Source organism: Thunnus albacares, chromosome 5 (genome assembly GCF_914725855.1).
Source record: "Thunnus albacares chromosome 5, fThuAlb1.1, whole genome shotgun sequence".
Lineage (NCBI taxonomy): Eukaryota > Metazoa > Chordata > Actinopteri > Scombriformes > Scombridae > Thunnus > Thunnus albacares.
The window spans coordinates 24,477,082-24,533,312 of record NC_058110.1 but is presented as its reverse complement, the minus strand read 5'-3'; the positions used below and the strand labels follow the sequence as shown (position 1 = coordinate 24,533,312).

The 56,231-nt window shown below is 39.4% G+C and overlaps 3 protein-coding genes across 5 annotated transcripts; 1 reads left to right on the top strand and 2 right to left on the bottom strand.

The window, feature by feature from the left end:
• Window positions 1–1,157: 1,157 nt before the first annotated feature.
• LOC122983222 (polypeptide N-acetylgalactosaminyltransferase 6-like) lies at window positions 1,158–9,545 on the bottom strand. Of its 2 annotated transcripts, XM_044353007.1 has the most exons (12): window positions 9,340–9,545; window positions 8,133–8,256; window positions 6,972–7,380; window positions 6,006–6,178; window positions 4,931–5,080; window positions 4,425–4,659; window positions 3,333–3,450; window positions 3,032–3,232; window positions 2,795–2,926; window positions 2,164–2,265; window positions 1,683–1,844; window positions 1,158–1,484 (listed from the first exon to the last, which is right to left on the bottom strand). In XM_044353007.1, exons 3-12 carry the CDS (start codon window positions 7,349–7,351, stop codon window positions 1,371–1,373), a joined length of 1,767 nt encoding a protein of 588 aa, XP_044208942.1. In that variant the 5' UTR covers window positions 7,352–7,380; window positions 8,133–8,256; window positions 9,340–9,545; the 3' UTR covers window positions 1,158–1,370. The 2 variants fall into 2 exon arrangements, with proteins under 2 accessions (XP_044208942.1, XP_044208943.1); XM_044353008.1 differs by lacking the exon at window positions 9,340–9,545 and having other exon boundaries at window positions 8,133–8,263.
• Window positions 9,546–10,208: 663 nt separating this feature from the next.
• Window positions 10,209–28,293, top strand: LOC122982767 (testis-expressed protein 49-like). 2 transcript variants are annotated; one of them, XR_006403525.1, is made up of 5 exons: window positions 10,209–10,408; window positions 11,514–11,690; window positions 12,157–12,280; window positions 27,889–28,029; window positions 28,218–28,293. XR_006403525.1 is itself a non-coding variant. In XM_044352320.1 (4 exons), the coding sequence occupies exons 1-4, from the start codon at window positions 10,318–10,320 to the stop codon at window positions 12,418–12,420; spliced, it is 441 nt and encodes a 146-aa protein (XP_044208255.1). In that variant the 5' UTR covers window positions 10,210–10,317; the 3' UTR covers window positions 12,421–12,552. The 2 variants fall into 2 exon arrangements, 1 of the variants encoding a protein (XP_044208255.1); XM_044352320.1 differs by lacking the exons at window positions 27,889–28,029; window positions 28,218–28,293 and adding an exon at window positions 12,372–12,552 and having other exon boundaries at window positions 10,210–10,408.
• Window positions 14,174–55,808, bottom strand: LOC122982748 (adenylate cyclase type 6-like). The gene is made up of 24 exons (XM_044352296.1): window positions 55,594–55,808; window positions 50,599–50,869; window positions 49,563–50,502; window positions 28,224–28,373; window positions 26,035–26,156; window positions 25,219–25,330; window positions 24,123–24,250; window positions 23,881–24,039; window positions 23,628–23,769; window positions 22,523–22,651; window positions 22,378–22,406; window positions 22,097–22,244; window positions 21,904–22,001; window positions 21,162–21,249; window positions 20,925–21,041; window positions 20,659–20,817; window positions 20,323–20,498; window positions 19,336–19,362; window positions 19,180–19,209; window positions 18,917–19,049; window positions 18,475–18,738; window positions 18,168–18,372; window positions 17,867–17,991; window positions 14,174–17,088 (listed from the first exon to the last, which is right to left on the bottom strand). Exons 2-24 carry the CDS (start codon window positions 50,616–50,618, stop codon window positions 16,960–16,962), a joined length of 3,630 nt encoding a protein of 1,209 aa, XP_044208231.1. The 5' UTR covers window positions 50,619–50,869; window positions 55,594–55,808; the 3' UTR covers window positions 14,174–16,959.
• Between the last annotated feature and the right edge of the window lie 423 nt (window positions 55,809–56,231).

Below are 56,231 nucleotides of genomic sequence, written 5' to 3'. Positions count from 1 at the left end.
TTAGCATGTTATCATTTGCCAATTAATACTAAACATAAAGTATGGCTGAGGCTGATGGAAATGTTATTAGTTATGCAGGTATTTTGTCATAAGCCAAATAAAACAAACTAAATTTTGACTTAGGGCTGGTTCTAAATTGATTTTTTCAGACCCTTGGGGTCAGCTGAAGCAAGTTGTGAAAACAACAGTCATGTCATCATCTTTTTAGCTGATATGTTGAACTTGTTAGCAAACAGTTGCTTATTTAAACATCTAGCAGTTATGGAGCAACATCATCATTCATTTGGAGTATTTCTGTCCACCTGGTGAATGCAAATCAAATACTCTCTTTTAGCTCTCTGCCAATTCCTGAGGGAAATATCTGGCTCTTAAGCTGCCAAATGCTCAACAATGTTCACCAGCTAGTTGCTAACTGTGTCTGTTTGCTGTTTGGTGCTGAGCAGGTAGTTTACAGTTTGTTCTTAGCGCTGAAACAGCTGCCTATGAGAGCAGTGAGAGTGAATCAAAACAGTAAAGCTGCAGGCCAGACAGCTAAAAAGTTATATAAAACGGAGCTGCAGAGTTGCATGACAATTCTCTGTTTGTGTAATGAGCAACACCTCTCACATTACGCATTGTCATTTAATACACTGTTGTTAAAAATATCAACTGTAGCAGCTTTGAGGAATCACCAAATGTTTTATGATTCATCCTGAGGGGAATATTGATTTCTGTACCAAATATCATGGCTCCATCCAACAGGTGTTGAGATATTTCAGTCAAATCAACACTAGCATGGCTGAAAAGACAATTCACTAAAACAGCTCGGCACTGTAGTTGTTAGCAAACGTTTCTCAAACAGGAGTAAAAATTTTCTGAGCACTATTTTCAGCTGCAGATTAATAAACATTTAGTGCTCTAAAGAGTATTTCCAGCAGCAGGATGGTGTGTGTCGGATTGATTCAAAATAAACTACAGTCCCCAAGGTACAATAATGAAGAAACATGTCACCCAGTGCAATGGTTTGGCCCGCTGATGTGTTTTAATAGTCTTTGGACAACAATGGAGGTCTATGGCACAAAGGGACAAGATACACAGACAATACTTACTGTATCAGGATCAATTCACTGTTGGTTTTGGTCTTTTCATGGGATTTGTTAAGAATGAGAAAAATAGAGTATAACCAGACTCATCCTTTAATTCAATACAAACATGCCATATGTGCACTGAAGCAGAGGCTGTAACATGATCCCTTCCTAGTGCCAATCCAGTGTAAAAGACAAGCATCAAAATCCACAAGTATTTAATTAAAATAGACATGAAAAAATCTGAAAATATCCTTGAAGTAAAGCTAAATGCACAAGTCCACATAGAAAAATCCATAATTGGTGTCAGATGAAGACCCAGCTTTGACTGGCACTGGTGGATTTGCAGGTAGTCACCATCACGTTTCCTCCTGCTATTGTCAAACATTTTTCTGATGAGGGGTTCTTTAGATGGTGTGTCTGAAAACAACAACAGTGTAAACTTTTAATATCTTCTGGTGTGTTTAAGAGTTTTAGATTTAGCAACTGTGAAACAAACTCAGAGGCAGAGTGACAAGAATGAGGAAATAGAAATCAGTATTTCCCTGTGCAACTGTGGAGAGTGTTGTAAGATCAGTTGCTGCAGCAGTTGGGTTGATGTAGAAATGCGAGTTATACCTGTGTAAAGATCCAGACTTGTTCAGGAGCTGCTGTGGTTACATTTCCCTTCAGTTGACACAGTTCAAGAGACACCAGAGCTCTTCCAGGGGTTGCATGTAAACACAGCTCAAATTTGCCGGCGCTGAGCCGTAGCTCTTTCTGGGATGTGTACTCAAAATACTAAAAGTCACACAGAAAAAAACATTGTATTTAAGAGGGGTAAGATAATGCTTAATCCCATTGCCAGCAATACTTTTAAAACTGTACTGTAGCTTATGTTGATCTAATTCAGTGATTTTATAATGTGAGCCCTCATCACAAGTTGTGAATTATGAGCAGTTCAACCAAAGTTTGTTTTTGAATTGTTTTTGGAGTCCAGGAGTTTAAAGTATCTGAACACAATGTCTTATCCCTTTATTCAACATGGTGACCCCTCAGACTTGACGGGTCCTGGCCTCCAGGCTGGGAACCACTGATCCAACAGAAGTAGCTGATGTACCTGCGCTCCACCTTCATTGTTACATTTTAACATGTCAACAGGCCTCCATCGCCTAGTTTTCTTTCTCGCCTCCAGGCAGCACTTCCAACCAGTGTTTTCCAACTGCAGAAGAAAATATAACACAGCAATTAGATATCAAACAAAATTTTCAAGGCCTTTTTAGGCAAATGTGAATGTCCATGTAATTTACTGTACTGAACTATGTTATTAAAAACAGTTCTTGATATGCAAATGCATTGCTCATCAGTATACATCAATCTCCATATATCAACTTTCTTTTTGTTGAACCTCACACTCAGATCATATAATAGAAATCTAACTTTAGGCTGAAACAAACTGCAATGATCACATTCAACACTAGGGGGCATCTACAGCCCCTTTTTGGTGCTAAACAGTCAAATTGTGTTCGTCCTTATTTACTAAAGGACTGACCACTGAGGCAGGTTTGTTACCACCTTACTTCTTAAAGTGTATAAGACTGAAAGTTGAGATCTTAATTGATGTGATTTATGCAATAAAACAAAACTCCTTCAGGCTTATATTATTCAGCATAATGTAAATTAAAAATGTTTTAGAGCTACAAACTGTATCATCCCATAAAAGATGATCAAATGTTGGTAAAGTAGTTTACCTGTCCGTGCATAACAGGCCTGATGTCAGGCACGTAGGCCTCTGGGTAAATGTTGTTCAGGTACCAAGAGAAGTTCCTGCACTTTAATCTCTCCCTGAGTTTATGACGTGCAGAAAGATTTCCAAATAAATTCTGAGGGGGAAATGACAACAGAAAAACAACATATCGTGAGGTAGGTCAACATCATAAATGTGAAATGACTAACTTGTAGACTACTGTAAAATTGCACTATCCAACCTCTTTAAATACAAAAGCAGCCTTTCTGTTTGCACGATAGAAGATCCATTTGTAGTCGTCCATCCAGACCTCAGCCAGGCGGACCAGGTTGCTGGTGATCACAGAACGGCCTTTAGGGAAGGTGTGGGGGGTATTTTTGCGGAAAATGTGCCCTACAACAGAACAAGGAATAATCTCCAGCTGACCTCCACATTGCCAGACCTACAGTAAACAGGACACACAGCACCAAGGTTACTGAAGCTGTAAAGTGCACTATATGTATATACAGTATATCTGTAGGAAAACACTGAAGGACTCTTACCCTGAAAGACATTTCCAAATTCTCACCTCCCCAGAACTCCATCTGGTCATCATAAGTTCCAATATGCTCAAAGTATGATTTGGATACAGAGAAAAGACCACCAGCAAAGGTAGGGGTTCTACAAAATCAGACACAAACCAGTCGCTATTAATGACCATAACTGCCAAAAGAAAACATAGTGTGAAAATGACTATTTGTGATGTTGCCATTCTGCAAGTGGAAACTAGAGTTACTCCTCCCAGCTTTAAAACAATCTAGCACATAAGTCCCTGTAAAAAATGTCAAATTCCCCCGTTTCCAATCTTTATGCTAAGCTAAGCTAACAAGCTAGCTCCAGCTACATATTAAGTGTACAGACATGAAAGTGGTATCAATCTTCCCATCTAGCTCTCTGCAAGAACGCAAATAAGCTTATTTAAAAAATGTTGAACCATTTCTTTAAATCAGCTAATTTGTCAACAGATTTCAGAGAAATTTGGTAAAAAATAGGCCATGTACCATGCATGAACTGATCAGACTTTGGTGTGACTAGAGCCACCATGTGGATATTTTATAGTCCTGTACATTTTGGCTCATAAAACTTGCAGTGAGCAATGAGATGTAGAAGAAAGAGCATTTGCATTATGGATCCCTTATCCCTATGCCAATAACTGCCTAAACAGATTTTCTGCCATTAAGCAGTTTTTGCAATTTTTTCACCACTCCCACTCATTACACCCATTCCTTATCAAACTGGGTGCATATCATGCAGTATTTGGATTACTTCAATTTCAAGGAAGGAAGGAATAATCAAAAGATGGTACAGCAACATGATATAGTATGAAAGACCATAACTCAGTGGTTATGAGTCTGACTCACTTGAAATTCTGCACAATTCATCCTTGCACAAAGCCTTAATATTTCTATTCCAAAAATCACATCTGCCATCAGACAATCCGAATATTTCTCAATTATCACTATGTGTATTTGATGCAGAATCCAGATGCATATTAAACATTCAATCATAAAAGTAGCAAATCCAGATGATCCAAAGAGGATTGTGCAGCATTGATGCAGGTGCAAGTATATGTGTATATATATATTTGTATCTACCTAATAGGGTATGTCTCCTTTTTCCTTTGTTTCTTCTCCTCTTCAGGGACAACCTCCCATCCAAATTTGAGATTCCAGTCAAAATTCCCTCGAGTGCGATGACGGGGTTTAGGATTTGGTTTACTGAACTTTAGGTTATCTTCGTCAATACTGACAATTTCTGGACTCACCACAGCAGTAGGCTGCTCTACTATCCGAGCTAGAAGAGGCTCCAGCCATCCAGGGAAGCATTCACCTGAGCAGGAATGTAGAAGATAAGAGTGACATTTGTCAGTCAGGTTAAAAAGTTTTCACAGTCCAGGGTGTAGCTTGAAAGTTATATGGGTCAAATGTGGTGACTCATGGCCCTCGTAAAGTTTATTTGTTATCTTCCCACTATTTACACCTACTGTGTGCCCTATAACCTTCAGAGAAACAACTCTGAACAACAGACACCTGTTCAAAATCTACAAACAACTGAATCCTGCATGAAAATAATGGCATGCACTGCATTATGGGATACATACAGTGGGAATCCAGGAAGGTGAGGACCTGTCCTCGTGCAGCCTGCGCCCCCAACAGCCTGGCTGTGATCAAGCCTTTCCTCTCTCTCTGACGTAACACACGCACTATATTCAGCTGCTGCACATACTCATCCAAACGAGTCTTCAAGTGATCTAGTAAATTATTGGAGGGAGAAATTCAAACAAGTTATTGTAGCTTTAGAACAACAACTGTTATCATGTCTATAAATTCAACTGTATCAGTTTGTCATGGTAATAAAGAATAGATCATTTACACTTGTCTGGTTTCCAATGAGTAAAAATATTAGTAGTTACATTATATTGTTAGCATTGGAAATAGTGTTACCACAGCAGTGGTAGGATGGAACTAGCTTTATTTACTCAAGTGCTATATTTAAGTACAAATATGAGATACTTGTACTTTACCTGAGTATTTATTCCATTTCATGCCACTCTATACTTATACTACTCCACTACAATTTATTTATTTACTACAACATATTGTTAGTTAAAAATATATTGTGGTTTATACTCCACAGTCTATATAGTATCTGACAGTTATAGTTACTTTTAAAAATGATGATTTTACATACAAAACATATGGTTAGGTTATAAGATGTGATACAATGTTAGAGATTAAACAGCCCAGCAGTCTAACAAGGAGATAAAACTAGCTATAGCTCAACCAACTACAACAAAAATGCACAAAATTACACACTAATGCACCAGCTAATCTATTAATAATAAAATATATAACGGTAACGCAGTGTCCATTTTTCTGCTTACTTTTAATATATATTTAAATATATTTAGATAATACTTAAGTAACATTTTGAATGCAGGATATTTGCTTCTAAAACTATTTTTATGATGCGGTGTTGCTACTTTTACTTAAGTACATGGATATGAAACATCTTCCACTACTGATATATAGTATGTGCTTGGTGCTATGGTAACTAAAATATTTTAAGGATGTTTTAGGAATCTATGATGTGCATTATGAACAGAGATACATCAGTCTATGCATGTGGATCCATCTTTACTGTACATGCAGCATTGTGAAGCTCTGTACACTCACCATCTGTGCTGGCATCATCCACCAGTAAGATCTCTGTGAGCAGGGCAGCGGGAGCTGTGTGTAAGACGCTGTAGACGGTCCGCAGCAGAGTGGACCAGGCCTCATTATGAAACACGATGATCACACTGGTGGTAGGGAGGCCAGGACAACGCCGAAACGTCTGTTCCAAGCAACTGTCAGAGCCAAACTGAAAGTTAAAGGACGGGTTCACAATTTTTCAAGTCTGTCTTGAAAAAACAGTCAGGTGCCCAAATGAACATTGAAATAGGCTTTTCTTGCCATAATCATTCCTCCTGTTCATACTCACCATTAGAAGATCCCTTCATGATGCACCTCACAATGTAAGTGATGGAGGCCAAAATCTACAAGCCTCCTTCTGTGCAAAAATGTGTTTACAAGTTTATCTGAAGTCAATATGAAGCTTCAGCCGTCCAAATTAGCCAAATCAAGTCAATATCTTTCAACATTACAGTCTTTTTAGTGCCATAGTCCCTCTTTTTGTTACTATATTTACACTGCAGTTCAACAAGGAAACACTGTACAAGGAAACACAAAGAGGGAATTTGATGCTAAAAAGATGGTAAATGTGGCAGATATCCACTTGATATGACTAACTCAGACTGCTGAAGCCTCATATAAGCTTCAGATAAACTTTTAAATACATTTTTGCACAGAATGACTATGCAAAATGAAGTGATGGGGGCCACTGTGGATTTTGGCCCCCATCACTTACATTGAAAGCACATTTAAAGGGGATCTTTTAATAGCCAGTATGAACAGGAGGAATGATTACAGCAAGGAAAACCTCTTATGGTGTTCATATGGGCACCTGATTGTTTCAAGACAGACTTGAAAAATTGTGAACCCATCCTTAAACAGGTATCAGCATGATATACATTTCTTCTTGAATCATATGTCAGTTGTAATTGATCCTCTACTGAGATAATGAACAATGAGTTTACTCACTCTGGGTGCCGTGTGTCTTCGCCTAGATCACGGTGCAGGGAGATTCGATCACTGGCAAACTGGTTGAACTGGTTTTTACTAAATCCACGTAACTGCTCTTTTTCTTCTTCGGAAGTCAACCAGTCTGACTCGAAGGCTTCACCATTTGCGCCCTGTGCTGTGGGATCTTGAAGAGGTCTCTGAAGGTGAGGCTTGAGTTCCTGTTTACTGTAAAAGCCAGGTGGACACTTGGGAACCAGGCCGTCCACAGGTATGCTGGCTTGATGGTGTGATGATCGTTGGAATGCTTTGTATTTTATGTTGTAACGCATGATGACAAGTAAAAGCAGAAAGCAGGAAGCTGTGACCTTTACTGGTAAGGTGAGTCGACAAAACCGCATGGTATGCAGAAGGAAGAACTGACCTAAAGCTGAAATGAGATTCATCAGTATAGAAAGTATAAGCAAAAAACTTAAAAAGCATTGAATCTAAGTTAAGTTTTTTTGTTGTTGTTTTTACTGTTTTTTTACTGGCCAACAACTGTAAAAACTGTGACAGACAAGCATTAGAGATGCATTAAATTTTCATTCAATTCTTCAAACAAGACACCTGGAAACCATCTGTATCTATGTGTCGATCATACAAAGTTGGCAAAGACAGCATATTTGCAGAGAATTACTGAACCCATACATATATATGATACCCATAAGAGTAGATTTTTGTGTTTTTTGTGTGTTACATATGATGTAAAATGTAAAATTAATATACAAAGAAATGTAAGAATTTACAAGCTAAAAGTATAGACACATCCCTCTCTTCAAGTGTGCTTTGGGCCTACTGTAAAATTAAAATCATATGTTGTAAATTAATAATTCATATAATTTCTGTATCATTTTTAAACATACTACACAATGTTTGCTTATTTTGCTTTACATGATTATAGATACATCCACACAGGCTTCATATAACATCAAGACATATACTTGTGTTTTGTATCTAGCACATGTTTTGTAATTTATTTTTGTAATCTATATTGTACTTACATTTTATAGCATTTGGAGACAAAATACCCAATAAACAACAAAAATCACACATGGCCATAACAGTACTATGCACAGTGCTATATACCTGTCATATGTTATACAAATTATTTATAAAAAAAAACTTTCAATCAGTACTTACAATACTTTGGTTGCAAGCCATGAACAAGTCCTTGCACTGGTGTTCCTGTTTCTCATGTGTCACACACTTTTCTTTCAGGCATGAGGGAAATTCTTCTCAGGCTTGCATACAAACGTGTGGCAACCTGGTTGGTGTGAATGTAGTAAACAAAATCAGGAAGAACGATGACAGTAAAACAGTCAATGATTGTTAGAAATGTAGAAATGACTGTGCTCAGTCCACAACTGTAGTAGGCATAGGCCTACACATCACATTAATTATTCACATTAGAGGTTACAATAGGTTAGATACTCAGATGCCCAGACCTTTCTTCCCTTCCTAAGCTGCCAGTGGAAGTGACAGGGGATAAAATCTACAGTCCTATTTTATGCAAATAATATACTCCAACATTTTTCTGAGGTTAGTTTGAGGCTTCATCATACACATTTGGTATTTTTCAAAAATTTTACAGTCTACACAGTTCTACAGTCTTTTTATTCAGAAATTCCACATTTTATCTCCCTGAAAAGTTATTTCATGCTGAGCTGCTACACATAAAAAACAGGATAGTAACGCATCAGATAAACTTTGTATTTTTGTCTCCCATTTCCTATGTAAGAAATGCATTAGGAATTAATGCTTACAGCAAGCAAAAACAGTTAAACACATGATTATTATTTTAAGACAGACTTGAAAAAATAGTGAACCAAAGATTTCCAAGTGGCAGCTTAAACAGTGATAACACTTGTGACCAAATATTGTGAGTAAAGAAAAATAAATTGTGTTATCAAAGGTGATATTAAGATATAGAATTTAAGATATTTTTACAGCCCCAGTTACCTATAGGTTGTCAGCCACAGAGAGGCGTATAAAGCTTATTATTTCACAAATTAATGTGAGCATGTGAGGAAATAAAACATATTCCGTGTATGGTCGAAACCATAGACTCTAACAAAATAATGGACGTAGCCACCGTGATGTCACCCATTGGTTTGTGGTGCACTCCCGTTTAAAGGCATGGCTATATTTTAAGAGCTCTTATAATATATCCATATTTGGTAGCCTCGAGTTTGCCATTTAGACTGTCGCTATCTTGGATTTTTGGAGCCGGAAGTGACGACCCTAACCCTAGCTGCTAGCTTGTTAGCACAGTACATTATCTCTTTATACATCCTTGGTTAAATGGTTAAATGTCATAATGCTAATGCTTAAAACAAAATGTACTTACCGGAAAGACTAATAATCCAACTTCTTAGAAGGTTTTTTAGTACAACCAAACGCTGAACAAGACTTTTTAGGCGACCAAAATGTTACAATTAACTTTCTTGAACTGAAACCATACTGAAATAGCTACGACTAAGGCTACGTCTATACTCTGTGAATCTGTGGTTACGCCATGTTTACGTTACCTAACCAACGTTGTCGCCATAGTAGCAACTAGTTAATCACAATGTAGCCACGCCACAAAGCATACCCTGCTTTATCGTCAAATTTAAATTAAATGGGACCATAATTGACAAATTGAACATCATGTTGTATTGAAGAAGACTTGAAAGTAGCGACTGAGACCATAAACTCATTAGGAAAATGTTTACTGAGGTAGTAACATAGACTGAATAAAAATAGGGTATTAAGAGAAGTAGTTTTCTCATAGACTTCCATATAATCTGACCTCTTTTTGGAGCCAGCGGACTCGCCCCCTATTGGCCATTAGCGAGAATGCAGGATTAAAGCACTTCCGCATTGGCTTCACTTTTTTTTTTGCTTCACTTTTCAGACCGGAGCAAATCGCTTGGTCGAAACCATAGACTGTATAAAAATAGGTCGAAACCTATGGTCGAAACTCACAGAATGTTGCTATAGTAACGGTCAGTTAAGTAAAAAAAAAAAAAAAAAAAAAAAAAACTCTTGACGATAAATCCTGCTCTTTATCAGGCAAAGAATAAATTAAATGCATATTTATTTGCCCATAATTATATATTTATCCTGTTATTTTGTTTGTTTGTACGTTTATTTGTGCATTTATTTATTTTTAGTATAATGTATTCCAATGTTTTCCTCACGGGACACTGTGGGCGGGCGGAGCTTGTTCCCATGGTTACATCTAAACCAACCAAAAGTTGTGATTTATTTACACGCTGTCTGTCTCTGTATCTGCATTGCAAGGCTTGTTTACTGGGTCGATTTAAGGCAAACTGTGACACATATGGCCTTCTTCGGTTTAACACATTTGGGTTATCAAAACCCAATTGGCGACAAGTTGATAGTGAATCCCAAAGGAGCGTCTCGCCCTCAGGGTAAGAGGAGCTGGAGCTTGGTTTAGCGTTTGCTAGCGTCAGTGAGGGTCGCTTTTTATTGTATTAGTCAACTGTAGATATATCCACAGGGAAACCAAAGACATTATCTTACTCATAACTAACAACAATAAGTACTCAATACTTCAAAATACTTTAGAGAATAGCATGCTACAGAGCTAATATTAACAGGATAGTACAGAGCAGGGTAATATTTGCTAATATGAGCAAGCAAGTTGCTGTTTGTTGCCCTTGAGTGCCTTTATATATTGTGGAAGATTTTAATCCCACAGATTAAGACTTAAATCAGGTAGTATAACTGAGATCAAGATCTCAAGAGAAACCTTAGAACAAGAGACATTCATAGTTAGACAACCACACAACTGGCATATAAGTACATTCTTCAAATATTTGTTATTGTTGGCTGTATGGCCAAAAAGAGTTAATAAAAACAACTGCAAGAGTCATAAAATACATCAGAGCTTTAAATTGTAAGGCATAAACCCATCAAATATGGCTTTGAGGTCAAATGCATTGTGACTTTGATGTAATTATGCTATATTTTGGCATTTCAGTAAAATCTCAAGGAATACAATCATGATAGAATACAAATTTAACTGTGACTTGATTGTGCCTTTTTAATAGCTTTAAGCATAATAATGTAATCCATGTACCTGTAAAGGGCCACACACCCCTCTCCCATAGGAGCAAGACTCCCAGATCATCCTTTGACATTTTGCAGGTGAAGCAGAGCTCTCAGGTGCTGCTGTTGGTTGAAAACTGAACAGCTGAACTTAAGTATTTAGTTCATGCTGGAGATGAAGAGATGCTGTCTGAACAGCACATCCACATCGACACTCCTCTGTATAAATACTACAGCACACAATAATCAAAAACAGATATTAGATTAGATTTGGTTGGCAGATACTCAACTTTAAAATCTCTGCTTTTACCTGAACATAGCTCAGAAACTTTCTAAGAAGAAATGTTAACAATTACTTCAAACACAGGCCTTGACCCCTTAGGCGTGTGCCCAGTGGGCCATGTTCAGAAATCCTTCCATGCAATTAATGATCAATCTATACTATAGTAACATATTTCTTTACAGGTGGTGGGCTTAACATCAGCGCAGGACTGCCTCCGTCTCTTCAAGAACAACAGGGCCCTCTCAGATGTGCGGACATATGCAACGTTTACCACCAGCCTCTTGCCTACGGCACTGACATACACCAAGGAAGCCATGAGCGATACAAGGAGATGGTCAAACGGGGTCAAACACCCAGATGTGAGTTTGCATAAAGACATTAGTCATATAGTATGGAGCATTGGTTCCCAACCTGGGGGTTGGGACTTCCACAAGAGGTCGCTGGATTAATTGCAAGATGATTAGACAGGATAGGATAACAAAAACATACTATTGACACACAAAATTGTTGTTTTTTTGCAAGTTTTCCTCTATTTTTTGCTTTATTTATTGTGTATTGATGTATTTTATCTCGTTAAGCCTCCAAAAGTTATTCAAATTCATCTTCCATTTGTAACGTGTGATAAGGGGTCCCAGGTAGAGTTTGATTAATTTTAAGGGGCCCCAAGCCAAATAGTTTGGGAGCCACTGGTATGGAGGACTTGAACTAAGATGGATTCAAATCACAGCTGTATGACTGGCGACAAGTAAAATACATTAAACTGAGCAGTTGTAACAAGGGCTGAAAGTGAGATTGGTGAATGTCTCTGTCTCCTCTCTTCTCCAGCCCCGAACCAGCTGTACATAATGCCTCTGACAGACAGCCAGCAATATGGATGGTTGATGTCCAACAGTCCTGCACCATGGACACAAGTCAAAAGGTTTCCCCGAAAGAACAGTGAGATGACCAAGTAAGTAACATTTCCAAATCTAAAATTGTTCTTCAGTTCTTCACATATTATCTAGATCTCTGTGAGTGTAATCCACCTGTTGCTTTCACAGGTTTGTTAAGGAAATGTCAGTGACAGACCGGGAGTTCAGCCTGTTCTGATAGCCCTCTCCATTTTTCTTCTTCAGTTCTAATACACACATGCTGATGCTGCTTAAATACAGAGGCAGCATCAGTTTTGATGTGAATTTCTGAAATTAAAGTGATCCACTTGTGGAGATTTTTCATGCTGCATTTTGCTTATTCTTTCATTAACGATACAGCTATTTTTATAGCTGTTTTTTTTTTTTTTTTACAGTGAAGTATTTATTTAACTGCCTCTCTAGAACAATACTTCTTAATCTTTTTAGCTCACAACTTTTAGAAATGAAGTCTGGAGGTGTAAATATTCAAAATAGTGATATTCTGTTGCATACAAAAATTAGATGCTACCTAAAAGGCCATAAAATTCAGTGATCAACAAGCAAAATTTGAATTTGTCAAACGAATTCAAGACAAATTATCTCATTTATATATTACAAATCAATTTGACATAGATGGTAAGATAAGAAATCATCTGGCAAGAATCACCAGAGGTCCAGACCTGCAGGTCTGAAGGCACAACTGGAGTGGTCTATAGAGAAAGTGAGATTGTGCTGCCCTCTAGAGGAGAAAATAACTACTTCTGAATTTTGACTTCATGTGAATAGTTGAAAGATGAGTTCAAAATGCAGCCAGAGTTGAGTTTAGTTACTGGGGCATGGGTAGTTCCTTACTTGATGAACAAGATGTGCCTTGAACCTGCAGCAAGAAAACAAATTTTACCGTATAGTTTCAGAACAAATAACATTCAGCCTCTTGAGGAAATCTTACACTGATATTTTAGTGCAGAAGGGTTCAAGTCTGATGGTGCCATAATGGACACAGGCTTGTTTTCTCAGATGATCAGCGAGACGTGGGAAGTCAAAAGAAATCTGGACACTCTCTGGCTGGACATAAGCACTAAATCTGAACTGCTCAAAAGCTCTTTCAAAAAGGCTTGAAATGCCCCGAGAAATACTTGATGGACTTCATTCAGTGCTACAAAAGCATAAACTCAATGAAAACTACGTGAAGCACATGGAATAGAGGATCACCACTGGAATGCAGGGTCACTTCTGTAGGGGAGTCTCAGAGCTTCCAGTGATGACCATGAATGTGTCAAAGCACCAGCACATCACATGAAGAGTTCAAGGTCGCTTGTTTCAAACAAAGTGGTGCAATATAGGCAACTTACCGATACAGAAATGGAAAGGGAAGGAGGAAGGCATTGGATTTAAATGTATGAATCAGTGACTAGTGGCATCTAGACTGACAGTAAATGTCACTATATGTTGGCATGGATAGCTGATATTCCTGCATGTTGAAAATAAGTATAAACTGCAGTTGTAATTCTAACCAGATCTGTAAGCAGGTATGCAATGGTCCAAGCTCCCAATACAACTTGGCACCAAAGACGCACCAATTATCTGTAGGTGGCTCAAGTGTCAAAATTCGATGGGCAATTACTTAACTTTCCTGTAGATGGTGCAAATTGGCTCATGATGAACAGAAAATCATCATTTTTAATATTCTTAACAAGTACTATCATATACCTTCAAGATTTCAGTTGTTTGAAGACTTGTGTTGTCTAACATATGTTTATGATGCTGTCATTCCCAGTACTGAATAGTCAGCACATACAGAATCTGAATGGATGCTTTTAAGAATTAAAATAGCTGTGCCTATTAAATATGTGTATATTGAACACTGAAAACACTTTCTACATCTATAAGAGGAATGGAAAACTAACTTTGCAGTACATAAAAACATCAGTAAATATATGAACACACAAAACAGCCATTGATTTTTTTTTTATTTTTTTCTTCAAGGGGAATTGTTATTTTTCTCTTTGTCATAGTCCTCAACTCTTCTTGTCCTTCAGCTTTGCAAAACACTCCCCTTTCAACTCCTCCAACTCAGGGAAAATACAAATAAAACAAAACAAATACGGAAGGATTCATCAGGCCTGAGCAAAACACTGTTTCAGTAGTATGGGGGCAACCTTCCTCCCCGCTCCTGCTCCCCCCAAAAACATCCCAAGAGTTAACAATCAACACAAGTCTATGGACAGCCAATAGAAATAGAATACATACAATGCACATTTTTATAAACTCATGTCCATTCTATAAACTCTTTGCTTATATGAATCACTCTTCATTGGTCACAGTTCACTTAATAGTTGGTGATCTCCACTACATTACTGTCCTCTGGTGTTCCCACCACGCCCGAGGCCAAATATCATTGCACAGGAGGGACCAATAGCACAAGGCTGCGTGAGCTGGCTTTGGTACAAACATGATCAACTGTTGGTTGCCATTGTTGAATGTGGCGGAAGAGCTAAGTCAGGGCGGATTCTCCCAATTACGAAAAAAAAAAAGAAAGGTGGAGCTGGAGAAACAAAAGATCATTTTCGACGATTAGATGTTAAGTGAAAGTATTCTCGACAAGCCCTTATCCCTTTCTCTCCGTTCAAACATCGGTAGTCAAGACAGGGCAAGCAGGCACAGTTCCTGTTTTAGTGTAATTCTATGATTTGTTTTATATTAACTTAAGGCAATCAAACTCAGCAATTAGTATGTCCACTTTTTGCTGAAAGACTGAGTGGGAGGGGCGGGGGTATAATACTAGAAATGAATGAAATGATTCTGAAAGATACATGTAGGCCTACTTCTTCTGCCTTGTCCACTTCACTACATAGTGTAATACCAGGGATGAGGATTATGTTCTGTTTAATGTGTGGAAGGGAGAGGTCACCTTAAAGCCTGACTGAGATTTACAATACTGCAGTAGTGGCATAAATACAAAAAAAAAAAAAAAAAAGCACAGTGAATCATCTGTATATGTGTTTACTGCTATGCTTATGTGAGCATACACCACTCGGGTTCTGCTGCAAAGGCAGCTAATGGTTATTACTTACTATACATGATCACACCTATCGCCAGTTGAAATACTGTATTGTACATTAGGATTTAACAGCAGAATTCATTGGCTGCAGTTGATCAGTTGGTACCAGTGAGCTTGAGCTTTACAACTGGCATTTTACAAGAAAGCGTGCTGGTCTTTGATCCTTTTCATTGGAATGGAATCATCATAATAAGCATAATAATTAATCAGAATCATCATAATAATAATAACAACATTAAGAATATACAAATGATGGATACAGAAGTGATACAAAATACCCTACGTTAAAACAAACAAAAATGAAAACAAGATACCACAATCAGACATGCTTCGAAGCGGTTATGTTTGGCAAGAAAGCAGTTTTGTTGTATCATAAAAACCTCACAGTGAAAATAGTTATGCCCCTTCAGGATTACAAAGCACAGTATTCAGTCAAAATCAATATATATTTCTCTCCTTCATCTATTTCTTCTTCATAGAAGAATCAGGCTTTGTGGTACCACTGCGCTGAAATCCGAGGTTTCCCCCCGTGATGGCTCTGGAACAACTCGCTGACCTAAGTTCCTTCATTTCCATTTGCACCGAAAATACTTCTCTGAAAGGGAAGGAGCAGTCGATGACGATATACTGATACGGCTGAAACCAGCTGTATTCTGGCTGCTCAAGCTCTGAGGAACCAATCTGACATGAAACGAGGATGAAGAGGATCCTAATCCTAGCTGGAGCTACTTCTACTCCTCAGAGAGTGGAGATAAAAATATAGATTTCAGATATCACCTTCGGAGAACATCCTTAGTCGTCTTTAGTAATCTTGTCTAGATGTTGAGGGCAATATCATAATTTAGAGTTAATGTGATCAGCTCTTTGCTGCCTGAATGACAGACGAAATTAAATTAATTGTACGTATTTTATGAAAACAATGAAGCAGTCTTTGCTGCCAGCAGTTGGGCAAAAGGACAAAGGGTTCAGGCCTTCTGCCTAAAAAACAGAGGCGGTGATCATTGCTGACTTTAGCAAGAACATATCAAACATGTCTTGCCTTGCTTTTAGTAAATACTTTAGTCTTTGGTCAATATATTCCTCCTCATTTTATACATATATTCATACACACACAAATATGCATGTACATACACACTTATAAACGTGTAATAAACTGGATATTTGTGCACGTATGTATTCACACTTTTTCATAAAGGACCTTTTGCACAAAACATCGAGATTGAAATAAATAATTAATCCAGAAACAAAATATGAGTACCTGTTCATAATTCATGTGAAATAAAAATTACAGGAAAAAAAGAAACAAACACAAAGTAAAATAAAAACTAGCCTTATGTACAGCGTTAATCTTCTTTTGACACAGGCTAAAAGGCGTTGTTTTAAATAAACAGACTTTGCATCTTTCAAGAAGCCTGAGAGAGAGGCTAGACATGAGAAAAACACTTGTCCTTCAACATGTATGTGGGCCAAAATGGCTGTCAAAACGAGAACATTTTCCTCTCATCAAGAACACTTTTCCTTTTGAAGTCTTAAAAGTTTTTCTTTCCTCCTTGCTTGGGATTCAAGTGATGGCGTTTATTTTAGTTTTTAGCCATTCGCTCACACTGTGAGTCCTCGCTCAGTGGTGCTGTGTCCTTGCAGTGGGGATCGTCAAAGCATCTGCTGTTGCCATGGCTGCTAACTGTTGGGTGGCCCGTCGTTCAGGAAGTAGGTTGTCATCTCCCCTTTCCCTTTGACTTTAACAACCCCGCGACACTCCAGCACGTACCCTTTGTTTGCAAGCACCTGGTAGAGGTCTGTAGTCACCTGAGAGCAGAACGGCAGAATGCATATTTACATGAAGCTGCATAAACATTTAGATGATGAAATTGATATACACAATGCATTTTTTGGTAACTTAATTTTATACTAATTTTCGGAGTTATTTGCAGGTATTTAATGGTTAAATTTTAGGACATTTTACAGACAGAGTGGTGCAATTTCGTATAAATTATAGGAAAAGACAGAAAACATTGTTAAGCTTTTTAGTTGATAAGTACCCACTTATTATATTGGGTTCATATGTAGTTGTTAATTAGACTTTTAAAAATTCTTTAACTGACAGAAATAGTTTTCAGTGTGTAGTTTTGTGTGTCAAACAATATATTAGCATATTGGGTTGTTTTCAATAATTTCCTGAAAGTAGATGCTGTGCAACTGTTAATTCTTCATTTTTTTGAATGGGTTGCAATTAGGTAGTATACAAAACTACACACTGAAAACTAAGTATTTTCTGTCGTTAAAAAATTGTTAAGAGTCTAATTTATTAAGAATTTATTTAGGCAAATAAACAACTGGGTATAGTACAGATTAAATTTTTTAAAGTGCCCAAAAAAGTGACACTTTTAAACAAAAACTAATGAGTTATTACAGTAATCTATTGAGGACTCAGTCAATCTTATGTTTTATAGTAATTCTGTATAAATATGAAATGTTATAGATATTAAATGTTTACTTAAATTCCATTCTTTTTATATTATATATATATTATATATTATTTCATTTTTAAAAACCAGTTTGAGCTGAACTTTCATATGAAACCTACCTGTATGCGGTCAGGTACACCTGTGCTGTCCATGCGACTGGCCACATTGACTGTGTTTCCCCAAATATCATATTGAGGTTTCCGTGCCCCAATGACCCCTGCTACCACTGGCCCAATGTTCAGACCTGGAAATTTAAGAAAAAAGCATTACACTGCACCCAAAACAAAACAAAACAAAAACTGTTTTTTAAACCATTTTAAATAATTAGAAAACTTTTCATTTCTGTGATTTCCAAACATTTTAACCTTTTTCTGAATTCTACATGCTGCTTCAGAGAGACAGCAGTTACTTCCGCCTTACCTATCTTCATCTGGAAGTTGTTGAAGGAATGCTCGTTGATGTATTTCATCTGCTCCCTCAGTCTCATGGCATAGTCGGCCAGTGCTGTAATATGGGAACGGCCCTCCTTGTCGTAGGTGGAGTCATTGAGACCAGAGGCTGCCATATAAGTGGAACCAATGGTCTTGATCTTCTCTAGCTGCCTGTACTTCTCTTCACTGATAATCTGAGATGGGAATAAATGACAAAACAGCAAAGGTCAAATCTACACTTTCCTGGAGAGATGTCGACACACTGAGCTTTACAAAAACACATTCACAAACTTCACCTCATCAAAGTCAGCGATGATCTCGTTGAGCAGCCGGAGACACTCCACTCCCTCGTTGTTGGCCTCCAGCTCCACGTAGAACTCGGAGAAATTGCTGATGGAGGCGAACATGACGGCCACACACTCACAGGACTGGTAGTACAGCTCGTCATTACGCCGCTCACGCGCCAAGAAGTGAGCAGCTACGTCCTTAGGCAGAATATTATGGAGGAGACGACGATTGTAGGCTTGTAGTTCCTCCATCTCCTCCTTCTCCTCTGTGGCCTGAGAGTGAAGGTTATTTATTAGATATATTCATCAGCAAAGATATTAATAAAACATAGTGTATCACTGTGAGACAGCTTTATCAGTTTGTTAACTGATGCACAACTCTGAGGCCTTTGCCACAGTGTTGAGGGGTTAACATGGTCAGGTGACGCCCTCTAGTGGACGCAGTACATACCTGTAATTTCCACAGGAAGTCGAGGCGTGCAGTAGATTCAACCTGCTGGGCGTGCAGGTACAGTGCCAGGACAAAGACTGTGAGGATCACTGGAGTCATGACCCTCAGGGACACTTTGGACACAACAAATGGGCTGCAAAGAGACAAACACATAGTCAGGTTAAAAGAAGGCAGATTTTGTGTACTGTGAAAAAGAAACACAAGTGCTGGCATGACAGAATAGGAGATGAAAGCCTCCAAAAGTGACACTGAATGTATCTTACCACTGGTCTGTAGTTTCATTGAAACTGGGCCTAAATGTACAAACATTAAATAAATCAACTCTGGCCAATACAAAATAAATCAAACAAACAATAGTTATTATGATATTAATCAATTTAAGGGGCATGGAACTAATTAATACAAATTAAATTTCTTACCCTTGAGCACTAGTTTCATTTAAATCACTAGAAAGAGAAAAAAAACATATATCATTAGAACAAATAATGAAATATACAGAAGTCTGACATACAACTTCAATAAAATTGTATCTTCAAGTTCAGATATGGTTAAATTTGAGGGATGAATAAGGGCTTGTTTGGATTTTTTTGTTACCTACACTAATAGATAGCGGAGTTTTGGTACCACTATCAATACAATCATTTTTTCAATACGTTCATTTGGTGAATATAAATTAAATCTGGAGTGCAGGACTTTTGTCTCCCCCTTCTGGCAGTGAGAATAAATGGGGGCACTCGGCTGTGATTGCCTGACACAGGTATGCAGCACACTCTCATGCGCACCCCGAATGACAGGCACACAGAGAGGGGTGATAAAAACGGATATTCCACCAGGATTTGTCTAGGTATGCCCAATGGCCAGCACACCACTGGCTGTAAGTTGCTGTTGAGGCTGTAAAACGAAAGATAAATTGTTTTGACCATAACACATCCCCCGTGAAATGACTCAGAATTTGATCCATTCGGCCTGATAACATTATGGAAAGTCTTGAAGGGCCGTACGATTAACGGCCATCTTTCTAGCAGTGATAGGCTAAATCAACATTGTGTGAACTTATTTGGCAAGGGCTTGAATATAATGGAAATTCATTTATATGTTAAAGTTCCACACTGCAGGTTTAATGCTCAATGCATCAGGGTTAAAAAAATAACTCTGTCTAGACAAAATATAGTCTAAAGTTGGAAAGGTTTAGATCATGAAATATCTGATCAAAGAGTAAGTAGAAAAGACACTTGGTACTACAGAAAATATCAATATTTCAGTTGTTTTTGAGGCTCAATACCCAAACACAAATCCAAGACATATAGAAACTATCAGTACAAATTGAGAAAAAGCTCTATTTGCATTACAAACAACATAAATCTGTTTCCTGCTCCCCTCATAAGTATCCATCCTGCTGCACTTACATGGCATTGGAGGTGACAAAGAGGTCTGCGTTGTCGAATAGTGCTACTTGTGGCCACTCCACCAGCAGCAGGAAGGTGAGCTGGATGAGCAGCATAAGGGCCAGCTTCCCTATGCTGCTGATCTGCAAGAACACTGAGCAGGCCAGCAGCGTCAGCAGCACACTGTAGCTGAAATACTGGCACAAAAAAGGAGAGCGGCATCACAAAGAGGTGATATCAACAATAGATCTCACAAACACAAATGCAAATGTGACATTTTCTTTTTTGAAACGGCTCAAACGGTTGCGTAAAGGAACACAAACGGTGACATACAATGAACTCAGAGTAGCGGCTCACCTCGGGAAAGGGGCAGGAAGGACCTTGGCTAGGACAGATCTCGAGACCCCCTTCAACAGACACATTCAAGCTGTGGATCACACAGGGCGTCACCATGGCTGCAGAAGTGTTCAGCTTCTCAGCAACGCACTCCGCTAAGCTCTTGGTGTCACAGGCAAACTAGAGTGAAGAAACACATACACATGAGCATGTACTCAGTATGATTTTCAACATAATGTATGAATGTGCTGCCTCTTTGTTTGGTTTAGTTTTTACTTTGATCTTACCATATTGACAAAGGCAGAGATGAAGACGAGGATAATGGTTAATACTCCGACCAGTGTGCTGTTGGTGCGAGACTGGACAATCTTCTTTGAAACAGTCTGCATCGCAGCTGGAAAGAGCTACGATAAGATTGAGGAGAGTGAAAATAAAGTATTTACACATTAATTAAATATCAGTGAATATTAGAAAAAGATATATTAGCAAAAGATTTGTTTGTGTGTTTTGATAAGTTCCACTACCTTGATGCAGGAGTATATGGCACAAATGAAAAGGATGTTGGCGAGTATGATGAAGATACTGATGTAGATTCCCAGCATGACCGGGGTGCTGCAAAGAAGAATACAGAAGTACAGTTGTAAAGAAACTTTCACAACAAACCTGTTTGCTTCGGGTTAGGGTTAAACTGAACTACAAGTATGAAAACACTGTCAAGCCTATAGTTTGTTTGCTCTGGTCTGAATTAGTGGATGAGGTGGTAAATTTGTTGCATTTCCCCCTTGGTTCAGTTTCTTTTCACCCAGAAAAAAATTCAAGCGAACTAAAAGTTACTCTGCTCATAGGTCAACTGTGTATGAGGCAGGAGTGAGAACATAAACACAGGAAGAGGGTCCTGAAGCTCCTATCTCCCAAATATCAAGGAAGCAATGCACTTTGTTGCTAGTGCAGGTCGGACCACAATTTATTCTACGGCTGGCTGCTCACAACTGTCTCGCTCATCCGCATCCCGATATGCAAAGCACTCCTGGCTTCGGGAGACATTTAGCTCAAACTTGCAGAGTGCAACTTGGTTAGTTCGGTCAGATCAAGGTCAGATTATGTTCCCAGCACAAACAAACTGCTCCAGAGTTTGTGACCAGAGTGAGACCACTTCCTCTGAAAGGTTTGATGTGGTAAACAAAGCAGGTTTGAAAGCACCCTTAAACATGTATAGAACATATAAGAGGATCTACAGTATATTATGTGAACATGTGATTTACTCACTGTGGAAAGATAACAATCTGTATGAAGGATATGAAGCAGAATACTAGTAGAGTACAGGCAACATAGCCTCCGAAACGATCGTCCACCTTCTTGGAATACTGCGACAGGAGAAAAAATAATGAGGAAGAGAGTCAGATTTGAGAGGTTGTGGTTTTAAAAATGCATAAAATGATAATTAGGTTGTAGTTTGAACCTTCTTCTCCAAGCTAGAGGTCTGGAAGGTGAGCAGGAACTTCTTCACGTGGTCTTTTCTTAGCTGGTCAATGCTGCGAGCGTCAATGGCTCGTCCCAGGAACTCATCCACCTCATCTTCCGGGTTCATGGCCTCCTGAACACCACGGCTGAAAAAAAGAGAAAACAAAGATCGAGCAGGAGACGAGAAACAGAACAGAAAGAGTTAAAGAGGTTAGTTAAATCTAGTGAAGCAGTGCAGCAGTTTTCACACACGTTCACGCTTTAATAGTCAATACTTACTTGTCTTTACTGGAGGTCTCATCAATCCCCTACAGAAGAGAAAGAACATCGCAATCAGAAGGCAAAAGAAGGTTTTTCAAAAGCATCAAACACAAAAAAACATGACTCTACCAACGTGAAGCGGTGTGTAGATGTTAAGTCTCACCATTTGTCTGAAGACTTTTGAGTCTTTGGTCCTGGAGAAGGTTCTGTCAGGGACCCAGCGTGGCATCAGCCCCTCGTTAGAGTTGGCTCTCGTCCGCTGCATCTTAGCCATCATCGCCTTCTCCTCCTTCTGCTCAGAGAGAAAAACATGAGGGCTTGACCAACTGTTCTCACAACACCCAGTGAAAAACAATACAAGTGATTGAATACCCCAGAAAAAGTCTTTTTAATTCTGGCTTTTGTTACACTTAAGGGTGGCATATAGTCCATTCAGGGTCTAGAAGACGACTTCATTCACAAATCTATTACCTCTCATCAGTTAAGATTATGTCTCTACAGTTCTGCTTCCTTCACAAATTATTATTCGATTTGTAAATGTATTTTCCAAAATTATTCCTTTAAGCATATACAAACCTTCTCTCATTCCCGTTTGCGAATCAATAACAAATAATGGACTCTATGCAACATTGATCAGCTAATTATGTTACATTCACTGTCACAGTCGATGTTGACCTGCACCTCACTGCTACCAGCGTAAAGATCCCCTCCAGACATGTTTTAGCATTAAAAAAACGGTCTCCCTCACTCAAAAATTCTGAATATATGAAAATGGACTTATTTTTCATTTCAGAAGTTTAACTTCTGGACACAAGATATCTCCTATTTCACTGAAAAGTCCATTGTCAGTGTTTGTGCACTTCAGGTTTCCACATCACACTTGGTGTATGTTGCATACTGGACCACAACTGGCCTCAAACTAGTTGTGATGTCACAAATCATGCTCGTAGTTACACGCCTTAAACATAGTGAGCACAGATAAACTTTCTACTTTCAGCAAATGCGTGTGAAAAGCCTTCTAGTTTCAAATTCTGCACTTATGTACATCATTCTGCACAGTGAAGCTCAAACATCCAACTGAAGTAACAAGAAGACAATTTTGACTGGAGGGGGGACTTTAAGCATCTGACTCCACGTAGTTACTCAGGGTGAAGGAATATCTACTGTATCTGTCATATATTTTTAGGCCCATTTTAGCCTCAATTAAGTTTGCCAAATTTTAAACCTATTATATCCTCACTGAGCTGTGTATGTTTTTGTGCACTGACCCGTTTTTGGCTGCAGCCGAGGACCAGGAAGGTCTCGATGCTGTTCTCCTTCAGATACGCATTCCTCTCGCCTCCAAAACCTGGCTCCACCTCATAGTCTCCATTAAGATACTGCAGGGTGGCCTTAGTTATGTGGATCCGTCTAGCAGGGACAAAAACACCAAGAATTCAATATAACACATGCCTGTGTGTGTGTGTGTGTGTGTGTGTCCATGTTTGCGTGTGCAAATAGGTATGTGACCCTGTGCTTCACCCTGCTTTGCCTCCCGCCTCCATGTGATTGGCCAGCGTGACATCGTTAGACCACACGTCAAACTGCCACTTCCTGAGTCCCAGCACGCCGCAGTGCACACGGCCACTGTGAATGCCAACGCGCATGTTAACGTTGACCCCCGTGACCTCGCGCACCAGCCTGCAGACACACAAGCCTAAAGGATCAGCGATCTCCTCTACAGCAGAAAATAACTCCAAAACAAACACAGGCTTTCTACTCACGAGATGGCCTCGATCATGTCAACGCCCATCTCCACACAGCAGTGGGCGTGGTCCGCCCGCGGTTCAGGCAGCCCCGACACACAGTAGTAACAATCACCCAAAATTTTAATACGTAGACAGTGGTTCTCCTGAGAAAAGAGGGGTGCAGAGCAAGAGAGAGAAAAGAGGAGACAAAGAGGAAGGAAAAAATGAGGTTGTAAAGTGTCCATAAGGTGTCTGAGAAAGAAAAAAATTAAAGGAATAGTTCAACATTTTAGGAAATACACTTTGCTGAGAGTTAGATGATAGGATCAATACCACCTCATATCTGTCCGTTAAGTTTATGGATATGCAGGATTCATAGAGCTAAATTTCAGACTTTTGAAGACCTTTTTAATACCAAACAGAACGCAATTTAATACCGGTTTCTTGGTCATAACAGCAGTATGAAAGTATGATAGTATGGTAGGTATACAAGTATACAACAATGATTCCTAATGATTTAATTGATTTAAGTAATGTGATGTGGACCCGGATAAGTGGCAGAAAAAGGGTGAATGGATTAACCAATGAAAACTGATCAATTTGCCCAATATGAGTTGATGAGCTTCCTCACTACTGTAGCTATTAGTAGCTAACAGTATCAGTGACGCCTGTAGACTGTGCAACAACAACGACCATGTACGTTTATGTGTATGTCAGAGCACCAAATCTGACACGTCTCACAGTGCGATCTAGGACCACCATTTTGGATTGATGACCAAAGTTTTTACCACAATTGTCAACTTTCATCTCAGACTGCTGAAAAATTGTTATGGCAGGCAAGAAAAAAATATTTGACCTCCAAGGCCTTTTCTAGGTAAAAATAAATTCAAAGCTTTTTAAAGACTTCTCAAGACCTGCAGATACCCTGTATAAAGCTAAAGGCAGGACACGATTAGCTTAGCTTAGCATAAAGACTGGAAACAAGGGGAAACAGTTAGCCTGGTTCTCTCCTAAAGCTAAAAAAAAATCTGCCTACCAGCTCCTTTAAAGCTATTTCCCAAAACATCTGACTATTCCTTTAAGAAAACATTTGAAGACACAGACAGAGAAGAAAGAAACTGTGGCTTCTTACCGATGCCAGCTTGTCAAAACGGGCAAAGAGTTCATTGAGTGTCATGACGAGCTCCTGAGCTGTGCACTGAGAGGCCAGGCTGGTAAAACCCTCAATGTCTGCAAACAGGATACTGAGGACGAGATCAAGAGTTGGAAAGACAGGGTGAGACAGAGAGAAACATTATTAATCCTCCGCTGTTATTGATAAAAACATTTTCAGTTAGTTATATTATATTGATTATATTTCCATCACTACACAGCAGCAGTATTGCATAACGTTACTATCAGGGCTGCTGACCTTGAGAGACGCAGGAAGTTTGACCTTAAAGTCTTTTGAAGGAGATTCATGCACGTTTAATGTGTGTGTGTGTGTGTGTGTGTGGACTGTGTGCAGTGTGTTTGCTCAGTGCTGTAATTGAATGTGTGCTGAAGTTCTCCATCTTTGGGGATTATCTTATCTTGGCTGCTGGTGATTAAGTATTCCCTCACTAGTGTTAATTAGCCTCCACTCTGCCAAACCACTCTACCCTCCTCTGACTCTGTGTGCGCGCACATGTGTGTATGTGTGTGTTTGTGCTCAAATGTGTGTGAATCTCAAGAAGAATTAAGGAAAAATGTTTGTTTTGTGTTGAATTTTGTATTTTCATGTTTTGAGGATGAAGTGCCACAAGATGATGAACTATGTCGTTACTTCCTTGTGTATCATATCAGGTCCTCAAGGGGTATCTTGTGCAAAAATTCACCAGACCAAACAGAAAAAAAAGACGATTAAGCGACTGAATTCTTAATTCACGGTTAAAACATGAAAGAAAGACCGTCGAGTGACCAGGCTGACCTGACATTGTCATGTTTCTGGATATAGATCTTATGGAACATCATGTCTTCCTTCTTGGCATTGATGTCAGCCTTCATCTCCATGGCAACATGCCTTGGCAACACTGAAAGCAACAGACGCTCCTGGAAAACACACAAAAAAAAGAAACGAAATGCAGATTGTGTCATTCATAATATTATTGTCTGTATGCAACATGTCAGGTGTCCATGCTTGTGTTAGTGAGTGTGTGTCATGTGGCGAAAACTTTGAGTTTTAGGTAAAAGCTACGTTAAAGAATATCTAACCCTCTGACATTTTGACAATAGAGACTAGTGATATACCCTAGATGTCTGAGTCCACTGTGCTCTTTGATGGTGTTTGTAAAGGCCCTGAAAACTTAATTTCTTAATAAACTGATTAATATGAGCAAAGCACAGAATCTTCTGCCAAATTTCGAACCGTTTTGGTTATTTTATGTGATCAATTTGTGTTTTTTTTTGTCTGTGTGCCTCTCACTGGAAAAAAAGATGGAAAAGGTGATGTGATGTACTTCTGTGCACCAATCAGGATTTAGCAATATTTGATTCAGAATCTGATGACAGGTGTGAGGTTGTTTGCTTGTGTTGCCAGGCCACTGTCAATCAAATCTGATCAAAACCACAAACACACAGTCCTGATGAAGGCAGTTGGCTGAGATTTTGAGTGCTAAACTCTTGATATATACTGTGATAATATTACTCAACTTGATTGTCACTTATTTAGTCATGAATATTTAATCTCACAGATAAATACTTGCAATCTGAAACAAAGTTTTCAGGGGCGTTAAAGTATTTTTGGCTTTATTTGACACCTAACAGTAGAGAGGTGACAGGAAAGGAGATGAGACGACATGTAACAAAGGTCCCTGGCTGGACTCGCACCAGTGACTTTGCAATCACATGGTAAGCAACTTAGACCTCCACCAGCACGGCCCCACTCTTGTTAATGCAGCTATCTGGCTAAACATAGATGTGACACATCCAGTCATCAAAGAGGTTCCACTTAAGTTCAAGTAAGCAGTGAATGTCAGATTTTAATGTTACACTCTCAGAATCAAAGACGGTCATTTTTTCAACACTTTCCATTTTGCACCAAAGCAAAGACTGATCATGCACCGATATGCCGGATTGGTATCGGTGCCAGAAACAAAGCGAATCCTCGAGCCGCACTGATACATTCACACGTAACATGCCCCTCTCTGCATCACCTATCAATTTGGGGGTCTGTTTAAACTCATCTGATTCATGCATCGTTCTCGGGAGAGGATATCCGCTATCATCACTCCCCAGTCTCTCTCTCTGTCTCTCTGTGTATCCTACGGGGAGTGATGAGGTCGGAGCTTAAACGCCAAACGTTAATTATCGCGGTGCTGTTTTCACATGTAAATAATCTTTTCTACGTGAGCTGGATGAATGAACTGAAGCCTTTTGAAGCAGATCAGGTATCAGCTGATGACTTAAAACACAATTTAATCAAACCAGATCGGTACTCTGTGTTGGAAGATATTCAGAGTTTAGATAATATGGAAAATATACCATTTTGGCTGAAATACAAGACAATATTTCTTAAATGTAGGTTGTGTTATATTCCAAGACAAGATGTTTATGTATTCACAACATCAGATATTCTTTTTTAGTGTAGATTGCACATTTGTTGCATTGTTGTTTGTAGCCTCATTGTTGCTATGCTAGTGAGTTTCTTTTAGGGTAAATCAGCCTTAAAAGTGTTTTGTTAGCCCAGTTTAACCTACAGGAGTGAGATGTGACATGTTTTGCTCCAACAAAGGAAATAATTTCCTGATGAGTGGAAACGAGTCTTCTAACAGCTTTGCTGCAGAAATGCACCAGGGGACTGAATCACCTGTCAAGCAGCCAAGAATCACCACTGAATGTCACGATGAGGAGCTCAAACTGACCGGATACTAACCGCCAGGAAAAAATAAGTCTAGCTGTTTCCAAGAGCCTGACAGAAGAGCATGTGAGTATGAGACTAATAAACACGATGAAGAATTAACTGCATTTGAAAAAAAAACATAACTGGACAAGCTACACAAATGTAGGATTTATGTTATGCCTTAATGGAAGTGAGGGAATCTTTCCCAACAGGAGGTCATATAGACAAATGTGTGTGTGCGTGTGCATGTGTGCGTGCCTGTGTGTGTGCAGGTCTACCTGTTGTTGATTCTCCCTCTGCAGATGTAATCGGGCCTGGATGTATCCTCTGGTCTCCTGGAAGGCTTGTCTCTGGGAAACCTCAGCGGGGTAGTGGGTGCAGATTCCAATGATGTTAGTGCACAGGAAGATCAGGACATTAGCACTCACCTGCAGAGGAGAAGATGAAGAGGGAGAAAGAGGTGGTCAAGAACAAGAGGAAGGAGGGGGAATTACTTCCGGTGACAGAAGGAGAAACTCTGGATGTGATGTTCCCACATCATCATGATTTAAGCATAATAGTAAGTGGGTAAAGAATAAAAAGTGGGGAAATAGATCACTGAAAATGCTTTCTCATTAAATTACACTTGTTAGATTTGTTTCTCATGTGCTTATGTACTTGTTATTGCTTCTGGGACAAAATGGTTTCAGGAATCAGTCTTTACTGAATAAAATGGATAAAATGTACTCATTTAAATAGTGTAAATAAATTATTTTATCTTCAAAACATGCCAGGATGTTTTTTTTGTTTTTTTTTTCTGTGGGTTTAATCTTCAAAGTAAAGCTGTCAGCTGACTGGTTCCATTGAGATAGACAGAGATAAGTCTACAGTGCATCTCAGGTGCTCGACTTTACCGGGAAATCCTCACATAAAAAGGCATAAAAAACATTATCTGGTGACTTTTATTAGACTCTTTGTAAAGATTAAATTATGATACAAGTGGTATGAATTTCATTCCTCTGTTTACTCCTTTTCTCAAATATTCTGTTCCCTACCTCTAACCAGAGACTCAAGACAGACTATATGTCTGTATGTATGTATGTATATGTGTATATGTATGTACAGTACATTCACATCAGTACGTCAACAAGATAACAAGACAGTGTATTTAGTTGTGAATCAGTTAATTATATGAAAAATACAGAAACATGCTCAGTGCCAGAGTTTGCTATGAATTAGGGTTACAACTAATGATTCTTTTCATTATCAATTAATCTGCCGATTATTTTCTCCATTAATGATTTTGTCTATAAAATGTCCAAAAATAGTGAAAAATGCCTGTTATAATTTTTTAGAGTCCACGGTGATGTCTTCAGATGTCAAAAATCTGAAGATATTCAGTTTCCTGTCATGTATGACGCATAAACATTTCAAATCCTCATATTTGAGAAGCTGCAACCAGCAACTATTTATCATTTCTGCTTGAAAAAAAATACCAAAACAATAAGCCGATTATCAAAATAGTTTTCAATTAATCGACTAATTGTTGCAGCTCTACTATAAATATACATACATACATTTATATACAGTATATTTTAAATACACCTGTTTAATTGCATCTACAACTGCATTTATTTGCAGGTCTTGAGTGTTCATGGTTATTCTGTTAAATGCCTCACACACACTCACACACACACACTCACACACACACACACATTTCCTCTGACAGGATATGGCCCTGTTTGTGGGATCAGTTGTCCCCTCACAGTCCACTGACCACCTAATAATTTTAACAGCATGCTTTCTGTGAAGCGTTGGTCATGTGTTCTGTGAAGGGATAACCTTCAGTGTCCAAAAAAATGTCCCCCTACTGCATCGTGGGAATTGCTGTTGACCCGTTACAGGGCCACTTCCTCACAAGATCTGCTCTTGTTTACGGCATGAACGTGACGCTCCTCACTCCAGAGGCTACATTTGGACACTAACAATGAGAATGCACCAGAAGGAAGCCCGGAGATGATACATCCTGTATAAAACACCAAGAGGAGCGAAGAAATGGTTTCCCATCTAATTATAAGCCCTAATTCAATTCAAATGTCATATTTTACCCTGCAATTGAGATGAGATCAGTTTCCAAAGCGACTCTCCCTTTTAATCTTTTTACTTCTCTTCTTTCTCAAGGATTTATGATCAACATTTATACAGTATTTGGGTATGCAGCCAGAAACCATTACACACTGACATCTCCTGGGTAGAAATGGAAATACACAAAGGCCAAGGGGTTTGTTAATGTTACTATCAATTCACATTTTACACCACAGAACAGAAGAAAACAGAACAAAACACATGCAAGCGGAGGATCGCTCTTATTATATAGATGTTCATATGGATTATTTAATAATATTTGTGTTGTCTTAAAAACATGAAGCCAGGAGTTCAATTACAATGCAAAAACAAAAGAGAATAAATCAGATAAACAATCAGATAAACAATACTTTGGAATATTGTTTTGTTTCAGTTGTACTCCATAATATATGGAGCAAAACATAAAAGAAGAAACTCAAATATATGTCACTAAATGCTTTATTTGCATTGCAAGATAGACGTGAAATGTCATGCATAAGTCTGCATAATTAATCACAATCATGAGTCAACTATTGCCAACAGAATATCTTTTTAACCAAACTGATTCAGTATTTATCAATTTAGGTAGCATGTATTCAAGTATTTTTGCCTCTGGCTTAATAATCTTATAGTTATTGTCCAAAGAAGTCAATGTCTAAGGGGATCTTTGCCTACATGTTATGAGCAGAATTCATACATAAAGGCCCTTTTCATGGTAAAAGTTTAAAAGTATAATAAATACAGATTCCTTCATAATTTTGATCTACATGTGAAGTATCAAAAATAAGGTTCTTCTACCAGCTAATTGCTAATTATTTTCTGTGGTTACTATGTTGTTGTATACTTCAAATCTTTCACAGGTTTCTACGTGTCAGCTGATGTTTCTTAAATGATACATGAAATTACTTGTCCTCTTAATGTACTTTCAGCACTTTCCCAAATAATTCTCTGATATTTTAAAGAATCAGTATCCTCACATATTCTAAATGTTCATTATCTGAACAATTATGTGCATTTCTTGCAGAACTGGAACAGGAAAACTGCTTTGTAATCCTTTGATATTTCATTATATTACCTTTAAATCAAAATTAGATGTTTAGAAGCATTTTGGTAACAGATCAAAGCCTGAGTTTGTAGGAAAAACTCTTCTTTTTAAAGCTGAAAATGTTGGTCCTGAGGAAAGTTAAGTCATCTTTGAGCTAACGTTGAATATAGGTTGAATGTACTTCAAACTTTTTGGTAGTTCCAAACAAAAACAGACTTTTCTTTCTCCTGCTTTTTTCAAAATCGATTTGGTTTTCCAGAATTATGACTCAGGATCCTTTTACTGTTAAGATCCATTACTCTTCCTTTAGAAATCCTCCCTCAAGTGTTTAGTCTATAAATCACCATGCTTATTTTACCTTTGAAATTTCACTGGAAAGGTATGTATGCGTGTATAAAAGAAGTCTGAGTGTCAGAATATTGAGTCTTCAGTTAAAATATTATCAGAGCAAGAAAAGTGTATTTTTTTTATGCACTTCTGCTCCACTTGACCCTTATATAGTGTCCATTTGAGAGCAGTAAAAACACCCTAAACACTGTTTTAGCCTGATATTTTATGACTTCTACTAAAAGGTCTCAACATTTTTTTATTTTTGTGCAGCTAATACACATTTTTGCACATAAAGGGTGTTCTGGGTTAAATTTGACCCTTATGTATTCAAAAATTACCATTCTTGCAATCCTCACATTCAATAAAACTCACTGAAATCATAATGGCTGTTATGTTCTCCTGTTTCTGGTAACACAGGACCATAATATAGTGTTATTGTGAATGTTTTTTTCTCCATAAACACATTGCGTAGAACCTAAAGAATACACTCTCTCTGCTCTCTGAAAGCTTAATTAGTTAATTAATTTGTGGTTAAGAAATTTAGTATAGAGACTTAATTATGAGGGGATACTGTGAAGGGTCAGAATATAAACAGTATGTAAGGGTTAATGTCTGATCCTTGTTTGTTCAGTGAATTTCCTGCTGTTTTATATATAACATGTGTACATAGTTACCTTCGCAAATTTCATTCAATCTTAATTTTACTAGAGATGATAAATAGTACTTGCTTAATCGCCTATGACAAGAGCTCTCTACTGTCGTTATATTGGTTTTAAGAAACCAGTTTAAGGGGAGCGTGTGGAAAAACAGAAGAGTATGAATGAATGAAAATGAATAAAAAAGGGACACCACGGCTACAAAAAGAGGATAAGGAGGATAAAGGTGAACCAAGGTGACACAGAGTATCACAGACACGAGAATAGCAACAGATGGGTAATGGACCGATGAGTTTAAAAAGAAAGCAAACAAGGGGTGGGGTAAAAAATAGAACAGCAGTATAATGGACAACACAGATAAAGTGGAAGACTGACAGATGTTGAGGGTAGGAAGGAAATTAGTGGTAAGGAGTGGGATGAGGAAGGAAGAAGACAATGTGAGGATGAAAACAGAGAGAAGAGTACGAGTGAGTGAGAGTAAAAAGAGACCAAAAGACAGAGATGGAGAGCAGGACAGATATAGGCCAAAGTGACATTAGGCAGATGGCTCACAGCGCTCAGCTCTGTTTACATTACTCTCACTGTTCAAGCAAAAACAGCCGTGAGACAAAAGTGAAACCTGCAGCACGACGTGTGTTTGCAGGTGAACTCCTCCTGTCAGTCTATACAGTTTATGTGTGCAGACTTTTATGTGTGGATTTGGGATTTTTTTTTCTCCATATGCAAAGAGCTTCAGCTCTTATAAGGATTTATCTGCTGAGAGTCACACAACATGCGTATCGCACTCCATGTGTCTGAGCTCACAGGCTCAAACTAATTGCTTGCTTTTCTCAAGAGGGCAAGGGCTAGTGGGTTTACAGAGTACACAGTAAGGTCCTGTGTTTACGCAACAGCACTCCACCTCTTTAGGAGCTCTGCTTGGCAGCGTTTACCTGCTACCTGTGCATGCTGCCATGCTTCCCAGTTCAAGGCCACTGCACCTGCTCATATCCTCTGTGCTCAACAACAACTCATTTATCTAAACTCATCACTTATTACCTTATCCTGCCGTCCTGTGCTTCGCTGCTTTGCTCCTGCACCATTATAATCATACCACTACACATTATGATCTTCATCGTAAACTCCCCCCCATCAGGTAGGGTTCATGACTGAGTTACCAATGTGATTATGGCCTTTTTTTGTAAAGGTTAAAATAAACCAGGAATTGAACATTACGTCACTGGAACATCACATTGTTTTCTGCCATAAAAGCAGTCGTCATTTCCCCAGGGGTGACATGATGGAAGCAGCCAGCCAGCCAGCCGACCAGTCAGTGAAGAGGACCTCGGCCTAATCCCTGGATATCAAAATGGCATTATGTAAGAGCTGCTCTCATCTAGGCAGGACAGGCAAAACAGCAGTAATACTGGCTATTCAGCACAACACAGATTAAAATGTGTTTTTACCACAAAAAGCCTCCAACAGCTTAGGGAGGATGTGCAGGCTTAATCAATAAATGATCAACATGGCTCTATGGATGCATAGCTGAATAAATGACCAATTGTATGCATGACAAGTGACTCTGTGGCATACTATCAACTGAGACAACCCTCTAAAAATGTACATTTACTCATCCTTAAAGGTTTCCAAACACCTACATGATCCACATACATGTACAGAAGCCCAGTTTCTGCCACTTACAAAACTCAAACTTAATTTCTAAATTATAGTTGGAATCCCAAAGTTTCTACAGACAGCATATAAGTAAAGGGAAATGTGTGTAAAATGATGCACAACAATATTTATTTTAAAGGGAACAGTGCAGTCGTACTGTTAGGTTCGAATATTTCACTCAATGTAAACATCATAAAGCTTCAATGAAGAGCCGGAAGAACATGATACAAAATATATTTTAAATACTGTCAGACGGAGTGAAATAAGATGATTTTAACAACTTTATAGCAACTGAAGAGGGAAATTAAAGTGGGAAACTGTATGTTAAGTGGTTAATAATTGCACCTTTTTTCTTATAATGAATGCCAAAATTATGACAAAGTCATATTTATTATCATCATTATGAGATAATAAGCCATTTTCAGTCTTTGTTAGCATGTTAGCAAGCTAACATTTTCTAATTAGCACTAAACACAAACTTCAGCTGAAGTTAATGGGATTGTCATTAGTTTTGCAAAGTATTGGACAAACTGAAATTTTGACATGATTATGGTGCTAAATAAAAACTTAAGTAAACTTAACAAAGTTATTAAAGTTCACCCTGTGGGGGACATGAATGCTTAAACCATATTTCATGACGATCCATCCAATAGTTGTTGAGACATTTCACTAAAAGCCCAAAATATCTCAACCTCATGGTGACACTGGAGGAAAAGCCAGAGGATCATAGAAGTCAGTAGGATTTATCATCTGGGAACCATGAATGTTCATACAAAATTTCATGAAAATCCATCAAATAATTGTAGAGATATTTCAGTCCGGACCAAAGTAGTGGACTAACCGACAGATCAACGTTGGCATCCACAGAGCCGCACTGCTAGCATGGCTAAAAATTCATTATAATGGAAGAAAATTAAGTGGTGGATCTTTGTCTTTACAATTGGTCTAAATGAGGAATACATATGTCAAAACAAACAAGAGACAAATGCAACTCAGCAGCAACACTTCACCTCCTCTCCACGTCACCACTGTGCATCTAATAAAAGCCCTCTGAAGCTACCGTCTCCAAGTTGGACAAGCAGGCGAGGATGAGAGGGCTAATGGAATATTCCGAAACTTTATTTATAATATTTCTCCTCCTTTATGATGGATTTAGCACAGCAGCCATTTACTTTAGCAGGAAGTCTGTGGTCCTAACAGTGAGTCTATAAACATTGACTTTTAAGGCCATTAGGCCCCCTTTCAGACTGGGAGAGAGTGTTCTTTAAAGAGGAGAGAGCATGTGGGAGAATGTGGACAAATGGGACATTTAACAGCATCCTACACAGACACACATGAATGTAATGTATCAGGATAAATTATTTAAAGCTGATTTATATATATATACGTCTATATAAACAATATACCACATAGCTAATTATTTGTGAAAGGAAAATCTCATAGAGATGAACCCTACAGAGAATTATAATGTGACTCTGTCATTCCCCTCAGTTCCGCAGGACTTTATAGCATCTTTCATCTCATTGTTTTGGTTTTCTGGCCTGCAACTTTATTGTTTTGATTCCCTCTTGCCGCTCTCATAATGTTGTTTTCATCTGCAACAGGCTGTTGTTTTCAGCAAAAAGAGCTCTAAAAAACCCAGTATACACTACCTGCTCAGCACCAAACAACAAACAGACAAAATTATCAACTAGCTGGTGGACTAGCGGAGCATTTAGCAGATAAAGGAGACAAATATTGGAGACCAAAGCTACAAGGAGAGTCAATTGGACATACATTCACCAAATGGCCAGAAAGAAGACTCCAAATGAATGTAAATGTAAATAAGTTTTTCATATCAAATTGCATTATGACAGTTTTGCTAGCGACACAGCACCAGACAGCTGACAGACACAGTTAGCGACCAGCTGGTGAACACAGTGGGGCATTTAGCAGCTAAAGAGCCACATATTTCCCTCAGGAGTTGGTGGAGACCAAAAATAGAGCTAAAAGGAGAGTCAATATTGGACTTACATTCACCAAATGAACAGAAACACAACTCCAAATGAATACTAATGTTGCTTTGTATCTGTTGGATGCATAAATAAGCAACTGTTTGCTAACAAGTTTGCCATATCAAATTACAAGTGACAATATTTCAATGAAATAACTAAAAATCCTCAACAAGACAGACAGTATATAGGATGTGACTAAAAGCAGCACTTACAAGCCAATTCCATGTCAAACCATTGAACAGAACCATGGGCCAGTTTTTTCCCGCAATGCTTATTTGGGGGCCGACGTTGCACAGGAGAGGTGAAAACAGAAGTCTTATATGTTGTTTATATGTTTTGTTTTTTTTATTACTTTTAATTAATTCAAGAATAAAATTAGGTCTAGGGTTGTATCTGAGGGCAGATGTCGTAATTCCCACTAGTAAGTGAGGGATAACAGAGTGACATCAGCTTATGTTAATACTCATTTGGCAAAAACTGACTCATAAACATGAACATATCTTCCGTGTTACACTACGAGACTAGAAATGTAATTGATAAACAGTAGCCGATCAGTCATTTATGGCTGAAGCAAAGTACTGTTATTGATACAAATCTGTTCTGGTCAGATCAGCCTGTGTTTTACCCGTGTTTTACATCTCGTAAGTTATAAGATGTTACTTGTATTGATGTATTTGATATTTTTGTTGGAGAGTGCAATTTTCCTACCACTGCCACACAATCTTAATCAAACTGGCAAATGTTTTTCGTATAGTGCATACATAGTCCGTCTGGAGAAGAAAGTGTCTTTTCTTTTTTCTCAGCATGTTCACACAGAGCAGCAGTAGGTGATCTGCCCCCTCCTTTAATCCCCCCATCCTGCTCTCCATTCCACTTTAACAATACTCAGCCAACACCCAACACTGAGACGCTGATCACAGGAAGGTGTGTGTGTGTGTCTGTGTGTGTGTGTGTGTGTGCATACAAATACACAAAACTAGCAGGTCAGGAGGGAAGATCTTAAAGGACGAGTTCACAGTTTTTTACATCTGTCTTAAAACAACAGTCAGGTACCCAAATGAACACTGAAATTGATTTTTCTTACCATGATGGGAGCCAAAATCTACAGCCCTCCTTCTGTGCAAAAATGTATTTAAAAGTTTATCTGAAGCGAATATGAAGCTTCAGTCATCCAAATGAGTCAAATCTAGTAGATAACTTTCAATGTTACAGTCTTTTTAGTGCCAAAGTCCCTCTTTTTGTTACTATACTTCCACCACAGCTCAACAGGGAAACACTGTCCGAGTAAACACAAATAGGGGAATTTATGCTAAAAAAATGCATATATATGCTTCAGATAAATACTTCTTTGCATTTTATATTTCGTTCAAAATGACCCCCCCCCCCCCAACCCATCACTAACTTTGAAAGCACAATTGAAGGGGATCTTTTAATAGCCAGTATGAACAGGAGGAATGATTACAGCGAGGAAAACCTGACTGATGTTTTAAGACAGATGTGAAAAATTGTGAACCTATCCTTTAACATTTCCCCCATAACTTGTACAACTTCACTTATTTAGACCCTGATATCAGTTGACAGACAAATGAATACTGAAGATGCACATGCATATGCTAAAATGTTTCATGTAGTGTAATTTACACTTTAAATCCCTTTAGTTACATCTGTAAGAAAAAAAAAAGATACATTTTTCCACAGAGACATGCTTTGTCTCTTATGTTGCTTTAGAAGCTGTTGATATACAAAAACAAGGCTTTGCTATAATGTGTATGCAGGTGTTATGTTCAATTTCCTGACTTAATATTCCGGTTAGACAGTTCATTTTGAAGCCAGCAGTCATTACAGGCCTCTTAAACATGGGAGATGGAGATGTGATGATGATTTTATATTTAACTCAGTCTTGTTGAAGAGAGTCACTCTCTCTCTCTCTCTGCATTTGTGTCTTTCTCAGTCTTATGAAAGGTTCTGCTTAGTGTTGGCCCGAGACTCACACCCACGGTGACTGTGAATTATCAGAGATGGCAGCAGCACAGCTTTCACTTAGCAACTATCACCCACATTCCTCAGCCTCCCTCCAAAGACCTGCAGCCCCCCACCCGGGTTCAGGGAGGGTGCAGCATGGGGACCGTCCGAAGAGGAGGAGGGTAGATGGCTGATGACTTTTGCAGGCTCATTACACTAGCATACCACAGTGCGAACATAATATATTCTTATGTATGTTCTGACTGTCAACTAACAAGTGTTTTCATTTTGCCCTAATCAGAACCAAGCCAACCAAGGCCCACCTCTCTAAGTTACTGTTGCTACGCCCGTCAAGCTTTCCAGCATATATGCAGTTTCATATATGCATACATGCAAGGGGACATATTTAGCTTTTGGTGATTTTCTGTTATTTATATAATGTAATGATGTTGGATATCTATGTTAAACATGGTCAAAGTTTCAAAACTTTAAGTTAACATATGTAGAAATGCTGCCTGGAATTCAAAAGCCAAGACTTGAACCTGCCCTGAATGCTTTGTTTGCAATGTTTTTTTTTCTACCATGTGCATAGACATCCGTCTGTTCCGTAGCCTTTGTTGCTAAGGTTGTTGCTAAGAGTTTTTTATGGGTTGTTCCCGTTGTCCACACGCATATTTCGGATGAGATTCTGGCTCTAATATTTTCGGATGTATATGAGAAGTTGACATTGCGATAATGAGCAAAAGTAGTGAAATCCTACTACTACATTCATGTTTTTTTTCTTTTAACATAGCCTCCCAAGTGGCCGGAAGTTGGCTGAGATGCAAGCTGGCCAATCAGAACAGAGTGGGCTCATCAGGAGGGGGGCCTTAAAGAGACAGGAGCTAAAACAGCCTGTTTCAGACAGAGGCTGAACTGAAGGGCTGCATAACGGCCCAGTATAAGATAAATATGGAGTTTTTTTAACAATAAGTCATGCAAAGATATTTCAGTAGAGCCTCAGATTAAAAATATAGAAATGGAAATGTGAACAATATGCCCCCTTAAAATGTTATCAGGCAGATAAAAAAAAAGTTCTTAATAATTTTTGAAACGACGGGTCCTTGATTTCTGACAGAAGTGGACAAAAGCAGGTTTCTCATTTCTAGCCAGCAGATGTTATCAGCTTTAGCAAGCTAGCTAATTAAAAGAACCCTGTAAAAGGGGTCTTAAATATGCACTTTATGGCTACATACATGAAGTTGATAATTTCAGTACATTTAACATCATTCACAACCATGAAACCAGGAACAAACACCTAATTTAGTATTTCTGACAGGCGTCCTACAATCTGGAGCTCAGTTCCCAGTAATTTTGTAGTAAACTTACTTACCCCCAGATGTTGTTTTTTTTTGTTGTTTTTTTTTAAATATTAAGAAATTCCTCATCATTCACTTTTAGTACCGTTCTATTTTGAACAATTTGTAGATTTTAGTTTGCACAGATGAGCACATGAATGTTGATTGTACACATTTTGCTCCTGAAATATGATGATGATGAAATTTAAAATTCTTCTAGAGGGGTCACACGGCAAACCTTTTGGCTTTTTGGCTCTGCCTGCACACCTATGTGATTGTATTAACATTTCCTCATATTTTAAGCTGTTATAATCTTTTATATTTTACTATTTTATCTTCTATTTTGATATTGTGCAAATGAATAAACAAACAAACACACAAGCTAAAGCTGCATGTCCCAGAAAAAAAGTCAACATCATCACCACTTGATGATCCATGTATTCGACATGGAAATAAAGAAACAGCTTTGTTCTTGCTAGTTAGTCGTAGTATTATAAGTATGATAAGAACAAATGTAAGAGGAGAGATTTTTAGGATGAGGATTAACCGATGTGCTTAGTGAACATAACGCTATCTCGGATAGCGCTGGGTGGGGTTACTGGAGTGTAAACTTTCACAAATCTAATAAAGAACAGGACAGAGTTAGCTGCTGACTCTGATAGCATCCAGGACCAACTGTGGCTATGCTAGTTGTGAACAGGGCTTTTTCTAACATAATCTGTAGTTAGTTAAAGGATATGGTTGGTGATTTTCTATATTGTCCTGTTGCCAAACCAACAATGACTTTTACTTAAGTTGTTTGAGAAATGTACAATCTAGTCAAAGTCAAGGGGTTGTGATATGCAGCACAACATCTGACGAAGCTCTGTAAACAGAAACACAGTGGTGTCTGTCTTATCATGAACTACTCTCCTGAGACTGAAAACATTATCGCTGTTGTTAGTCTTTGGAGCCGGTTCTAAACAAACTAACGTGACCGTAATCTTCATGGTGAAGGAACATGTCACCCAGTGCAACAGCGTGACTCAACAACGTGTTTTTGGACAACAACAAAGGTCTACAGCTAGTTAGCCGGGCATGATAACGATTGCAGACAATCACGGTATTAAATCCTTTCCTTACACTTAAGTTTTGAAGAGGCTACAAAAGATCAGAATTCTTTATCAAGTTAGAAATTATTGATTATCTACAGCCTCATGTACACCACTAGTAATCCAAAGCTTGATGGGCCTAGTTACGGTTGCTGACAGTCACCGTTTGAAGGGGAAGATTTTAGCGAACAGTTAATTAATCAACCAATCTTTTCAGCACTGCCTTACTTCAAATATAAGTTGGGAGCTGTCGTGGACTGCTGAGGTTATTTAAATACACTGAGAGCCATATTTCATGCTGACATGGAAAAAATCATTTAGCTGGACAGAAAACCTTATGGAGAGCAAGACGCTGAATTTATAAGACCTTTTCCCAGAGGGAGCATTGACTGATGGGATATTGTTGTTGAAACAGGGCCAGCGAGAGTGCAAGTCGGAGCTCATCTGCCTTTGAGAAGCATCTGGAACTCCTTACAACATCTGTGTTAGATCAGGCTCTGTAAAACACACTCCAGCACCCCGAACACAATGACAGTGCTTGCCTCGTGACAAAACATAAGAGTCTCCCCGGTAGGTTGCCCCTTATCTTTCCTTGGTTATTTATTTCTATATTCTTTCATTTCATTTATTTTTTCCTGCCTCCTCCCGTGCAGACTCGCGTTCGCTGTCACTTTAGTCTTTTGTGAAAGGGTCTGTGTATGTGTGCGGTGCCAGGCAGCTGCTGGGTTTGTGTACTCAGGCTGAGCCTCATGTCTACACACAGCTCTCATTGCCCTTATCAGAAATGACCAGAACCACATCAACAGATAAAGAATCAAGCCCCGCCTGTTCACTCTGCTCCCTCACTCAGCCGGGTGGTCTATACTCTGTCTGGAAGTAACTGTCAACTGGCTACAATCAGACAAAACTTCACATTCAAAAAATAATCTTTGAAGCTGCAGAGAACAAAAAGTATTTTGGAGCACAATCACCTGTACCGTCTTGTCATTTCTGCAAATGATATTCAGTAATTTGTGATGAACAGTTTTGTCAGGAAATCATTTCCAGGGCAACATCAATCAAAGTGTTTAAAGGTATTCTCAGTTTCCAAAATCTTTCACCACTATGACTGACATGAAGCAGTGTCATTTAAAAAAAATATAATAAATCACCATCTTGTGAGTTTTTTTCAATTACATTTTTCTCCCTTTTAAAGTTGTTTCCACTGCAGAAAACATAATTTAGTTACCCTTCAACACACACATGAAAAAATACAATTTATCTTATATTTTACGTGTGAACACAAACAGTCTGTGGATTCCCATCATAGATCTTTACATGCAAATAAACCGACTGTGAAATGGGGAAGAAAAACGTTGCAGGAAATGTTGACTTGTGTAAATATCATGAATATGTTGATCCAAAAAATGTCACATTAAAAAGCCTGTGACAAAGTTCAGTCCACACACACTGCTGTTTCTACTAAGGAAACATAGATGAAAAAGGGGCCAATTCACTTATTGTAGATATAAAAATGATTTACTTTGAGAGATTTGTTCCACTCCAGTCCAGACAACAGACAAGGAGTTCAGGGATAACTAAACAAGAAGCCTCTTAGAGGAGTTATGTCAGTATTAGAAGAATGTAAAGGAGTTGTTATTGGCAATAAAACAAATTATCAGTGCCAGATGAAGAAGCTCTTATAAATACAGGCTAAAAATCAGTAGGGTCAAAATTTTACCCATTTCTGGTAAATATACCGTAACACTGATGCAATATTGGGTTAATTTCACTCAGCAGCACTCTGTTGTTTTGACCCATGTATGAGTGTTATTTTTTTTAGATTATTTTGGGTAATTTATCCAAACTAAAACATACTGCAAAAGATACACAAGTTATTAACAATCAATGACAAGCAAGTTTACAAAGAATAGATTATGACAAGCTTTAGTTTGGGTAAATAACCCAACAGTAATATAAAAAAATAACACTAAAACTGGGTCTTTCTGGGTAACGTTAACCCAGTATTGTGTTGGTGTTATGATGACCAAAATTTGGTTATAACAGAAGCATAAAAGGTCAATTTTTCAAGTTTTCTGTATACGCAAGGCCTGAAAACACATCTTGCACTGTTTCCACAGCATTGGGTCTAAAAACATGCACAGTCATAGCAAGCTGACCAGAGATAAGCTTCCCTGAACCAGACAACTGGCAAACAACATCCTGTGCATCCCTCCCTCTCGACTCCCCACCACCTCCACTCATATGACCTCTCCTCTGTCATCGCCATGTTTAATTATGGACTGTCTCATTTCGACAGCGGGGGGGAGGAAAACAAAGCATGAATCTATCTGAGCAGCTAAACAGCAAACGTGTCTAGAAAGCTCGGACCCTTCCAACACCCGCCCGCAAGCTTTCTGATTCTCAGAAGGAAAGTAAACGGCAGAAATCAATTTTGGCCTGATTTTTTCTTTTTTTTTTCTTTTTTGTCCTTACTTGAAGCAGCGATTACCAAACTGTATACCAGCAGGCTGAACTGGGTCTCGGCTGCTTGAGTCGTACCTGTTTCCATGGCAACCGCTGGACCAACTGAACACAAGCACTGAGGGAGACACTTAGCAATGCTGTTTATTCCCCATCATTCTCAGAAGTGATGCTAAACTGATAATTCATTTGCAGCGCTCTCATTGGTCCACAGACTGACTGACTGACGGCGGTGGTATATATGTGTGTGTGTGTGTGTGTGTGTATTTATGTGTGTCTGTATCCATGTAATTATTATACAAGTAAATACAGGCAAGAAAATGTATTTACGCAAAGAAACAATTATCACCTTCAGCTATAAGTAGTTAAATTTTGATACACTGCAAACCTATCTGGGTCCTTTGAGTAAAGCTGTGGTGTGTGTGTGTGTGTGTGTGTGTGTGTGTGTGTGTCAGTGTGTGATCCCATCGGTCAGCACCCATCCTGCTTGTGAGCAAAGTGTACATGTGACAGGTATCCTCGTTAAAATGCTGCTGCCGCGTTAAACACACAAATTATTTATCAAGGAGGCTGTGGAAGGACTGCGTGGGGAGAATATCGGATTCTCCTCCGATCACACCACCTTGCCGCCTCCTCTTTTGCTTATACTGGGTGTCCTATTCTATAGCGGCAGCTTCGCATAGGTGATCATGGCCTGACACTTCCTCCACTGGGATCCAAGTCTCCCGTCTTGATGCATGATGCAAACAAGGTTATTCCAGCACTGGGAGCTGCTGTGAAACTGTGAACAGCTGATACACTCAATACTGTGTGAGATTTGCTCTGATTAACATGCATTTATTCTCTGTATAACATCCTGGAAATTTAAAAATTAAGTAAACAGCCTTTCGGAAAGTTTGACGTGAGACCGTTTCGGTCTTGGGTACAAACTAAGCACATTCCTATTTAAACTCTATTCCCTTATCTTATCTAATGAATACAAAACACTTAGTGGGAGCTTGACAAGGAGACCAGGGAAACATATTGACTGTCCCCTGACCCAGAGTCCATGCAGAGGCCTGATTTGCCCTCCATGCTGCTTAATGGGCTTTTAGGGGCTTAACCCACCATTTCTGCTGTGGTCAAAGATAAAAGATCTATCCCAAAATGCATTAGGTTATGCTTCATTTACACACAGCATAAAAAGATCACTCTAGTGTGTGTGAACATACAGAATGAGCAGCCCCTGCACCTGTGTGAGAGTGTGTGTTTCAGTGTGAAAAGGCGGGCCCATGTGTATGCAGAGAAAAGGGGGATAGAGTGACCTGCCTGTTGCTCTGACGCAGGCTCTGATAAGACTGTTCCATGTGACGCAACAGTTAGCAGAAACGCCAAGGGCCGGGTATTTTTAGGAACCAGTCTTTGACCTCTCACAGCACTTGTGTCAACAACATCCACGCAACAATGCTAGCCATTGTCAGGGGCCATAAAGCAAATAACGTCGAGGTGAAGAATGTTAAAATCATGACAAAGGTTCAGTGACAACACCAAAAAAATTTCATTGACAAACATATCAGCGGGGGCCAGTGTGCGTGCAAAGTAAAGTATGGCCCGTCAGAGTGCCCTGTATAAAATAGACAGGAGCACGCACATGTCAGTATTCACACACTCAAACAGACACCCACACACACACACACACAGGCAGGACAATAGTTATGTGATTTTTTTTGTCCCCAAAGAAAACAAACTGCAGCAATTCTGACAAACATTCAACAGAGACTATAAGAGAAGGCGTCAACCATAACAAAGCATGGGATGGCGTGTGTGTGTGTGTGTGTGTTTGTATGTGTGTGTGTGTGGTTGGTTGGGTGGGACATGCGTGCACATGTGTGTGTGTACTGTACCGCTATGGCTAACTGATTTCAGCTGTGAAGTCCGAGGATCACAGAATGAAGGAGTAACAGCAGAGTGACACTCACATGTTATAGAACACTACGTCTCCAGTACAAACCACTACTACCAGTTAAAGCTGATTGGTGTTTGTTACAAAAGCAATCCTGCTTTAGTTTATGGTAGTTTATGGTGTGAGCATGTACAATAAGTTGACACTCAATTCTACTGTATGCAGCTGTAACAACACACATAGCAACCAACGCCAAGAGCAATACAGCTCAGAGAACTAGCAGACGGACCGCGTGTGTTTTGACAGGTTTGAAGGGATTAAGGATCATAAATTTCAAGAGCTGAACATGAAGTACTTCTCATACAGAGGACAGACCCCATCAAGACTTACATGACAGATTCTATTAGCAACAATAGTGAATTAAAACAGGACAACAACCTTGAACAGTATTCTGTTACTCATACTCACATATACAGACATTTATTTATCATACTCAGACAATTGTTGTCAGATTTAAATTATTATTTTACGGGGTATTTTAAAAGTGTAGATAAGGGGATTTACTTTACTTACTTGTTGAAGTAAAAGCATTATTTTTTATTACTGTTCTGTTTTCAGTTTATATTTTTGTGGATGTCTTAAATTAAGTCTTTCTTTTATATTTTCTTTTATATCTTAAATGATCAATTTAATACCACATCATGGTAACAAATGAATAAATAACTCAACTTTTTTTTTTTTAATCAAAATGTTGCTAAACCATGATTGGTGCATGGAGGTACCTGAGATCACCATTTTCTTATCCCTTCCCATTTCAAACGAGTGAAAAGAGCTCAGACAAAACACAAAAAATCAGAAAATCTTTAAAATAACTAAAGTTGTTGTGAGAGAGTTTTTATAAACAAAGCTAAATTTATATTTTCATTCAGTGTTTCTCCCCAAATCACATTGTGTGTATCCTTAAGGTTTAACAACCGTGTTGAGTGTATTTCCTTCCTTCGTAAAACATTTGCAAAGTCGATTTTTCAGAACATTTTAAACCCTGAATTGTTTAGCCTACATTTTTATTTGCTTGTGTGTAGTCTTCTTCTCTGCATATGTTGGTACATATCTTGATTTCTTGGCACTTTAACACTGACACCTGCTCAGTGGAATAACATGAGACTGACAGCAGGAATGTGGATCCCACCATGACTAAGGGGGTAGTTCTGGGTCTGAAAAGTGAAGCCAATGCTGAAGTGCCTCAAACCGTTTGTATAGAAGTTTATCAGAAAATGACACTACTTCTCAATCGCTAGTTTCATGTCTTCTTCAATACAGCATGATGTTCATTTTGTAAATTATGGCCCCATTTAATTTAAGTTTGACAATAAAGTAGGGTATACTTGAGGGTGTGGCTACATTGTGATTGACAAGTTGCTACCACAGCAACAACGTTGGTTAGGTGATGTAAACATGGCCTTACCCCAGTTTAGCAGAGTATAGGCGTAGCCGTCGCTATTTCAGTGTGTTTTCAGTTAATGAAAGTTGTGTAACATTTTGGTGGCCTAAAAAAGTCTTGTTCAGCGTTTGGTTGTACTAAAAGACCGTCCAAGGACTCAGCTGTTCAGTTTTTCCTGTAATTACATTTTGTTTTAATGGTTTTAAGCATGTTTTTCGCTGGCGAAAATTGGCATTAGCATCATCACAGTTAACCATAGACTGTAAATGCACTGTGCTAACCAAGCTAGCAGCTAGCATAAGGGTCAGCTCCACCCTTTCACCCAAATATGGTGACTTCTGGCTCCAAAAATCCAAGATGGCAATGGTGAATATGTCAAACTCGAGGCTTCAAAACACGAGTCCACAAACCAGTGGGTGACATCACGGTGGCTACGTCCATTATATTTATACAGTCTACGGTTATGATCAACACAATGCTCCACAGTGCTACTAGTGATCAAAAACACCACAGGGCACCTTTCGCAGAAAAGTGTGTTTATGTAAGACCACATTACTCATAATAAAAAGCCAATTGGGAAAGTTGACTTTCAGGGCCTTTAAAGACTCTTTTTTGCAGCTCTTTGGTGGTTTTCAGGTCGTCACATCGCTATCGGCCCCCTGTGTGGTGATTAGAGCAACTCTGACATTGACCTTGTGTTTCTGAGGCAGGTAAGTCAAGTAAAGAAGTTTAGCAGCTTGAGGCGCTAAACAGTTCTCACATTTTCATGTATTACATGAATTTATAGTGTTTTGTGTGTGATCTCATATCTCAGTTATTTATATTTTTCATGAGTTGAAGTAAATAAGACACATGATTGTAGGGAAAGTGCCTTAAAAAACATCTATAGTTGGTCATTGATTTGCAGCTTATGAAACAACAGTCCAATATACAAATAACACATCATTTACTGCACAAGGACAAAGATAAATCAGCTTCTGAGCTCAGACTTTTTCAAAAATCAACACACAACTAGGGTTGCAACTAACGATTATTTTCAACATCAGTCACACTGACAATATATAATATTGTCAGATACAGATACAATAATATCATTTCTTAGAGCCCAAGGTGATGTCTTTGAATGTCTTGTTTTGTCCGATCAACAGTCTAAAAATATTAAAACGATTATTCGGTTATCAAAATAGTTGACGATTAATTTTCTGTCAACAGACTAATCCATTAATGGACTATATGTTAAAGCTCTACACACACTCATGATTGAGAGGACAGATCCAAGTGAAACCAAACATCCAGAATCTAGTTCATCCCCATCATGGCTCACTCAACAGAAATCTCTCAACCCGAACTCGATGGCACAGATTCCTTCTCAATTCCCACGTTTAAATCTGCAGCGCCAGCAAAGAAAAGATGGGAATAACAAGACAAGCAGAAAAGAAGATCAACATTTACACCGCACCTCATACTATACAACTTAACCATTATCTGTACCCATCAACACCAGCAACCGAAACCCAGTGAGGTTAATGAGTTATTGGAGAAAGAGGAAATACTTGCACACAAGCGTGAAGCAGTGATTGATGACACTGTATTACTGTGTCACATAGTACACACACGACCTTAGGAATAAGCAGCTATCTCATGACATTTGTACGATGGCAAACAATGTTGGAGCCTGTGATGGATTGCACTATGGGTATATCATGCATTATGTTAAAGAGCACACAGCCATTACCGAGTTCCCACAAATCTGCCTTTTTTTTTTAAGGACCAGTCCTATACTTCAATAATTAATTTATAATAAACAATGAAATTAATTAAAATTAAGTGAGTTGTGTTTGTGGTTGTTTTTTTGCAAAATAAAACATATTCTTTATAGAAGCAAGCTAATACGTAACAGACTATGTTTGAAACGTTAAAGAGATTGAACATTAAGTCCTATATCCCTCTATTGTTTTCAAGTTATGGCCTTCCCATTATAGTTTCCATAACTTTTCCCCGGGGAGACCGACAGTTGTAAAACCGCTATGGCAGCTCAGAATGCAAGCAGCCACCATATTGTGCCCCCCCTCCCCTTCAGCCTCACCCCCGTCACCCCACCCTTGGTGAAAAGTACAAAGCGTCCCTTGTGTGCGAGCACAGAGACCTGAGTGATACTGCTTTATATCATGGTATTCTCCCACTGTCACACAACACACACACACACACACACACCCACACAGAGCCGTCCAGCCGGAGCGGTTCACTCGGCCCACTGACCTTCAGCGAGCCCCTAGGTCCTTGGCATGACGCACAAACAACACACTGTACAGCGAGACCCATAAGCCCCAAAGTACATGTAAATACGTAGATACAATGTGGTGACAGTAGAATTGTACTGCAGTTCACACATTATCACCCCATCATAAATATCATGCCAAAGGAGACACTTTAAATGCACCCAGACATGTAGGGACATAATAATGTGTCAAGCTCAGTTAAATTATAGTGACGACTCTTGTAGCTGTATATCACAATTTATCTGTTTCCTGATGTTTTTAGTTACTGGTCAGTTATTTCCACCACAATGTTTCCTATTGTATTCTTAACATAGTTTCAAATTTTGATGACACATTTTTTAGGGCTACTGATTAATCAATTAACCATTTGGTCTGTCAAGTGTCAGTGTAAAAGCCAAAATTGACCATTGTTCCATTATATATTACATTGTTCAGGTCATTGTTTTGGTGGCAAAACGCTCTGATGAACTCCCACTCTACTTGCCCTGCACCAAACAGTAGACGGACAAATTTAGCGACCAGCTGGTGATTATAGTCGAGCATTTAGCAGCTAAAAAGCCGGATATTTCTCTCAGGAGCTGGTGGAGACCAAAGCAGAGCTAAAAGGAGAGACAATAATGGACTAACATTCGGCAGGTGACCACAGAATTAATACTAATATTGCTCCGTAAATGCTGGATGTGTAAACAGGCAACTGTTTGCTAACAGCTTGCTATGCTGGCCAAAAATGGCCAAAAAAAACAACAAATACAGGTTTAAAATAAAGTTCATACACTGAATAAGGCTGAACCACATGAACTAAATGGAGAGATTAATCGATTGTGTTTTCTTTGAAGTATATTTACATATACTGTGGCAATATGACATCAGCTATATGTAAGCATTAAGCAGAACTTGTTCGCCAATGAGAGACATAATTTAAACGTCTCCACTGTCACTATCTCTTCTTTCTCTGGTGAAGACCTGCTTTGTGTTGAAAAGTTAGCTGCTCCACTTTATTAGAAAGCTCAAACTATAACTGTGTGCTCCAGGCCTCATCTGTTCACATCTTTAAAATAAAGTTCCTTGGATTTGAACAACGTTTGGCTTCACAACAAATATTTGTGCAGATGGACCCAACAAAGGGTCTGTGTGCTTGAAGAGGTGATATATGATTGGAGTGTATTGAACTTTAGAAGAAACTTAAACTTAATAGACCAGGAAAAACTGCAGGATACAATGTCCACATAATATATGTGATATATAGATATAAAATAACAGAAAGGGAAAACCAAAGTGCTTTCTAAATGTGGAACTGTCAAAATATTTTCCATCCTGTTCACTGTCTGTGTCAGTTCAAGTCAACCGTGACAAGCAAAGAGAACAGTCAAACAGTCATTACCTGTTTCCAGAGAAATTTGTCTTCCTGGTTGATCTGCCAGGTGGTGACCACGTGTATGATGGACAGCACAGCTCCACTCAGTACCGCTGCTCTCATCCTCACCGGCAGCAGTGTGTAGATGATGTAGATGAAGAACACGGACCACCAGATGCCTTCTGAAGCGCTCCGAGGTGCCACCATGAGCACCCCGAACACCTGCACCGACACCAAGACTCCGATCACCAGGTAACTGACCATCCACATGTAGTCCTGGTGGAAGCCGTTGCGGTTGCACACTACCATAAGAGCCATAAAGAGCGCCATCGCCACCGACAGGGCTGACGAATAAGCCACATGAGGGACGGCGTGGACACAGTGGAAGGTCAGCATGATGCCGCACACAATCACGAGTACCCCCATTAGCATGGTCAAGGAGCTCTGGTTCAGCCTGAAGAAGTAACGCTGGTATAGGCGCTCCAGTTTGCGGGACTGGAATTTTTTTGACTGGAATACTCGCACCACCCTGAGCCAGCAGTCCGCAGCCGTTACCACCCCTGCTGCGCCGTTGGGACCCTCATCGCCCATGTCCCCGCTTCCTCCGTTACACCCCCCTTTCCTGCCTTTCAAATCCCCATCCTCAAAGCCCAAGTCGACCGATTTCAGCCCCACCCCTTCCCCGGGAGCCCCTCCCCTTTTGCCGTAGTGGTCCTCCTGCCATCCGCAACGGACGCCGAAGTTACCCCCGCCTCCCACGGCCCCCGCCACCCCTCCGCGGTGGTGCTGATGGAGGGGGGCTCCAGATGGGGGGTCCATAGCATCTGGGTCCCGCAGACAGCTCATGTAACGCGGGTTGCAGAGAGATGAGCCTCCCTTCCGTTTGGACTTCTTGCCATTGCGCTCCCCCCACGCAGTCTTGCGGTCGTCCACTCTGGCGACTAGGAAACCACTGAACCAGGACATTCTGTGTGAGCAGAGAGAGGAGCGTTCAGTACAGCAACAGGTCAAAGGCAGACAACAGACAAAGTCCTCTATCCACCTGTGGGAGTTGCTCATTTACCTGTTGGGGTTCTGGTACATGTCCCAGCCCTTTCCCTTGAAGCCGGTTCACTCATTTATCCCCGTGGACGAAATTTTGAAGAAGTGAGGAGTTTGTAGAGGCCACAGTGCAGGGCCGCAGGGTGGGAATGACTGGATCGGGTCAAAAGGTGCACCAGCCGCTTCACACAGCTCCAGATGTTTGTGCCAGAGCCAATGATCAAAGAGCAAGGTTAATGAGAGGACCAGTCTCTGCTGCCAGGCCTACAGTATCTCCACGGCTTCTGCTGGGTCTAGAAGAAAAATAGCACACAGAGTGACAAACAGGAATAGCTGATGCACAAATACTGAAGATCTGTGATGGTGTCATGACAATTAAATGGCACTAATTTAAGCAAAGAGTAGATAGTTATATGGATGTCTTGTGCAGTCTGAAATTGATGCTAATATAATTACAAACTGGCCTGTTCAAGTCTTTTGAATAGCTTGTTAGCAAAGAGTTCCTTCATCCCAAATCTGACAGGAAATAAAACGCATCATTGTCAGCTAAATGCACATGAATCTAATTTCCTGGATAACCAGACACACTTGAGATTTTGTCTCGTCTGAAAACTGAGAAAGATTCATAGACTAGAACGAGCTACTTCCAAAACTGGAGGGAGGGGGAGGGAGAGGTAGGGTCGGACCCAAAATAGATTGTAGGTCTGGGTTTTTTGAGGTGAAACTGCACTTTCTGACCCCCGTGCAAAAAAACACATCCCCTGGTATAAACACACAACAGCTTTTTGGAGCCAGCTGGACTGAAGATAAAGAGGAGACTCCTTCAAGCTCTGTTTATTATCACAATCAACGATAAAAGACGAGTAATAAATACAGATAAATGCCACCGGACAACAGGACACTGTCAAGACGAATATCAAGACAGTCATGGTATACACACCATGACGGCGCCAGCTCTGTAGGCCCTACAGCGTTAAACCAAAAGTCCATTAAAATCAATTCCAGCATCACATAACATACATAAATCACAGACATGTGTGTAATTAAATCAGTCTGGTGTTGTTGGATGAAATTACAAAGTAAAGATTATATTACTGTCCACTCTCTCATGAACTTTATAATCTTTGAGTTCAGCTTTTTCTAAAAATGTGACATGACAGATAATGAATCAGATAATGATAATGATCTGTTATATATGAGGTCTTTGAAAGTGTTATATGTTTAATTAAGTTTATATTTGATACACTACATGTTTTGACATATATTGCTGTATATGATCTAAATTGTGTCTAGTTTTTTTAGGATGCATTGCTCCAATACATCTGATTGGTATCTGGGTGTATACTGTCCTTATTAAACAGATTGGGGATTAGAGCTGCAATGATTATTCAATTAACCGATCAACCAATCAACTGAAAATTAATCAGCAATGATTTTAATAATCAAATAGTCGTTTAAGCAATTTTTTTTAGCAAAAATTCACTGGTTCCAGCTTCCCAAATGTGAATATTTTCTGGTATTCATGCTCCTCTATAACAATAAGCTGCTCATCTTTGGGTTTTGGACTATATGGCGGCAAAACAAGATATTTTGAAGAGTAACAATGGACTCTGGGAGCTTGGATGGACATTTTACAGGCTGCACGAATAATCGATTTACCAAGAAAACAATCAGCGACCATTCTACAGTTCTTTGTCAATGTCTTCATAACATTTTGTGCTTCTGTTATCATTTACTTTCATTAAGTCACAACAGGCCACTAATTCAGTTTTTAGTGTCACAGCGATGTCTGCCTTCATGTTACCTTACAAGAGAGAGATCCCAGTGAGCTCCTCACAGTGAGATACACAGATTTTACATTTGTGAGAAAAAGGGTGCGTTGAGGTATCAGTATTGGGAGAGAAAAAGTGAAATCAGTGCATCAGATTTTTAACAGAAAATATCTAAAATATTCCCCTAATGTTCTCTAGGGACTAAAAACGGGGGTTTCTGTCATATTCAGTTATGGGTTTATGCTGACCAGCTCACATTTAATCTACTTTTATTAAATAAACTCATAAACTTTTTGAAACGCTTCCCTCCGGCAAGAGGTTGAGGTCTGTCACGACCAAAACATCACAACACAAGAACAGTTTCTTCCCATCTGCAGCCGGCCTCATCAACAAAGCCCGAGACCCCCACTGACACGGCCTCTATCCCTCCCACGGACATTACACGTTATATTAACGTAAAACCCCATAATCTCATAACTGCACATCTGTGAGCTTTGATCTAACATGGCACGTTAGTAAAGTCTATATTTACATATTTTTTCACTGTAAATTCTTTCTTTTTTATACTATTGATGTCTCCTCTGATATCACTATAATATCCCTACAGCATTTTACCATAGAAGTTAATATAATAATATATTAGTGTGATTATTTATTGTAAGTACTGTTTGTTTTCGTGCTGACTGAATTATAAAACAGCCACAGCACCTGCTACCATCTGATCTCACCAGCCAGGCCTCCACACTCATGAGCCCCACAGAGTACTGAGCAGTGGTTCTCAAAGTGAGGTCCGGGGGTCCCTAGCATAAAGGGGAATAATTTATTTTCACTAAAATTCAATCCTTATGTAACACAATGACTGAATGTATGACTATTCTGGTCATGGGTTTCATACACTTCCTGTAATAAAACATCTAAAAGCAAAAATGTCATCAGATGGGGGTCTGTGGTCTAATTTGTGTCAGTTTGAGAACCACTGCTATAGAGAGACATGCAAACGCAACGCACCTCCTCGCCTCTGTTATCACCGGTGAGGCACACTGTGTTGTTAAAGCAAGAATAGCGTTTCCAGCTTGTTTTTGTCCCAATTAAAGAAACACTGACTGTAAAGCTGATTGACTGCCTATCTGTGGCCTCTGAAACACCGTGTTTGATTACTATGTCTGACTGATTCCTGTATCTCAGAGGACAATATGGATTATCCATTACACGGTGTGGGTTATCTCATATTATAGCTTGTCATTATGTCATTAGGAACTTCCGGTCTTACTGTTGGCTGTACAGACGCGCCCCCCCCCCCTTTTTCCTTTTTTTTTCTTTTCCTTTCTTTTTTGTATTGTTTGGTGGTTGTTGTTTTTGTTTTGTTTTTTGTTGTTAATTAGTTTTATATTGTCTTGAGTATGTTTGTATGAGTCACTGTCATATTTGATATTAGTTATGTTACTTGATTTATATTTATGAAGGTCATGTGAAGTTATTACCAGACTGTTTTGTTTTTGGTTTTTTGTGTGTTTCTTATTGTTCTGCTTAGTTTTACAGTTTGCAAAAAAAGAAAATGTATGGAGGTTTTATGGTGTCTGTAAAAATGTCAATTTAAAAAAAAAAAAAAAAAGCAAAAGTAGAGCATTTCCTCTCTATACTATCTCTTGCATGCGTGCGCCTTCTCTGGCACGTCCACGCCGTATCCCTCCTCCCTGGCAGCGGATCGACAAGATTCAAGGAGAACCCCCCCCCCCCCTCCTCCTCCTCTCTCTCTCACACACACACCTCCCTCCCCCTCCTCCTCCACCGTCCCTGCGTCCCTCACTCCCCTGCACAAGGTCGACCAGCTTGTACCCATTTGCAAACGTCGCGGTGTTGCCAGTCGCTCGGTTGTGTGTTTGCATGGTGCTGCTTGGCTGTACTCTCCGGTTTCCCCCACTAGCGCTTAGCAGAGGAGCGGGAAGGGGAGGGGAGGGGAGAGTGAAGAGGGGAGAGAGGGGAGAGAGAGGGAAGGCGGGGGTGACTGACTATTCCTAGGGGACATTTTCAACCGGACAGCCGCTACAGTGGCGTTAACAGCCACAAACAACGCGCATAAAGTCATTCATTGTGGGCTTGTGATGATGTCCGAGGCTGTGCATGCTTCTCTCTCTCTCTTTCTCTCTCTCTCTCTCCTTCTCTCTCTCTCTCTCTCTCTGTGTGGCTCACTTATCAGCCAGATGATGATGATGATGATACAGACGCGAGAACAGATCAAGCAATTAGGGGAAATCAAAGGCATGCACAGCGTTCAATGGACATTTTTTGCGTTTTTTTGCGGCTGTTTTGCTCATGTGCGGATGATCCGGTGTATTAAAAAAAAACCATGCACAGGCCGTGTGTGAGGGCCCGCATTCAAACAGCGTAGGCTTCTTGTTACATAACACCGTGGCCTATGTGACAACCATAGCGGGGACCATAAAACCATTCCGCTGCGTCCGGTGCGACCAACTTAACGCACAAACACGCCGCTGTCAGCTCTTTATTTTATCTCATATTTATTGCAAACGTCCTTCAACCAGCAGCTAAGCAATAGCTGGCGGGATTTAGTGTATTGACAAACATGAGTCTTGGGTAAATAAACAGGTATAAACACGTTATTGCTGCTGCACATTCCTCAGCATCAGTCAGTGGATGGAGGACTGATTAACACTTTAAAAAAATCATTTATAAAAATAAAAAACACACACACATGTGCACACACAGAGGCGAGGAGGGTGTCTACGTGGAGATGTTTAAGTTTAAAGTTGTGTAATTATTGGAATAAAATGCGGCTGCAGTGGATCATTTTTTTGGAGCATCTAAAATGCAACCTGCAAGCGTGTGAATGCAGCCTATGAACAGCCTTCAAGATCAGCTGGAATAAGAAGCGCACAGTGATGCGGCTCATCCTCCTTATATGTTATGTATCCGTATATGAAAACATGTAGTGACCGTGTATCCTCTGCCACCACCACCAACCAGCAGCAGCAGCAGCAGCAGCATGAAGCAGCAGCAGCAGCATGAAGCAGCAACGGAGGCCTTATGTCATTCACTCCGGCAGAAATGGTGTATTGACGGAGAAGTGGCAGAGGCGTCTACGGTCCAATGCAACAGCGTTTGAGACGTTTGTGTGACGGGAGAACATATATTATATATGTCGGCCTGCAGTGTGCAGCAACAGCAGCAGCAGCAGAAGCAGCAGCAGCAGAAGCACTCACATACGGTCAGAAAGACGGACTCACCGTGATCATCTTGTGTTTCTGCTCCCCGGCAGGACCGCAGCACAGCGGCCAGGGTGGAGGACCATTGGTGGGGGCGAGCTGTCCGAAGATGGTCCGGTTAAAGTGGTCACCCTGTGGATCTCCTCCTGTCGTCTTCTCGCTCCACTCCCTTGCCTCTCCTCCCCCTGACCCTCTCGGCTCCAAGCACCACTGTCAAGATGGTGATGAAATACAAACACCACACTTCCGGTTATTGTTCACATTAAAGCTCCTTGCAGAGAGCAATAGTAGAAGAAGTATTCAGATCCATTACTGCAGTAAAAGTACCACTACAGCAATGTAAAAATACTACATTGCAAGTAAAAGTCCTGCATGAAAATCCTACTGAAGTAAAAGTACATAAGTATTAGCAGAAAAATGCAGTTAAAGTATTGCAGTAAAAGTACTCATTTCATCCCTCTGACTGATATATTATCATATTTGACATCATGAGATTATTAATACTGAAGCATCAGTGTTAGAGCAGCATGTTACTGTTGTAGCTGCTGGAGGTGGAGCTAGTTTGAACTACTTTATATACAGTTAGCTAGTTTCGTCCAGTAGTTTCCGACCTAGGGGTCGGGCCCCTCCAAAAGGGTCACCAGATAAATCTGAGGGGT

What these genes read in the sequence shown, in the direction of transcription:
- LOC122983222 (XM_044353007.1), bottom strand. Translation starts at nt 7,351, where the DNA reads ATGCGGTTTTGTCGACTCACCTTACCAGTAAAGGTCACAGCTTCCTGC. An exon ending in AAGGAGACATACCCTATTAG is followed by an intron (nt 3,451 to 4,424) that starts GTAGATACAAAT and finishes CTGATTTTGTAG; the next exon opens with AACCCCTACCTTTGCTGGTG. An exon ending in CTGCTTTTGTATTTAAAGAG is followed by an intron (nt 2,927 to 3,031) that starts GTTGGATAGTGC and finishes TTTCCCCCTCAG; the next exon opens with AATTTATTTGGAAATCTTTC.
- LOC122982767 (XM_044352320.1), top strand. Translation starts at nt 10,318, where the DNA reads ATGGCCTTCTTCGGTTTAACACATTTGGGTTATCAAAACCCAATTGGC. An exon ending in ACGGGGTCAAACACCCAGAT is followed by an intron (nt 11,691 to 12,156) that starts GTGAGTTTGCAT and finishes TCTCTTCTCCAG; the next exon opens with CCCCGAACCAGCTGTACATA. An exon ending in AAGAACAGTGAGATGACCAA is followed by an intron (nt 12,281 to 12,371) that starts GTAAGTAACATT and finishes TTGCTTTCACAG; the next exon opens with GTTTGTTAAGGAAATGTCAG.
- LOC122982748 (XM_044352296.1), bottom strand. Translation starts at nt 50,618, where the DNA reads ATGTACCAGAACCCCAACAG. An exon ending in CTTCCTGCCCCTTTCCCGAG is followed by an intron (nt 20,499 to 20,658) that starts GTGAGCCGCTAC and finishes TTTTTGTGCCAG; the next exon opens with TATTTCAGCTACAGTGTGCT. An exon ending in ACTTCCTGTGGAAATTACAG is followed by an intron (nt 18,739 to 18,916) that starts GTATGTACTGCG and finishes CTTCACTCTCAG; the next exon opens with GCCACAGAGGAGAAGGAGGA.